Raw genomic sequence first — 72,089 nt, 5'->3', positions numbered from 1 at the left:
AATCCATAATGAATCTTCATTCAGAGGAAAGTATTCAAAAGCCACTCTGTGTTGGTTTTAAGAAAACCTCTACTATGACTGTTCAAGATCAAGAGGAGTTATATAATGGGAAAAGCAAGTCAAAACAGCTTTGTAGATCTCAGAGTTTACTTTTAAGAAATAGTACAAAGAAGAATAGTTACATCAACATGCCAGTGGCTGAAATTATCATGAAACCAAATCTTGGACAAGGCAGCACAAGTGTACAAACAGCTGTGGAAGGTGAACTCGGAGAGTCTAGCACCACAATCAATAAAAGACTCTGCAAAAGTACAATAGAACTTTCAGAAAATTCTTTACCTTCAGCTTCTTCTATGTTGACTGGCACACAAAGTAAGGTTGTTGCTTTCAATGCATGTGATATTAACTTTTAGTGTTTACTAACTGTTTTGCTTACTTGGCTTTTCTTCTCTGAAATTGCCTTTTTCCCCCCTCCAAGAAGAAAGTTCTTATTGTAAAAGACTCTTGTCATGGCATGACCACGAATTATTCTGCTTACCCAGAGCACTTTCTTTTCCTTCAATTTGACTTATTCTGATTCACCTTATTTGTAGTAAGTGTAGGATGTTAATACTCAAGTTATGAAGAAATTAATGAGAATCTTACCATGTATTTGAGGAATGTGGAAATTTCTAAGAATAGATTAAATGAAATACTAAAATATTATTTTGTGTTCCTTATATAACCATATGCTGGTGGGATGAAAGCAACTAAAGTCATTGATGATATTTTTTGGGGGGTGGGGAACTTGCCTTCCAGGTTTGCTGCAGCCTCATTTAGAGAGGGTTGCCGTCAATGCACTACAGTTATGTTGTTTGTTACTTCCCCCACCAAAGCGTAGAAAGCTTCAACTTTTAATGCGCATGATTTCTCGAATAAGTCAAAATGTCGATATGCCCCAACTTCATGATGCACTGGGTACAAGATCACTGGTAAGTTGCTTTCTTAAAGAATAAGCCCTTGTACATAAACCAAAAAAGGAAAACCAAGCCATCTAAAAGTACTACCAGAGTGATGCTGTGGTTTTGAAGTCCTAGTTTCTTGGGTTAGAAAGGCTCTTAAAAATCTAACCTTTCCTAGAAACAAAATGTTGTATATTAATCCATCTTGATCTTTATCTTGTCTGAGGACTCTGCCTCTTCACTCATCCTGTATCGCTTCATAGTCAGACCATATTATATTGCCTTGTATCAATTCTGTTTGGTGGGGAAGGAACAGGATACATAGACACTGTTGAAAGGTGAAGGGCACTAACTCTGAAGCAGAGAATTAATGGAAATGCATGTATAGTAAGTGAAAGTGTTTCAGAGATTGTGGTAAGTTTTATTTCATAAATTGTGTGAATTAGGATGACACACCATTGTGGACAAGGAGTTAGAAGAAACTACTATGAAGCTGTCTCATGTTCTATAAGACGATGAGGGCAGAGGTGTTTATGTGCAAAATTGATTAGAAATGAACTCTTCAATATGGTATGTCTTTTCTCCTCCCTCTCCTCCTCCTCTTTTCTTCCTTCCTTCCTTCCTCCTCCTCCCCCTCTTTCTCTCTCACTCTCTCTCAAAAGCTAGATCTTCCTCACAATTCAGCTTCAATTTACAAGGGGTTTTTGTAGCAAGGAATTAAGCTCTATTTTTCCTCTTATTAAGGACAGTTCTTTAACAAGACAAACCAATATAAAGAGGAAGAATTATTCTTAAGTAATTGTAGCACCACATAAAAGCATAGGGAAGTAACATATTTTGAGAGACATGAATAAGGAGGATACAATTTTGGTGTTTGTACTTTCTGAGTTTAAGGTTATGGGACACCCAAGAGAAATTTATCCAACATAATGTTGGAAACATGAGTCCGGTGAAGAAAGGTCAGGGCAGAAGGCAGATTTGGGGGAGGTGGTAGTTGAGGCTCTGAGAGTAAATGAGCTCTGTGAAGCTGAGAAAGAAGAATAAAAAGCTGAGGACTAAGCTTTGGAAGGTGGTAGGAAAACCTGCCTGACGTGCAGGAATAAAACCAAAAATATTTTAATTCAGTATCCTTATTATATATTATATAAAAGTGCTTAAATAGAATTTTGATATTCTAATTATATTAGAATGAGATAGGTGTATATGGGTGTTTTATGTAGTTAGTGGGTGATATGGATACGAATGAGAGTAAATGAGCTTTGAAGCATAAAATTTATCGCCGAATTTGAAGACTCCTTGTAACCACTAACATTTATGTGTTATGTATTCTTCCCGTTTGTGTTTTTGTGGGATTAATTTAATAGTCTCTACAGTTGCTCTCTAGTAGTCTTTAAGCAACAGATCAGTATGGTATTAATAAAACCTATGGCATTTGCTGATGAGATTGTAACAAAATTAAAGACTTTCTTTTATAATCCTTTGGAAGTATATCAAGGAAATACTTAATAAATACTTTAAAAAGAATAATACACATTCTTACCCTTCTAATATAATAAATTATTTTTCTCATTTTTAAGCTGAAGCTTGCTTATCATTTTGTCTTAATACTTAAGCTTAATGCTACCCAGAAATTACTGATAGTCTAATTTATATAAAATCTGAGGTTTTTAAATTCACATCTTTTAACATGTTTTCAGATGATACACACCTTTTCTCGGTGTGTGCTGTGCTGTGCTGAAGAAGTGGATCTTGATGAACTTCTTGCTACAAGATTAGTTTCTTTCTTAATGGATCATCATCAGGAAATTCTTCAAGTACCCTCTTACTTACAAGCTGCAGTGGAGAAACATCTCGACTACTTTAAAAGGGGCCGTGTATGTATTACAAGTTCTAAAATTCTCTGCATTTTTCAAGTGGCAAACTCATTTCTAACCTAGTCAGAAAGGGACACTTGATCAGTTCACATAAATAACCTCTAAAAGGTTATAGACAGAATCTGGGACTCAAATAGCAATAGGACTGTTTTCATTCCTCCATCTCTCATTTCCATTTTAGTCCTGTATTTGACAAATGGCCCTTCACATGATGGGAATATGGCTGATTAAAGCTCTTGAAGTACAGACTTAATGTTTGCAATCCAAAGGGAAAAAAGACCTATCCCTCCACCTCCAGTTTGAAAAGTTCTTAGTATGGACTGTGATTGGCCCAGTCTAGATTAAATGTACAACCTTGTTTTTTAAAAACAGCCAGGATAGTGGGGGGTACAATGGGAAGGAACTGTTACAGGAGAGGAGGAATACTGAACATATACACCCAGCACATATATTCACGTTTCTTCCTACACATACCATTCTAATATTGTCCTGGCTTATAATTATAACTATCCCCTAAAATTTCTTTCTCTTAGCAAGAGATGTTATACGCTGAGCCCATGACCCTGCACCTCAAAACAGTAGAAGAAGACTTTAACTGTTACTATGTTAGAACATTCATGTCTTAAAGTGAATTAAAATACCACTTCAGTTGTTATTCTTTTGTAGTTAAAATAATAAAATCCATGATTAATAGTAATAATGATAGCTACTATTATTTAATGCTTTTTGTGTGCTAAACACTTTATATGCATGATTTCATGTAACCCTGGGACATTTTACAGACCAAGAAAAGTTAAATAATTTATTGAATCAAGACTACTAGGTTGTGTGGAGCTGGAATTTAGACCCTTCTTAAAGTGTTAAGTGTTTGGTGGCAAAATAATAGGTACCAAAACCCATCAAAAGAACACTTTACCAAACGGGTACATGACCGAATTAGTAGCTTGGACTGTATTATTTTGTTAACTACAGATTAAAAATCCTGGAGATGGACTGATTGTTCCTTTGCCAACATATTCATACTGTAAGCAGATCAGTGCTCAGGAGTTTGAGGAACAAAAAGTTTCTACCTCTCAAGATGCAATTGCTGAACTTTTAGAGAATATTATTAAAAACAAGAGTTTGCCTCTAAAGGAGAAAAGGAAAAAACTAAAACAGGTAAGAGAAGGAGCAAGTTATCATTGTGTAAATATTGTCTAACATGTTGTTGCTGATTATTATTTCATAACACTTAGAATTTAATTTCCCATTTTAATATTTTGGATTTTAAATATTGGATATATAAGCTACCTATGACTACCTGCCTGATTTTACTCTTTACCCTTACATTTTAATAATAATAACAGGTATATTCCTTTACTTCTGGTGTTCTGTATGATTATAGTTTGGATTAGAATGGTAAAACAGTCACAAAATTTGAATTATATCACATACCTTTTAGTGACTCATCATTACCATTTAGAAATTTTAGCTCTACATCAAAAATCAGTAGCCACATGATTCTGGCTAGTCTAATTTCAGGTCTGAGACACTCAAAGAAATATAAAATATACTTGATCTCTTTGACCTTTATAGGCTTTACCAGTGTGAAAGAAGAAGATCTGGAATTTGGGGGGAGATTTAGCAGGAGAGAATCCTAGAAAGTTAATGCTGAGATCTAAGAAATGTTACAGCGTACGTTTTATAAATGAGAAAGCAGAGGGAGTAACGAGGATGAACTGAAAGGATACTCACCTCTGTAATGCGCCTTTGGGAAAGGCACTGAATTCTTCTAAAATATTCTACACTTGCTTCTGCTAGGATAATAATGTTCAAGACCCTCTAAGTCCTCACCTCATTTTTAAGTTTCAGAAGGAATATCCACTGATATATCAGAAAAGATTTCCAACCACGGAAAGTGAAGCAGCACTTTTTGGTGACAAACCTACAATCAAGCAACCAATGTTAATTTTAAGAAAACCAAAGTAGTATGATACTAACTGAATTACGAATTATATTATACTTGTAGTACTTTAGTAAATGAAACCATATCTAAGAATCCCACAACTTTTTAAAAAAGAAGTCTATTTATTAATTAGTTTTTTCTAAGTAAAACGCATTATATAAGGAGGTGCCAAAATAGTCTTTATTGGTGTGAGACTGCCAAGACACTAGTGGATCCCGACTGAGAGAAAATAACAGCAGGAGTTATCAGATATTGTAATCAGAAACAATCACTTGTTTGTTATACAACTATCTGGAAAGCTATCATGTGTGTACTAAAATTTTATTTACTTGAATTTTGAAAACTGACATGTATTCAGCAAGATTAAGCTATAATTCTGTTTTTAAAAGAAAACTTACCACCATGCGTGCTTATGTATATTAGCTTAAAGAATTAGTTTTTTAGGGTTACTTTTGTTTCTAAGTATAAGAATGTGAAGAATATTTGAAAACTCAGTGAATTCTCAACAGCTAAATATTGCACTCTTTTGTATATTGTTTCTACTTTTGACCTATTTATATATGTTTGTGTTTTTTAAGTATGTATATATAATACTTTGGTTTGCCTTAAGATTTAACCCAACTGCTACAGTCATTCATTCTTCTAAGTATAAGGCAAGTCACGGGGTGTCCCTCAGCTGAAGACTGACCGACCACTGTGACTATGGAACAATTCTCCAGGCTAGTGGTTTTCAAACTGTTGTTTATTAGAATCACCTGGAGAATTTTTCCATCCATGCTAAGGCCCTACCCTACACCAATTAAATCCAAATTTTGAGGGATGGTATATAGCAGCAATTTTCAACCTTTTTCATCTCATGGCACACATGAGTAATTACTACAATAAAATTCTGCAGCACACACAAAATATATACATATATTTTGCTGATCTGACAGGAAAAAAAGGTATAATTTTGATTCATTCACGCCTGATGGCTATTGTTGTATTGGCTGTGGTCATTTTTTTTTTTATTTGACCATCTAAACAAAGAAGGATCAGTGTCCCTAACTAAATAATCAGGTGTTTCATGTTTGGAAAATTCTTGCAGCACACCAGTTGAAAATCACTGGTATGTAGGCATCAGTATTTTTCACTTTCTCCATGATTCCAATTTCAGCCAACTTTGAGAATCAGTGCCTAAAATATTTTTTATAAAATAAATGTCAAGCTGGTGGCACACTGGCTTTTTTATTACAAGAAAATACTAGTATAAATGCCTCTCATCCTAGTACAGGGTACTCCAAAGTTAGGTTTGCTTGACTCAGCACAAACCTGAAGCAGTTTTTCTTCTCTCGTTTACTCCACGATTGTTTAATACTCATTTCTTACATGTAAAGATACACATGATGCCCGGGAGGTAGTAAACACTTGCTGTTCAATGACTGCTCTGATTTCTCAGTGTACTGTCACACTATAAAATGATAATGGTCCATTTGAAATTACTATGTTTTATTAAAAATTTGACAGAAAATGATCACTATATTTTGCCCAGAAATCTTAGCTATCAAAGTATTGGACCAAATTAGAATTCTTTCCAAGGTGTTTGTGTGTTAAAACTTCTGTTTAAAGGTGTTTAATAATGTGAATTATGTTGCATGTTGAGATAAAAAATTATTATGGGTTTTCTTACAACTTAATTTTGTTTTTATATTTATTGATTGATATTAAATATAAGTATTATAAAGACATGGTAAATTTTCATCTGCATTAGTGTCGAAATTACAAAATAAATATGGTATAACACTTTAATAATGTGAACTCAAGTCAGTTTTGAATCCTACTGTGCAATTTACTATGTAACCTCAAACAAGTTACTTCTTTCTAAGTCCCAATTTTCTGATCTATAAAACAGATGATAATAGTACCTCTCTTTTTAAGATTGTTGTGAGAATTAAATAGAATAATGCATGTGAAGTGTTTAGCACAGTGTCTAGTATAGGCAAACCACTCTATAAATATTGGCAGTTATTATTAAAGCACTTAGATGAGTTCCAGAAAAAGACGTAGTACTCTCAATTGCTTTGGGCAGAAATGAACCAAAATATAATTGTAAATAATTGGTTCAGAGGTTTCTTATTAAACTGTTTTTCAGTTTAATATGGTCTCATTGTACACTCTGGTTGAAAATTTTTCATCTAGTATAAAGGGAAAGTTTGATGAGTACGGAAAGTGTGTCTCTTTGGAATCAATATCCTTAAGTATGTGAAAACATGGGATGCAGTAAACAAGTAGAGGGCTTAGCCTTCAACTGGAGATCGACAGATTCCATTCCATCGGAAAAAGAGGCAGATCCTTTAAGCTCAGCAGTAGGGGGGTCGATTGGTTGATTTGATGTTGAGTGTTTTGAGAAATTCTCTTCTAATTGTTTTTACTTTCTCAGGAAATAAGAGTCAAAATCAACTGCTGAGAGTAAAGTGGGACGGGGAGGATAGTGCATGTTGGAAGCAAAAAGGTGTGAAATAGCCTAGCAAACTTGTAGGAATACACAGGTTATACCAGATCCGATGACATGTTATTGTAACAATTGTGTTTCCGATCCCAAAATATATTACCATCAAGGATCCCTAATAGCTTCTGCTAATCGTTGCCATATAATGAGCCACCCTCCCTACATATGCACTTCCTCCTGCATATGCAGTTGTGCAGCATTGGGTACCGGAGAGTACATGGAATTTTCCAGTGACTGTCTTTCTGTCCTTGGGGAACTTAAAGTCTCAGTTTCCTCATCTATGAAACATGAGTAATAACATCTCCTAACCAAGTTGTCATAGTAATCTACAGGCAATATATTTAAATCAAGAATTTAGCAAGCCCATGCTTGATTTCTAAATCCTTCCCTCTTTCCCTACATTGAGCTTAACAAGATCTCTGTTGATTAAAACCCCTTTCCTACCAAATTTCAGTTCTCATATCTCACAATATATTTTCTATTCCATCAGTGGTGATATTTTTCACTTCATGTGTGGTAGAATTAACGATAGGTCTGCACTTTATATCCTGATAATCTGTGTATCTACCAAATATATCACCCTTTGATTTTGGAGGTAAAGTGTGTGTGTGTGTGTGTGTGTGTGTAGATGTGTGTGCATATGATGTTATTGTTGAAATGAAGCATTCCTAGGGAAGAAATGAAGCATTGCCAGTTTTGATATTAAACTTAAAATTGGAAGAAATAAAATGTCATTTCACCAAAATAAACTTAACAGTTCTAAACGTGATAAGGTACAGCAACTAAGAATCTCTTATTAACTGTTAGCTTTTATATTAACTAAGAATTTCATTTCCTAAAACCTGAAAAAAGTACAAAGTAGCTATTTTTTTATTTTCCCAAAACTTCTCAATGTGTACTGAAGAAACACTGAATGTGTAAGAGAAGTGTAAGAAGTATTGACTCTTGCTCGTTATAAGAACAATTTTTGTATCAAGGCCTGGCCTCAAATACATCAGTTGATCCCTGAATTTCCCTTTCTTCCATAAGAAACTGGGAAACCAAAGTATATGAAACAACTGTTTATAGATATTAGACTAAGGATTATAAGGGGCTTTGATCCCTGAGAAAAGCAATACAAAGGAAGTGAGCTTTAGGTTGCCCCCAGATTACTGCCTGGAGGCAGTTGCCAGGCCGTCCTGCAGGGAGGAAAACAAAAATAAAGCCCAGTGTCTCACTGCATTAAACAGCTAGATAAAGATCAGTGTTCAGAACCACTCAGGGAGCTGCAAAACAACAAAAAAGCTCCAGAGATCTGCGAGGTAGGCTGGAGTGTTTTGTTGAGTACTAATTGGCATAGGGCAGGGTGAGGAAGTACTAATCAGCAAGGCCAAGGTAAGAATGATGGGGGAAAACAAAAAAACAATCGCTGGGCCTCAGAGAGCTGGAAGTAGTTCCTGTTTCCACCAACCAGAATTGAGAGAGCTTCTGACACCTGAGGCATTGGGTAACATCTTTAGAAGAGTTGAGCTGTGCTTTAGTAGTGGGACCAAATTAGCACTAGAATAAAAATTGCTGTGGATTCACCCCAATAAATCTTTAAAAATAAGCCTCAAAATGTTCATATTGTAACTTCCTATGTGCCAGAACAAAGTTCAATACTTTAAAGATATACAACATAATACAGCATTCAACAAAGTAAAAATCACAATGTTTAGCACCCAATCAAAAATTACCAGACATGCAAAGAAACAAAAAATATAATTCATAGCCAGGATTTTTAACAGTTATAATAAGTATATTCTAGGATATAAAGAAAATCATGAATATAGTGATAGAAATGGAAGATACAAAAAGGATGTAAATAGAACTTCTAAAAATTAAAAATGCAATACCTAAAGTGAAAAATATGTCAAATGAAATTTAGAGCAAATTACATAACAGCAGAAGAAAAGATCTTTGAACTGGAAAGCAGCAACAGGAACTATCCAAAATAAAGTATGGAAAAAACAAAACGAGAAAAAAAACTGACCCTCTCAGCTACGTGAAAATACGAAACTGGGCAATATGTGCAACAGGAGCCTAGGAATGAGAAAAGAAAAAGAGAGGACATAAAATTTACCGGCCAAAACTAATGGCTGAATTTTTTTCTAAATGTGATAAAGACCATAAATTGATAGAAGCTCAAGTAACCCTTCAACAAAAGAAACCAAGGCAAATATAATTAAGCTGCTGAAAACAACTGATAAAGAAAAAAAAAATGCATCCAGGGAAAAAGTATTTTATACAAAGAAACAAAAATAAGAATTATAGTAGACTTGTAAAAAATCTGTAATCCAGGAAAAAATGAGTGCTATTATTTTAGATTACTGTCTCGACTGAGTGTTGGTGCCAGTTCACCACCAATAAAAGTTTTGGCAAGGGACTATTGCAACTCTACCAGCCATCAGTGATAGTTCCCTCATTACGAGGCAGCCATAAATTGATTGAGCTACAAAATTTTAGTCAGCTTCCTAGAACTAATCTTAGTTCTGTCTTGCATCACATTCCCCACAATATTGAGACAAATATTTGTGTATTTGAGCTTACTGTGAAGTACACTTGGGAACAATACTTACAAATGATGAAGGTAGAATGGGACAAAACAAGTTGAACAGCCATGTAATGTCACCAGAGGCCGAAGCTGACCTCAAAGAGCACTCTGGAGCTGGGATGGCCCTTCAGAATTGTCTCCAATTAAGGGAAAGGGCTGGTCTTTTTATTTCATATAAAGCAATCATTTATTATGGGTTGCTTCTATGGATAGGTATAGCCTTGGGTGAGGCAACCCCTCAGCCAGCCAGGCACACTGCCTGAAGGTGCAGACAATATTACTGGTAGCTGGGGCAGTGAGTTATTCAGCACCCTATATTCCTACAAGGAATCCCTAGTATTGAAATGAATAAACAACAACAAAACAGGTTTGTGTTCTTTTGAGAGAGGGAGGGGTTATAAGAATGTTTGGGATTATTTTTTACTTTATTATTTATTGATTTCTCTCCATTAAAAGTAATGTCTATTACAGATGATTTGGACATGAAAGCTTAAATCACCTATAATCTTACTAATCACCGACAAGCTTATAAAAATTTTGGAGCATTCTGTGTTCAGAACTATATGCCTCTTAAAGACCCAAGAGAAAGTGGCTGTGATTGTCTATGAATAGAGATTAGCAATAATTTTTCTTAAAACGTCATAATGAATCTAAAATACAGTGAAAAGACCTGCATTCTTGTTCATTATGCACAGTATCTCTGAGTTTTATATTTGTGGGTTTTCATCAGCTTTCTGATTTACAACTTGGAAATTTTAAAGACTGCAGCCATCTTTAGATTTTTAGCAGTCTCAATGTGTCCCCTGACTTCAGTGGTCTGATTTGCCAGGCAATACCTTCTGCCCAAGCAGAGTCCACACATCTTTTTCTTCCCCAGCTTAACTGATATTCATGTGTCCTCTCCACTCAGATTTGTACACCAACTGTTGCTAGGCAATTAAACATTACACGCATTGTTCATTAAATTAAAAAATAAATTTTAACATCAAACCATAAGTTGAAAGGAATTATAAAATTTAAAAATCACTCCAGTCTTGGTTGAAACTTAACTTTCAGAATCAGTGTTGTACCTGAAGTGACTCTGTGCATTTATTTTTTTAAGGAAGTTATTAGTAAGTTAGATTTGGGTTACTCCTGGGCAGCAGTGCCATCTGCAGGCCGTGTCTGTTGCAGCTCTTCTGAGCGCCTGGGGTTCTCCTAAACCCGATTTGAATCGACGGAGACTTGACTTGGAGTGATAACCACAAAATACTCAGGTGATGTATTATAAAATTGTACGACTGAAACCTACGTAATTTTATGAACCAATATCACCCCAACAAATTCATTTTTTACAAAAGGGATTTGAATCTACCAAATATTTATGGCTTTATAATGTCAAGTGCAAAATGCAATTAAACACAAATTGAAAGGTGAATGAATTCACAAGTACAGATCCCCATTAGTAATTTTTAAACCATCGAGCTAATGTCAACTGCTATGTCCATATTTATAAACAAAATATTAAATGTAATGTGTACAATGTAGAATATATACGGAATGAGCATGGATATTGGAATCATCCAGAACTGGGTTCTAATGTGTCTTGCTTACTTATCAGGTGTGTGACATTAAAAAATTTAACCTCTCTGAGATGCAGTTTTCTTATTTATAAAACAGGGGTACTACTTTGTTGATGACATCTTTGAGAGCTCAAATTAGATGACATAGGAAAGGCCTAGCACAGAATGTGCACACAATATGCTCCCAATTAATAGTTCCCTTCCCCTTGATATTTAAGAACTCCTCAAGATGTATTATTGCCTTTGTATCTATTCTAAAGTTATAGAATAGATTACTACCTTTTAAGAGAAAATGGAATTTGAAGGAACTGTCTTCCATGGATTCTTAACCATCCTTTTCTGTATATCTTCATTTTGCTGTCTTTTAAAATTTAATTATAGTTATATGTGTTGGTAACTGCATAGAATATCTCTGTAAAATATTTATTAAAAAATGATAACTGGTTATTGCTGAATTTGGGGGATATGAAGGAGTCTTATTTTTTAGTATGTATGTCCTTGGAACTTTTAGTTTCTATTAGTACAATATTGCTTTTTTCAAATAAAATCACTAATAAATAAACACAAACATCTAGAAGAAAAATATGTAATTATTCTTATCTTAAAAATGAATGATAAGCCTCTACTCTTCTCCCTGTGCCGCTCCACTCCTCTGCTTACAAAAACAAAAACAAACAAACAAAAAAAACTTTGCTTCTAAATGAAGCAAAGACAAAGAAGGTTTAACTAAGCAATTCAGACTTGGGATAAACTCTCTGAAATCACTGTATACAGTATGTACTGTATGTACTTGCAAGGGAAACTGTATCCAATTTTTATCAAAATTGATAAGAATAGAATAAACTGCCTAAGCTCTGCCCTCTTCAGAAGCAGAGGCTGAGCTAGACATATTTTTCAACTGTGATTATGTAGTAGACAGTGATTTCTATTTGCGGACTTTTATACAGAGAACTCGGAAAATGTTTTCCTGAGGGGAATTTATCATCTCTGTGGGCAGCTGACATAGGTGCAGTTACCTTGACAAGTACTACACCAAGACGACATCCTTTTCCTGTCTAACAAAGCGTTGAGGACATGCTGTAGGCATTCATTGTATTGCGATGATCCATAAAGTCCAGGTCAAGCTGCAGGAGATACAGTAAAATCTGCGCTATTTGCAATGTACAAGCTCGGTAATTGGTAGTCTGTCATCTTCTTGTTTCCAAAGACGTCTGAGTCAAATTAATTAGCCTTTGTTAACATCTATGTCATGTATCACTCACAGTAACTGTCACCAGTCCCTCCCACCTTCACCTGATCAAATCTATCTCCTTAGTACCTAGCTGAGTGAGGCACCCTCTCCCGAGGGGTTCTTCTTGTGTGCTCCCGAAGACTCTGTGCCTTTGTCTATTACTGAATTCACCACATTGTGTTAAAATAATTGGTTTATATGCCCATCTTGTTTCATTAAATCATGAACTCTGGAGGTTAGGGATTGTCTTGTTCATTTTTGTTAGCTCCAATACCTATCACCGTGCCTAGCAAATAAGGGGAATAAATGTCTGGCTGGCTGGATCTGTCTAAGGCCTGGGATACCAAGCCGCCTCGTGAAAAATCTTTGCAGATGTTTCTGAAAAGCCCTTTTCTGCGGTGTCTGTGACTTTCATAAAGCCAATCAGTATTGTGATTCCCAGCAGGAAAAGCAGTTGATCCTCATTATTCACAATTCCATATATGTGAACTCATCTACTCACAAAAATGTGTTTGTAACCCTCAATACTTGCAGCACTGCCATGGTCACTTGTGGACGTGCCCGCGGTGGCATAACATTTGAATCACTTGCACATATGTTTCCAGCTGAGGTCGAACAAGGGAACACTCTGCCTTCTTGTTTCAGCTCTCATATATATAACAAGTGGCTTTTCGTAGGCTGTGTGTGAGGTGCCATGTTTTTCTCATCTGTACGCTTTTTTGGGGGTGATTTTGCTGTTTGAAATGAACCCCAAGCATAGTGATGAAGCGCTACCTATTGTTCCTAATCATAACGAAACTGATGTGACTTACAGAGCAAATGCACGTGCTAGGTAAGCTTCATTCGGACACAAGTTATAATGCTGTTGACTGTAAGTTAAGTGTTAATGAATCAAAAGTATATATTAAATAATGTCTTTAAATAGGGACATATATAAATCAAGATTATAGATTGATCAGTTGATGATGATATCACAACCAAAGACTGGGAGGAACCGAACCTGTAATTCCTGCAGGAACAAGGGTTCAGTATTTGCTATTGCAGCATTGTGCTGACTTTGTAGAATATGACTGCGAATAATGACAATCAATTGTGCTGCCGTACGTGTACACAACAGTGCAGATACCGTGACTGACTTTTTCCCTACACATTTCTGTTTCCCAAATTTATTTTCATGAACATGTAATAATACTATCACAGTTATTCAAAATATATACGTTATTGGAGACACAGTGGTATGAGTATAACACAAGGATATAGCATTCAGATCTGGGTTTGAGGTCCTGCTCTGCTGTTTACTAGCAATTGAACTTTGGAAGTTCCGTTTAACTTTTCACAGCCTATTTCTCCATCTGTAAAACAGGGGTAACACTACCTACCTCCGGGAGTTATTCAAAGAACTAGAAACAGTGTATCTACCATATTTTGCCCTGTATAATGTCCAATTTTTTTGCCCAAATTTTTGAGGGAAAAGTAAGGATGCACATTATACATGGGTAGTACTAATTCTGAATCCACATAGATGTTTTTAACTCTTTTATTTATGCTTGTGTGTTAAAAGTATAACTCTAGAAAACAATAACGATATCCGCAAAATAACACCCTGGAATATAATAATCAGTTTTGTGTCTAAATATAAATAAGTAAAAAATTGAATTAAAAAATTAAGACGGAAGAGGTTTTTCCTGAAAGTCTGGGCCAAAAGCGAGGGTGTGCATTATACACAGCAAAATACATAAATTGTCTGGCTCGATATCTGGTACAAAATGGTACTCAATCAAAATGTAACTATTAATGTTAATTATTTCCTAGGACTAATTCACAGAAACCCAAGCCTCAGAGGCTTAGAGGTCTTTGGAAAATCGTGATTTTCATCCCACTGTTATCCCCATTCATAAGCACAAATTTTATAGATTTCATGCCTCAGCTTCTTTCCACTTACGTTCATTCTATCAACTACTTTTTGAGCGTCCACAATGTGCAAGAACGATTGCAGTGGTGAACAAAACAAAGTCACCTTCTGGAATGTTAAATCATGAGGTTTAGGCCTTTGTAGGTGAACGGTAGTGACTTTGACCTCCACTTATATGTCCTATCAAATACCAGGATATGGAGGCTGGGACAGTTCACTCTCAAATACAGCATATTCTAGAAAGTGCTTCCTTCTGGAATCAGGTCCATCAGATATTTGCATAGGTACCCGCCCCAGCAATTCAGCCTTTACACTGTTTAATATGTGTGGCATCGTGATGTTTGATTTTCCTTCACACAGCCTAGGAAAAGCCACTTGTTTACAGTACAAGAGCTGAAACGAGAAGGCAGAGTGTTCCCTTGTTCAACCTCAGCTGGAAACATACGTGCAGGAACAGTAACTCTCCAAAGCTTATTCCACCTGCTCCCTTCTTCATAATATCTCCTTTCTGTCTCTCGACCTGGTGAGATTAAAGTAGAAGTGCATTTACACTAAATTAGTCTAAGGTTGTTCATTGGATCTGACTACTGTACAAATTTAGAAAATTCCTAAAATGGAAGCCCTATTTCAAAAAGCATTCTTTGAGAAGAGCAGAATCCACATTTCAGATAAATTTAGGAAGGATGACTTAACTTGGACATATTTACGGCAGAATTTATGCTTCTGAAAATAAACCACACAAATGGGAGTTCCATACAGCGAGGGGTGGCCGTGTATTTCTGTGCTTTTTTTCCCCTAGTCATGATCTGTCAACAGTGTTGTCCTTTACCTGAATGTAAGGGTGCTGGAGATGTCGCTGTCTATGTTCCCGTGAGCTGTCCAAGAGGCGGACCAAATCCCTCCACATATGGCCACTGTCTCACTGCTGCCATTACTAGTCCAGCTTTGCTGACCTCACCCATGTGCTGCTGCCTTTGTGCATTTTTTTCTGTTTATCTTGTCTCTGCTTTTATGTTGCATTCTGCTTTTCTCTCCTGCACACTGCTGTCTGTGCATCCTCTATTTTTCTGCTTCAGCTCTCAGCCATGTTGGAGACACTTTTTACCTTTGGGAAATGATCTTATTTTGCTGCAGGGAAAACCAATCCCCTCCCCAAGTTCTTCTCTAACACACCCTGAATCTTGGGAACAGGAAACAGTAATTTTTCTTCGTTCCAGAACATCCTGGGCCATAGCCACACAGCAGGGATCAAAGCAGGCACACATCAAAGGCACCCCTACCGAGAGGAGCAGCCCTGAAGCTCCAGTGCCTTCGGGGCTTGTTATCATCCCTGCCTCGGAGTCATGTGCATCTCATCTCATCTCATCTCTGCCCTGTCCGCTGTTCCTTCTCCAGGCTCAGCAAAGAAATCTGCTTTCTATCAAACTTCCTGAACAACTCAGGATAAAACTCCTTCAACTTCACTTTCCTCCTTTCTCCCTCTTGTAATTAGCTAACAGATAAATAATTTCAGTGATACTCCCTTATATATTTGACATTGTTTAAGTCCTTGCTGTGTGATTGGTACTATGATAGAAAAATAAATGGCATACTCACTACTCTCAAGGAGCCTGAGAGACAGACAAAACATAAACATATCACTCTCAGAAAAGGTGATAACCTCCCTGAGTATTTTGCTAGAGAGAGTGCAGGGATGTAAGGAAGGAGTATGGGAGAGTAAGGCCTTATAGATGGGCAAACCACAAGGGTAAGAAACACCAGAAGTGTACTTGAGGGGTGGATAATAGAAGTAGATCAAGATTCCAGAACTATGTACTTGAGGCGGGAAGTTACATCTGGGAACAAAGAACATAAAAATTTGCCCAAGTCATGCCCTGGTCAGTGTGGCTCTGTTGGTTGGAGCATCGTCCCATGCACCAAAAGTTCGCCAGTTTGATTCCTGGTCAGGGCAAATACTTAGGTTGCAAGTTCAGTCCCTGGGAGGCAACCAATTGATGTTTCTCTCTCACATCGATGTTTCTCTCTCACATCGATGTTTCTTTAGCTCTCCCCCTTCCTCTCTCTTTAAAACCAATAAATGTATCCTCAAGCAAGGAATATAGTCAATAATATTGTAATAACTATTATGGTATCAGATGGGCACTAGATTTATCAGGGTGATCACTTAGTAAGTTATATAACGTCTAATCACTGGATTGTACACCTGAAACTAATATAATATTTTAATGTCAAATAAAATGTAATTGAAAAAATATTTAAAGTAAAAAAATAAAAGATGAATGTTAGAGATTAAAGTAACTTTTAAGACCAAGATTCTTTGGATAATTGTTTCAACTGTACACAGGTAGGGCAGACATGGTTCACAAGCTAAAGAAAGATTATGAGAGATTTACAATGGGGGTAAAATTGCTAGCAAATCTGACTGAATGTGAATTTCTGCATTTATGACTTGTTGGGAACTGCCCTGCCTGGTTTCAGAAGCTGTAACCCCCCATGGCTAAGGCTGAGTCAGAGTCCTTGGAACCATAAGCCACTAAGGAGACAAAGCTTATCTCCCTGGCAGGAGCACCGCCTCTGCCCACTTTACTTCATCCTGCTTGGCCCTAAGCCTGACCAGTTAGCCAATGACGAGTAAGATTCCTCAAGGGAGGGACGACCTAAGTAAGACAGGCGTGGTCACAAAGAGGCCCACAGGGAAGGACTTGGGGGGCTATAAAAAAGGGGGTGATGGACCCTTGCCCCTCGTCTTTGACATAGCCTGAGTCCTCATTCTGTCTGCAAGAAGTCTCCTAATCTCTTGGCTGCCTTACTTCCCCTGCCTGACTTAAGCCTGAAATAATGACAGAGGGTGGTGCAGTCCTGTGCTGGAAAGGGCAGATTCCCGGGGGCAATCAGGCCTAAGAAAGAATGCATAAAATCCTGTGAAACCTGCTTTGCTAATACCCTCAATTTAAATGATAAGGGTCCAAGCCTGAAATGAGTTTGTTTCCCAAAGTCTTATAGCCCTTTAGCTAACTGACCATGACTCAGAATAAGCCCTCAGAGTTCTTTGTTTGTTATCTATTGTTTGATCCTTACTGCCTGACAATGACTGATGAGCTTTACTTGTATTCCTGTGCAAATTGAACCCAATAAAAGTCCATTGAGAAAAAGGCTCTTGGCCCTTCTCCTTTGAGAGACCAGCCACCTTTCCTCCCCAAGCAGGTCATGTCTTGGTAGACTTATTCTCATCTGTGGTGGCCGTTTGGGGGGGGGGGGGGTGGCGGGGGGGGGGGAGGCCTTCAGGCGGAGCCTCCCCACAATGACTGATGCCAAGAAAAGACACTGTAGCAGATTCAAGGAATATCTCACATCTCTAGTGCACATTTTGTACCATTCAGCAAACTAAATGACAAAGCTTGTGAGGAAGGCTATTAAAATCTTATCACCTACTTTTTTACCCCCTCAGCTTGTTTTTTTCCATATGCTAGATAAGCAGAGGCTGGAAATAACTAATTCAACAAGTCTGATTTAGGCCTCTCTAATGGATTTTTTCCTGATATTTCACCTTTTCATAATTATATTTGATGTCATCAAATGTTTGGCCAAATGTTTAATTATAAGTAAGATATAACTTGTGTACAACCATACCACGTTTTCTTTTGTCGGAGGCTTTTCTCCTTTTCCTCCCCTTTGTGCCCTTGTCCTATTCTGCTGATTATACAGAAGGACCTTCTGAGAAGCAATTTAACTCTGATAGGGTTTTGCAATCTGACATCTCATTTTACAAACTTGATTGGAATTCAGGGTATTGAGTCGTGGCTTGATAGCTGAGCCTGAGCAAAGCATTATCATGCACAGATATTCTAAAAAACAATCTGTTTGCCCATTTGTGCAGTTGCCCAAGTCTATTTGGTTATAAAACATCTATTGAATAGACAGCTTTAGAAGAAACCCTTTGGGAAATGTGAATCCTCTTCTTAAGCCATGATAATAGCATCCTAATCAGATATATTTTTTTGAGAAATAGGTTTACCTATTGCTATTTTTTCAGCTATTCTCTCAGAGTCATTTTGCTGATAGTGAATTAAGCTTGAGAAGGATGAGTTGTTTATTCAGCAATTTATTCATTTCCAGGTATTGTTCTACATACTAAAGACACATACAAGGATTCTGTTTCCATGGACATGGTGCACACAGATAACTGCTGCCCTTTTTTCTTTACATTGGAAGATCATAGAACTATCTTGCCATCTTTCCCATATTGTGTAGTAAGTTCTGAGTAATGGTCAAGTCGACACTATCTTAGCTTTTCAACACTTGGAATTTAGAGAGTACTACTGCTCACTTTTTTAAATTGGAGGGCAAACACTTGAAGTTTCCAATAGAATATTAGTACTTAGACTTACGTAAGCTTTGTAAAACATACACCAAGCACTGAACCTGTTGTTATCATTACACTCCACCTTCAGCTGGGCTTGAGAATAGACGTGTTGGCCATTTCAGTTGATAGGTGTCAGGGCAGTGACTAAAAGTAACCAAAGAAGCATTTATCCAAAATAACTCCTTTGACAGTCAACCCTAGTGCAAAAACTTATATCACTCATTCATTCACACATCCACTTATTTATTCACTCACTACTACGTGGTATGTGCTCTGCATTGTGCTAGACAATGCAGATAAAAGACTAAGTAAGACACTCCACTTCTAATGTAGAAAAGCTCACAGACTTGTTAGACAAAGAGGTGAATAAATTGCCAATTTTACTATAATGTAACAAGTGCTATAATAGGTGTATAAAGCTATGAGGTATCATGTTACATATTGTGTATTTTGAGACCTATATTGTCTATCTTTTCACTGGAATTAAGTTTGATAAAGGAACATTGTCTTTTTATTTACTGCCATTTATATAGTGTCTGACACTATTTATTTCTCATAAGTCCTAACAGTAGCTTTTCTTAAGTTTTCTGCCTCTTGCATTATCTAACCACCATATCACACCCACTGCCTCCAGTCATGAAAGTTCATAATCTCATTTTTCCACTTCCAAAGATGCACAACACAAGTTCCCCAGGCTGTTGTATATGAAGCTCTGAAATTCATTTCAAAACAAATATTTACCAATTGTTGGAGTTTGGCTCCCAACCAAAATTAAGTACTAAGGGCCAGATTTACATTCTTGCCTGAAATAATAAAATAATGAAACAACAGTGTTTGAGATACTGGACATCAGCCAATAAAGAACAATGATCCCTAAACAAGGCAAACCATCTGACTGTACCAGCTTAATGCTGTGAAAGGTTTCCAAGCACTGATGCCCAGGGAATGAACCTAGATAGAGCCAGAAAGACTCCCTGAGTTGAGGACACAGAGCTGAGATGTGAGGGGAATGAAGTGACTAAGTGACTAGAGTTCACCCTGAGTGCTATGGAGGGGAAAATCTACCGAGAGACAACTCTGAAGCTCTGCAGACTATCCCCCTGGAGTATTCAGCTGAAATACTTATCAATTCTTCTGTTTGAGGGCATTACCCAAGGCCAAGAGAACCACTTAAATGGATTACAGGTAACAATGTAGACACCCAGACAGAGCTGAGACTAGCACCTATTCCCAACATCCAGAACATTCTACCAATAGAAAACCTCATAATTCATGACGAATTTGGTAGAATACACAGAAGAATCTTAGCTCAGTATTGAATAGTAATACTGTATAATACAGTTTGGGGGAAAATTGGCCTTACACTGATCACTGCTTCAATCCCATCTAACAAATCTTAAAAGTAAAACCCAAAAGGCTCAAACTGCATCTGATAACACTGAGTTCCAGAACAGAGCTCAAGAATTTTTAAAGGAATACAAAGAACCCCAGCACCCAATGAGATAAAAGTTAAAACTTCTGCCATCCAATAAAAAATTACCAGGCATGCAAAGCAGTAGAAAAATGTAAGCCATACTTAAGAGCAATCACTTGACACTGACCCAGAACTAATACATGTGATCTCATTAGCAGACAGGTACATTAAAACATTCAAAAAGATAAGCAGAGATGTGGGAGGTACTAAAAAGACCCAAATAGAAATTCTAGAGATAAAAACTACAAAGTCTGACTTGAAAAATATATTAGATAGGATTAACAACAAAAAAATACATGTAATCCAAAGAAAGCAGAAAAGAGAGAAAAGGGGAACAAAGAAAAGAAGAAATGAACATTAAACAAACAAGATGATAAACTCAAAGTTAATCACATCAATAATCATATTAAATGTAAATGGTTTGCATATCCCAATTAAAAAGCATATATTGTTAGATTTTATTTTTTAAAAATAAGACTATATTCTCCCTATAACAAATATGATTTAAAAATAAAGTCACAAGCCCTGGTTGGTTGTGGTTCAGTGGATTGAGCACCGGCCTGCAAACCAAAAGGTCACGGGTTCAATTCCCAGTCAGGGCACATGCCTGGGTTGCAGGCCAATGTTTCTCTCCCTCTCTTTCTCCCTCACTTCCCCTTTCCCTAAAAATAAATAACTCAAATCTTTTTAAAAAATAAAGATACAAGGATGTTGAAAATAAAAACATGGTTCTTTGAGAAAATCAATAGAATGGACAAACTTCTAGCCAGACTTATCAGGAAAAAAAAAAAGGAAATTTACAATTACCAATACCCAGAATGTGAAATACAACATAACTACAGATTCTACAGATATTTTTAAAATATTATGGAATTATTATGAGCAGATTTATACCAGTATATTTACTAATTTAAGTGAAATAGATAAAGACACAAACTAACCTCAAAGATAAAATAGATAACCTAGAGACATATACGTATTTTAAAAATTAAATTTGTAGTTAAAATGCTTTCAAAAGAGGAAAGCTCCAGGCTCAAATGGCTTGACAGTGACTTCCAAAAAGCTTTTAAGGAAGAAATAATACTTAATTCTATACAAAATTATCCAGAAAAGTTAAGAGTTGATTACAATTTCCATCTCACTCTTTAAAGCCATCATTACATTGATATCAAAACCAGGCAAAACATTGCAGGGGAAAAAATCCTATAGACCAATATCCTACATGAATATAGATGCAAACATTCTCAAAATTTTAGCAAATAGAATCTAAAATTTGATGAAATGATAATATATGTTTCTAGTTTATGCCATAAATGTAGTTGTTTTAACAGTCTTAATATAATTCACTATATTAACAAACTATAAATAATATCCATATGATCATCTTAATTGATACTGAAAAAGCATTTTGACATGATTTAGCATCTATTCTCAATTAAAAATCCTCAAAAAGTAGAAAATTTTCTTCATTATGGTAAAAGACATTTATTTAAAAGCTCAGCTAACATCATACTTAATGATGGAAAACTCAATACTTTCTACTTAGATCAGGAACAAGAATGTCCTTTCTTTTGTCCAACATTCCATTGAGGGTTCTTATGTAGTGCAACAGGCAAGAAAATAAGAGAGAAAAGGAAGATTGTACATGTAGATTGGAAAGGAAGAAGTAAAGTCTTATTCATAGACAATATGATCTTCTATGTAAAAAATATGATGCAATCTATAAAAAAGGTACTAGAACTAAAAAATGACTTTAGAAAAATTACAGGATAAAAGATCAATATACAAATATCAAATTCATTTACATACACTAGCATCCAGCAAGTAGAAATTCAAATTTAAAATGCAATATAATTTAAAATCGCCCAAAATATTAAATAACTACATATCAGGTGCTGGCCTGTACATTATAGCGATGAACAGGGGCACTGCCTTCAAGAAACAAACATGAAAACAGACAATACACTCTGATAAGTAGAGGAAGAAGAAAAGTGCGGATATTCAGTCAATTATTATGAACTTTCTCCTGTTAGGAAATGTGTTTCCTTACTGTCTGAGAATGACCCATAATAATTCTGTAAACTGGATCAGCACAAGCAGGATTCCTAACGCTATTAGAATAGCACTTTTCCTGGTGTCCATGTGCCTGAAGTTAAGAGGATAAGTCATTCCTAATTCACATTTGAAGTTCTTTGTTCCAATAAGCCCAGAGAGGGGGCCCAGAGAGGGGGGCAAAGACTCTGCTCTAAAAGACTTCAGCCACTCATTCCTCTTTGCATTTGTACCAACTGGCAGAACTGGAGAACTTAAAAGTGTACTGAGACCCTCAATTGCTGAGGCACCATTAATCAAGGAGGGCTGGCCCAGACTCCTCCTTTGTGCTTTTTTTGTTTGTTTGTTTTTATTTTTGAATCAAGAGCTGATTAATTAAAATGAGAGCATAACCAAGAGTTTAAGTAAAATATTTCAAATTCTTTAGAAAAAAACAAACCCAAATCCTTAAGCACTCATTTATAAGCACAATTTTAGAATTATTCTTGTGCAAAGTTAAGGCAGTTTTTCTAGTGGCATCTACTAACTTGATTGAATAAACAAGTTTTATTGGATTATTGTACTGAATCCCTGAGCATAATGATGCATAACTGTTACAGTAAGGCTGCTGCCAGACTCTACCTACTTTTAAATTTTATTTATTTATTTATTTTTAGAGAGATTGGAAGGGAAGGAGAAAGAGAGGGAGAGACACATCAATGTGTGATTTCCTCTCCCGCACCCCCTACTGGGGACCTGGCCCACAACCCAGGCATGTACCCTGACTGGGAATTGAACGATCAACCCCTTGGTTCGCAGGCTGGCACTCAATCCACTGAGCTACACCAGCCAGGGCAGGCTCTACCTTTTTAAGGTATCAGCTCTCAAAATACATTACACCCAAGCCAGAGACCACAGATAATTTAAACGTTTGTTACATACTGGTGTATGTAAAGCAAGGGGAACTTATTCAGTTGCTCAAGTAAAAACCTTAAAATTCTATTTGATTTTCCTATGTACCACTCTGCAAAAATGGCCCCAATTCTTCATCCTTCCCTGTACCCATGGCATTGCCATGTGACACTGCAGGTCTCACTAAAAACTAAAAAGGCAGAGGCTATTTTCACATCCCTTGGAATATGGACTGGTCTTATAACTTGTGTTGCTAACAGAAGGTTGTAGAGTTGGCAGTGTATCAGCTGTGAGCCTGGGCATTAAGCTGCTTTTGAGTTTCTACTTGCTCTCTCATCTCTGCCACTGCCAGGAGAATGTGCCCCTGTCACCCTATTGGACAGGAGATGTGTAATAAAGCCAAGTTACCCCTCCACCCACCAGAGACCTAGATCAGCTGATAGCCGGGCAAAGTCCAGTTACCAGAAAGTCTACTAGCCGACCGCCCCAGGCTCATCTTCTTGTATAGCACTAGACTTGGTGTTTAATCTTCATGCTACAATATTAGCAATAGATAAATTACACACCCCGTTACCCCATTTCCTTCCATCCCAGACATATTAATTATATCACACAGGTCCTATACTTTTATCTACAAAACAGATCTCCAATTCATTAACTTTTTTCCCATCTGCGTTGCTCCACTCTAGTTTAAAGGCCTCATTAATTCACCTGAGTTACTGCTTTCTCTGTTTCCACTCCAGACACTTGGAGTCCATTCTTCAAATGTCAGGGAGAGTGATTTTTCCCCAAAATAGAAATCTGATAAGCTCAGTCATTCCCAGGCTTCAAACTCTTTAATATCTTCTCATTGCTCTTGGGATACAATCCAAACTCCTTATACTCTCAAAAATGGTTTCTTCAAAGAAATGCGAAATGAGTTCCTATTTAGAAATCTCTGCTTGAAGAAAGGTGTTTTACTGTTTTGTATAATACAAAATACACGGAGTAGTATTTTGGTAAATGTACCAAAATGTATCCAAATGAAAGTTTCTTTGAAGATCTGATGTCACTAAACAACAAAAAATTAGGTGGGGAAGACGAGGTGAGGGTGAAAGGAAAAGACAGGCCGGAGGTCCAGGGCATCACACCGACACAACAGACAGCTACAGACACACCTGAAAGGAAGTCTACGTTTGGGGCCTTTGGACCCAAGAGGTTAAAATGATGCTTTGGAAAGGATATAGCCCAGCTTTGCTCTGGTTTTCTAGTAACAGGAGAATGGGGGAAATGGGTTCCCCCTGAGGTAAGAGGTATTAGCTGAAAGGTTAGACATGAAATCAAACTCCCTGAGAATGAGTATTGGTAAGTATCACTTTATATTTTTATAGAGTGCTTTTGGCTAAAAAATGCTTTTGCCTATTTTCTCTATTTTATACCCAAAGAACTCGGAGTTCAGTGAGGGTCAGCGCCCAGTGATTACTTCCCCTCCAGACTGGACTCAGGCAGGCTAACTTTACAACGGACAGGACCCATGAGTCTGTACAGCTTTCAAGAATGAATTGCTTTGTTTTGTATTTTTAAAACAAAGAGCCCTCAAGCAGCTGACCTCTAGGATTGAAACAGGGTGACAAATAAAGGCTATGAAAGATGCAAAAATCACTAAAATCAGTTCCTGGTTTTAAATGTGGCTACAGCTCCGGAATCCCAAAGGCAGCACAGGCATACATAGGAAAGGCATTCAGTACAGTGGTGGCACCAGTAAGATGGTTTTTCATTTCCTAGGAAACAGTCTTTAATGTAAAATGCAGTTTGTCAGTGCCCCACCACTCAGCGAGGGTAGATTTTCTGGCACCTGGCTGCCGCAAGGCTTCTCCTTTGGCCCCTTGTAATGGGCGGTGCAAGTGAAGAAAAGCTGCTGGGCCCTGGTGTTCCTGGAATTTCTCCGCAGCGGACTGCCAGAGTACCGGTATCACAACACGGCTTATAATTTTACTCAAGGAGAAGAGGCTTCTCTGAGAAAATTAAATCCAACAGAAACACACAAGAGATAGAAAGTCCTTCAGACACGTGCCTCCCAAGTTGCCTAGTCTGTCTTCTCCCTCTGCTCCCTCCACCAGGAACTTTCTCTCCATCTTCTCTGTGCACACCCTGTCAGTCCTTCGGATTCCAACTCTTTCCACTTCCCTTCGAAACCTTCCAACTATTACAGCCCCAGGTGGTGTCTTTCTTTAATAAAAAATAGCACGATCAGAATTCACTCTCTCTGAATCATTGAAACGTCATGCTCACTCACGCAAAAACATAAACACGCACTGAAACAGTGTGAGCTACCTCAATGAACCGTGCCAGACTTCAAGCCGGAAACCTAGCTAGTGGCCATCCTTTCCTGCCTTTTACTTCCCCAATGCCTTCACCAGTCATAAAGCTTGATCGTCTTCCTCTGAAATATCTCTTGAATCTGACCATCATGTCCATCCATCCTCAACACAACCCCTTATAACAGCTACCTTCGCTTGTTCGATCTCCATCTAGTTTAACTTTCCCAAACCTCCCATTCCAACATATTATCCAGAATTTAATCACAGTGATCTTAATAAATTGCAAATCAGATTATATTATTCTTCTGAATAAAACATATCAGTGATTTCCTTTGTTCTTATGATATGTGTCTCAATTTCTTTACCTGGCTTATAAGGCTCTGCAAAATCTGGCCTATGATTTTCTTCAGTTGGCTTCATCTCTTGCCGTTTTGCCAACTCGTGCTCACTACCAGACTTTTGTAAATTCTACAAGCTGTGCCTGAATACTCTTCTCCTTGCCCACTGACTGTCTAACTTTTACATATTCTTTCTAATACAGCTTAGATACTGCCTCAGAAATCCTGCTGGAACCTCCATATACCAATATAGATGTTCTTTCTGTGCAACAGTCCTCTATAACCATTATTTTATAGAGATAAGAGCTCTTAGTTGCAAATAATGAAACCAATTTTAGTTCACCAAACTAGCACAGAAATATTTTAAATATTAGGTAGCTAACAGAATCTAGAATGGCTAAAGAATGGGGTTTGGAGATTACCAGGCCAGTGATAGTGCTCCTGGAGGTCCCACTGTAGAATGACTCCAGCGCAGGAACGCCAATTGCCTTGGATGCACAGAAACACCATTGATGCTGGGCTCTGAGGCTGCCACTGAGACCACTGACCTTGCCTCTGATTGGTGGAGCTCAGGTCACATGCCTGCACCCTCACTTCAAGGCAGGCTGGGAAAGTTTCATCTTCTATTTTGAGGAGTGCTCAGATTAATTGTTAAACATTTTTGTTGAAAAGTCCTAGAATAGGTAGCCATAACCATCTATTAATTTTACAATGCTTAATGAGTGTCTCAAAAACTGTTAAAGTTGTTAGCTGGTATAGTATACATCTGGTTTGTTTCTGGGGACTCGTTTGGGCAGTACCAAGTCTGTGCTGGCAAACAATTCAAGTCTAATAAAGAAGTGTGGAAATATAGATGAAATAGTGCTATGTAGTCTCTGAATGCAGAACACATACAAATGGACAGGAAGGTAAGGTACAGCATAAGTGACAAGCAAGGATATGAAAAGGGTTTTATCTTCAGCAAATTTAAAGAATATAGCTTTAGTCCTCAGCCTAGTTGGAACTGGGGCACTGAATGGGGTCAATAAGATGACTAGAGAGGGTTACAGGTACTACAATGTGCTTCTATAACACTCCACGTTTCTCCAATTAGAACACTTACACAATTTTATTGAATAGTTTATTAGTTTTCTGCTACTCTTAAAGAGTTATAACATCTGTAAAAATAGGGACTGTGCCCATCTCTGCTCCATAGACAATGTGTAATAGATGTTTTTAAAATAAGTGAATGAATAAATGAATGAGGGTGGAGGTGAGAGCACAGAGAGAGTAGAGGGCACTGGAAACCAGAAAACAGTGCCAGGGTCCGCTGGGGTGACCTGGATCAGCTCAGGCCACATGCTAGCCACTCCCACACAGCTCCTTTCTTTCTAATCCACTTCTCCTTCTCTTTGGGAAGGATTGAGGTCTCTGGAAGACAGCCCAAAAAAACTGTTATGGGAACAGCAAGCCCAAATAATGCTCAAGCATCAGGAGGATCAGAGTGCTGAAAGCCTCTTCTGTTCCGCTTCCCTCAGCTAAGGGGGTGTGGAAGGGCTCTCAAAGCCACAATTCCTTTTGGGGGACTTAGAAGGCATATAAAGGGCCCTGGCTGAGGTCTTGCTTCCTCATTCTGCAGCTGGTGCCAGAACTCTCCATCCTCCACTGAGAGAAAATGTCCATCCAGTAAGTATCTCTGGGAGGTTTCTTTTAAACGGCTTAGTAGGCTGATGGTAAATAGGCCATTTCAAGAGCTTCTGAAGAGGACTGACGGCTTGTTTAGGGAAGGCCTTGGGTCTTGGTGAGGGAGTTTCTTCCTATTTATATATTGAAGCAAATATCTAGAATTCACGTATAAATTATAGTGGGATCTGTGTGACTTAGAATGGACCGTGGAAGCAGCCGTGAGCATGAGGATTTCAACACGGCGGACCTGGGTTCCACTTCTGGCCCAACCACTTCCTAGCTATATGATTTGGGAAAAATCAGTTAACATTTTAAAAGTTGAGTGTTTTCCATTCATAAAAGGAGTATAACAACAGTACTTAGTCCATTGTGTTGTTGTGAGATTTAAATGAGCTCATAACATGTGAAGTTTTTTTATGGTGTGTGGCATATAGTAAGCACTTCATAAAAGATAACTATCATAATTAAGGAGTCTGGTCAGAACTCCCACTCTAAGAAGTTATAAAATGGAGCCAAGTGAGGAGGAAGAAAGTAAGAAAAATGTAAAACTGACTAATTTTAAAAAGTACTGTAGCTCTTGGAGATTGGTGAAGACCTGAGATGACAGCAGGAGATGTTGGTAAAATATGGGTGAAGAGCAAAGGATGAGGCCCTGACCCACAAAGCTGTCTTCTCCATCCTAATGGGAGAAAGCGATGAGATTGCCTGTGAAGCAAGAGAACCGAGGTGCAGCAAGCTGGGCGCATCCACGGGGCAGCGCAGTTCCGTGGGAAGGACTCTGTCAGGAAGAGAAGTGATAACAGCAGGTTTAGTTGATTTATCTTCAGAAATATGGGGAAACTGCGACATTAAAAGGGAGGTCATTTCCCAAACATTAAAGAAAGAACACTGACCCAGGCCTCTCTTGCAAACTTGAGTATGTTTCTATTCCCCCAAGCACTGTGCGCTCCCTTAGCACAGGCTGGACTGGTAGCATGTATTGGCCTTGAGCCAGAGAGCACCTTTCGCTCTGCCTTCGTGGACTTCTTTGAGCATAACATGGGCTTCTGTCTCGTTATTCCACATTTCAGAGTGGAGCATCCTGCTGGCGGTTACAAGAAACTGTTCGAAACTGTGGAGGAACTCTCCTCACCACTCACAGCTCATGTTACAGGTTGGTCTCACCAGTCTTGAAGCCATCCTCTCTTTTTCGTCGAGATCTCTCTTCCTTCGTTTGATTCATTGGCATCTCTCTTTGCTGGCTCCCTTATTGGCTACAGAAGGTAATCTGGAGGCTCAAGATTTCTATGCCCAGAACTCATGTTCTCTCACTTACCTTTTCTTTATTTCTCTAATGGAGAAAAGTGCTAACTAACTGGAGTTCCTTGAGGACGAGGACTGTACTTTTGTCATGTTTAAACTGTCCGTGCCATGCCTAGCTCAGTACCTGGCACAGAGGAAAGGCCCCATAAATATCTGTTCTGTCTGTGTAAATGAATGAGGGCCTGGTGACAAGTGTCTGGAAATAGTACATTAAAGGGCGGCAGGTTTTCTGTCCATTATATTGAAGAGTCTTGGTTTGGAGTTGGGCAAATGTAGGTGCTAATGGCAGCTCAGTCGTTTTAGTAGCTGTGAATCCTGCAAGTTACTTAAACTTTCTGAGCCTAAATTCCTTCACCTACAACAAAAGAAGTTTTACCTCATGGGGATACTGTGAAGATGAAATGAGATTGTATAAATAGATTCATGCAGTGTCTGAAAGAGAGTGATCAACAGGTGGTGATTAGCACCGCTGCTATCATCCGAAGACATCGTATAATCGATACAGCAGCTTCGCTTGGACATGGTGTTATGGGAAGGGCCAAAGCCTGGGCGAGTCTCTCTCCTCCCAGTTTCCTCTTCTGTAAAAAAGGGATGAGCCAAATGCTAACTAGATTCTGATGCAAACGATCCAGGTTCTAACAATTAAATTAATACTGTGCGTTTTAGTTAAGCCACGACTTCTTAAAGATGTTTATCAGACATATAAAATCTTTATTTATTTTTTTAAATTTTTATTGTTATTCAGTTACAGTTGTCTGCATTTTCTCCCCATCCCTCCACCCCACCCCAGCCAAACCCACCTCCCTCCCCCTTGATTTTGTCCAGGTGTCCTTCATAGTAGCTCCAGTAAACCCCTCTCCCCACTGTCCCCTCCCCACTCCCCTATGGCTATTGTTAGATTGTTCTTAACTACAATGTCTCTGGTTATATTTTGTTTGTTTTTTTCTTTTGTTGATTAAGACATATAAAATCTTCATCAAGTAGGTTGCTGAATTGAGCTATAAAAAATAATCCATTTGTTTTTTTTTTTAAAGATAAAAACATTGGTAAAGATTAAGCAAACACTGCACTCTTCAAAGGATAAAAGGGCACAAATGTAATTGCTTAAACTGAAAGGCCTTGAGGTCTTTCTTGTGTACCCCCATTTTGCAGACTGAGGCCTGAAGAATGTACATGGCAAATCCCGAACCAGAGCCCGGGCCCCGACCACCCCGCCTGCGCACCTCCTGCTGCAGCAGGTCGGCTTCACCTGGACAGTAGCACACGCCCTCTAAGGAATATACTTCTAGATTTTAAGAGGCCAATATTCTTGTTGTTGCATATAACTGATTTCTTTTCTATAGGCCCATCCTTTTTTTGAGTCTTAATCCCTGTTCTTAATCCATCCTTCCTACCCCTATTCTATCAAATTATATCAAGAAATTCGAAATTCTTATTAAAAGTGAGATGTTAGAAAAAGGTAAATGTATTGGTATCTGGGGAAATCTGTTAGTTAGAGAATCCCATTCCCCTCAAGATGTTTTCCCTGTCTCCTTCCAACCCTGCATCCAAACTCTGAGGCATTGCCACATTTTCTCCTGCTTGGTCTCCTAGAGAAAGGAGCAAGCATTGCCTAAGTGCTGACCAGCCTGAGAGCTGGGAACAAAAACCACTGCCAGACTTATAAAGAAGAGGCTGCCCATTCAGGCTGCTGATATCATCACTGTGCCTGAACGGGGACAGCCCAGCCAAGGGCGGGAGAAAGAAACAACGTTCTGTGTCTCCCATTCATCACAGGCAGGATCCCCCTCTGGCTCGCCGGCAGTCTCCTTCGATGTGGCCCCGGACTCTTTGAAGTTGGGTCTGAGCCATTTTACCACCTGTTTGATGGGCAAGCCCTCCTGCACAAGTTTGACTTTAAAGAAGGACATGTCACATACCATAGAAGGTAAAGGAACACTAGGCCCCACTCCCCCTACCAGGGGTGGGGCCTAGCTCAGCTCCACCTCCCATTGGCTTTTCAACCTCCTGAACCCAAGAGGGGACTTATAGTCCCTTCTCAGAATCTGCTTGGGCAAGTGCATCTGCATGGACACCCAGGAACTATGCTATGGGATAAAGAAGAAACTAAGAACTAGGGCTTTGGAGTCCATCACACCTGGTTTCAAATCCTGTATCTACTAGATACCTTTGGCAACCTTTGGCAAGATGTTACTATCAATATCTAATTCTTGGTTTTGTCATCTTTTAAATGAGAAATAATAGAATCTACTTCCCAGTTCATTACAAGGAGTAAATAAGAACATAGGCCTAGGACATGGAAAACATTCAGTAATAATATTATTATAGTTATTGTTATTGTTACTAGACCATCGACTCTCTTACTACTTACTTTCTTTATAAATAAAAAGGCCACAAGGAAGGAGTGGGGTGCCAAAATGGAGTTAAGGACCAAATATGTGATAATGATACAAGAAAGAGAACTTTTCTAAAAATAGGACATTGTTGCTAAAAGGCTTAAAGGCCTAAGCCAGCAATTTCCACCAGTGGCCGGCACACTGTTGTGCGCAAGTGTTTTTAAAACATGCAGTACCTGACTGTGTAGTCAGGGGCATTGACCTCTTTTCCCTTAGATTGTCAAATTAAAAAATGACAACAGCCAACACAGTTTTGAATGAATCAAAATTATACTTATTTTTTTATTAGATTGGCAGGAAATATCACATATTTTTGGTGTGCTAAAGAATTTTAGTAATCAGTTTATGTGTTCCATGAGATGCAAAAGGTTGAAGTCACTGACTTAAGCCATAACTCCAGAAAGCACCTATTAATGCCACAATAAAACTTTGTCTCGTGTTTTAATATTCTGGCCTGGTAGTGGCTTCGTTGATCACCACAGATGTCAGGCATTCAAAAAAGACACTAAAGGGAAGAGTAAATGGAGCTTAAGGTAGTCAGGATCACTTGGACAATGATAAAAGAGAAACATCGTGTGAAGCAAAAATTCAGCTATGAAAAAGAATGTTTCGGAGGTCAGACAAAGCTTTCATATGCCTTCTAAAGATGTTGGTATTTTTTCATCTTCATGATGTTGTTTCTTTATCTATGGAATTTTATATCTGTGAGATTATTAGATGGATTGGAGGGAGGGTAAAATCAGATGTTAATTGGCTCTCCACGTGAGAAATCCTAGGCAATGTATACCATCTAGTCTGGGACATGGTTCAGGAGGTCTGCCGGTGCAGGAGACTGGACTGAAGAACGCCTACCTTTAAAGTAGCAAAATACATCTCAAAATTGAAGAAAAACACAAGAGGGACATGAGGAAGATCAAAAGGAATATAATTCAACATACCATGTCCTATATTCCCTCTAGTGTAGGTTGGTGTGTTACAGGCTACAGGAAGTCCTATGTCCTATGTCAACTACCATGGGGGCTGCATGGTATGACATGGAAAATGCATGTTTGCCAGCTCTGGCCAACTTGAGTTGTAACCCAGCTTGACCACACATGCAATCACTTAACTTCTCTGAGCCTCAAGTTCCTCATCCCTCACTGTGAGATTTAAAAGACATAAATTTAGACTCATGGCACATTGTCTCTCCCTCAGTCACCAGAAGAAAGTGACCTGACAATACTCTTCATTCTTTATGTTGTGGTCCTATGATTCTGATTCAGTAAGGACACCCAGAATGTCCATTCTAAGCTCCACATGGACTACTCTGATTGCCCCGGTCTATGACCCTTTCCTGTGTCTTTCCTGTCCTCCAGGTTCATCCGCACTGATGCTTACGTACGGGCAATGACGGAGAAAAGGATCGTCATAACAGAATTTGGTACCTGTGCTTTCCCAGATCCCTGCAAGAATATATTTTCCAGGTTACTGAAACCCAGCCGCATGTTATGAAAGACATTTTATATTATCCCCTTTTATCTTATGGTTTGTATGTTACTGGACTAAAAACTCTATTTGCTTCTGCAGGTTTTTTTCTTACTTTAGAGGCGTAGAAGTTACTGACAATGCCCTTGTTAATATCTACCCAGTGGGGGAGGATTACTATGCCTGCACAGAGACCAACTTCATCACGAAGATTAATCCTGAGACCCTGGAGACGATTAAGCAGGTAGGATACAGTGCTCGGGCAACGTCACTCAAGAATTTAGAATTGCAACTTAGAAGTAAATCAACTGTGCAATTTGGCAGACAGAACATGAGAGCCAGACGGATTTTCAAATCCTTGCTTTGTCATCAACAACTAGAAATGCGACACAGGGCAAACTTTGTTTCTTCATCAATGAATTTGTAAATATTTATTATATGGATTGAAAGAAACCTTATAAAATTCCAAACATATTCATTTACTCATTTGTGACACAAATATTTTTTGAGTCCCCAACAGGTACCAGAATTTATGCTGGGTACAAATGATACATCAATATGTAAGACAGCATGTCGCTGCCCTTACTGGTTTTTATAAGATAGCATGGACCTGGCACACCCTGGGTGTTCAAAAAATTACTGCTATTAATATTGAAAACCCTGCTATTTGTGATTAGAAATAAAGTTATATTTTAAATAAAATAGCATAGAGAAAAGTATCAGCCATATTAGAAAGTGATAAATTTTGCTGAGAACTTAGACAATCTCAATGCAGCAGTCAATAACATAGATCCACATTTTCAAACAATATTTATTACGATGTAACTATTTGAAGGCATTGTTCTAGTCTTCAGAAAGCTGAACATCTCAATGGAGAAATCAAACAAATGCACAACTCAGCTCTAAGAGGACACATAATGTGATGAGTCCTTTAGGAAAAGGAAAACCTTCCCTGAAAGCACAGAGAAGAAAGAGATTACTTCTGGCAGAAGCTGGGGAATGCAGAGTGGCACGATCAAGGAGGATTAAAAAGACTTGCATTTGAGTTAGAAGTTAAAGGAAAGAAACAACTTCAATGAGTTTGAAAAAAAGGATATTTCAGGTAAAGAGAGTAGCATAATCAAAGGGTTAGAGGAAGGAAAATAGAGGATACGCTCATGGGCATTAAAGAATAATTTCTTTGGCTAGATAGTCAGTACTTCTCAATGGGGCGGGACTATCCCACACATTGCACAGGCACCCCTGGTCCCATCCACTAAACACCAGTCATGTCCTTAATCATTGTGGAAACCCACAATGTTCCCAGCATTTCCAATGCTCCCCCCAGGGGGCGATATCACTCTCAGTTGAGAACTAGTGATCTGGAGCAATCAAAGTCAAGGAGAATAGTGGGACACAGCATAGGGTAAAACTAAATGTTTGAATAAAGAACAAAAATTAGGAGTAAGTTGCTTAGCTAAGGGAAAGTACTGAAAGTGTTTACTCAGCTCTTTGGTCTCGGAGGCAGAAGCGAGATGACAAGAGGGGCGTCATGATTCAGCAAGCGCCGCAACAAGACGCACACGCTGTGCCACCGCTGTGGTTCGAAGGCCCACCACCTGCTGAAGTCCACCTGCGGCAAGTGCAGCTTCCCCGCCAAGCGGAAGAGGAAGTGTAACTGGAGTACCAAGGCTAAACGACTAAACACTAATGGGACTGGTCACATGAGGCACCTAAAAATCATGTACCGCAGATGCAGGCATGGATTCCGTGAAGGAACAACACCTAAACCCAAGAGGGCAGCTGTTGCAATGTCCAGTTCATCTTAAGGATTTCACTGATTAGTCCCACAGTATATGTTCTGGTGTCCAAAAAAAAAAGTGTTTACTCAGAGAAGTGGTATAAGCAGAGCTGTGCTTTAGGATGTTTAATCTGCCATGGTTATGCTGTATGGGAGGGCAATATAGATAAGGAAGCTAAGATGCAGTTAGGTGGATCTCAAGACCAGAAACTTAGTGTAGTAGAAATAGAAAGGAAAAATGGTTCTGACACTGGGTCTCAATGCTGATTTATAACTCTCAGCAGACTTTACTAAGGCTTAACATACTCTCAAGAGCTCTTTCTTCATTTGTGATTTATGTTTGTAACCACATATGAGTATGTGTGTAGCCCACCTAGACAAGGACAGAAGGGGACTCTGATAGTGAATCTGTATTCAAACTGCCATGTGATTTCATTGGAAATATAAACTTCAGGATATGGCTCCATGATAGACTTCGTTAGGGATCAGCTTCCATTGTGAACAGCACTATAACCTGACTCCATGTAAAAAATATATTTTTTAAAACTTGAATTTTTTTGTTTACTATTACTAAGATAGCCTCCTAATCAGTGCCTTTGCTTCCTGCCTGATTTCTTAAATATAACTTTCTTACTTCAGTAGAAGCATTTTTTTCTAAAATGCAAGTATGAATGTGTTACTCCATTTAGGCACCCATAGTTTAGGGCACCCAAGATAAAGTCCGAACAAGGGCCTTCATGCCTGGCCCATTCTTATTCTCTCATTCCCTTCTCTGTGCATGTCCTTCATGGCTGCCATGTTGCACGACTAGTAGGTCCCAAACAGCACGCTATTTTACAACTCTGGGCCTGCACATCAGGGTTTCCACTCCCTGGGACACACTCCGTGTCATCCTTCTTTACCTGAAAAAATTGGATTTATCTTTCAAGCATTAGTTGGAGTCATCACCCTTGGGAAGCCCTGCCTAATCTCCCAGTCTGGGCTAGATGGCCTTTCTCTGCAAATACCACCTTACATTGACAGCACTATCTGTCTCTATCTATATCTATTGATCTATATCTATATATCTATCAGCTTATTGGTCTACCTCAGTGCTATCAAGTAGAACTTCCTGCAGTGGAGGTAGTGTTCTATGTCTGCATTGTCCAAGAGCTACTGGGCATTTGAAATGTGGCTAATGTGCCCAAGGAACTGAATTTGAAGTTTTATCTACTTATAAGTAATTTATATTTAAGTTGCTTTATGTGGTTACAATATTAGTCAGCACAACTCTAGATGAAGTTCTTGAAAGCAAGGACCATCTCTTTTTCTAGCCTCTTGGTGCAGTGTCTGGCATATAATAGATGTTCAATGAGTACTTGATGAATGACTGGTTGAATGAATGAATGAATGAATGTCTCAGCTACTACCAAAGTAAAGATATTAAAAACTCCCTATGCTTTAAAAGATTCTCTCCTAAACAAAGAGAAAAAAATTTGGTTAGACAAATATAGACTCCATCAATTATTCATTCAATAAATGTTTATAAGCAGGTCCCAGGCAGAAATTCTAGTGCTGATTTGCCAACATACAGCTTTGTGTCCTTCAACAAGCCACCTGATCTCTCTGGGACCTCAATCTCTCCTTCTGTAAACCGAGAGTTTTGAGCTAGATTTGTGGTTCTGAATTTTCTATAAGAGTACAAATTGAATTAAAGTGCTAAGTCCTTTCTCAAAAATATTTTCATTTAGTTCGGAGGTTCATGGTTCACCTGAAATCTATTTACGTTGAGACTTTCTATACTAGATGAATTCTAGAGTTCCTTACAATTCCAGTTTCATTCTGTGTGCAAGACCCTGCATTTGACATTTAGGTTCTACCATACAAAATTGCTGTTTTTATATAATTAAAATTATTAAATACTAGCAATTTCATATAATTTATCTAATACAATGAAGGGGAATATAAAGAAGTCCCAAGATTCAAAGTTATCATTGTTTGAGGGCAAGCTGCATGTACAAATGGAAAATAACTAACCTGAGCAGTGTACAGTATACATCAGTTAAAGAGCACAGTCAGGTCAAGGAAAACTCCCAGATTTCAGAGGCATGTGGGGTCAGCATGGAGGAGAGAAGACAGCCCTGCACTGAAGGTGGGAATTCAAGCAGAATTCAAAGAGTAGGACCCAGAGGGATACAAAGAGAGAGAAAGTGAACGTAGGTTGAGGGTACAAGCAGTAATGGTAAGGTCAAAACTAGGGACCAAAGATGTGACATGATCCTTCTCTTACTGTGGATGACCTCTGCTCTCTGCCATAGGTTGATCTTTGCAACTATGTCTCTGTCAATGGAGCCACGGCTCACCCCCACATTGAAAGTGATGGAACTGTTTATAACATTGGTAATTGCTTTGGGAAAAATTTTTCAATTGCCTACAATATTGTAAAGATCCCTCCACTACAAGCAGGTTAGTTTACCAATTTGACTTTTCTTAAAACAAGTGTCTATATTGTATAAACATTGCTGGAAATACAGTGCCAGATCAGAATATCAGGACAGCACAATACGCACGGTTAAATTACTCTCAGATTTCAGGACAACTGCCCTACCCCTACCCTACCAATGACCAAGGACATGATAGTAGGAAAATACAACTTGAAAATACAGAAAGCAAGTGGCCAAGTTCTATTGCTACATGTTTCAGAGATGTAGCATATATGTGGATTTGGTCATATAAGATGTAGAGTCAAATATAGCAAACATTTATTGAGTGCTAATTCATGATTCAGATGAAATTAAATTTTTATTCAAACATGTATATGCATAATAGCATATACACATAATGATGGTGTACTGAATATTCTGTGTTTGTTCAATTCACAAAAGAACAAACAAAACCATTAATTCATATTAATGCTATAGCTAAAGAATATTAAAACAGAAGCAAGAGTACCCTTTAGAAGTCTACATTCATTCTGCATTCATTGACAGAAATTTGATAACCACCTTGATGACAGAATTATTTGACTATTATGGGTTTTGTTCAGTATTGCTTAGTATAGTTCTCAAAGTGTAGTCCCACTGGCAGCATCACCTGGGAACCTGTTAGAAATAGGAATCTTGGACTCCACTCAAAGCCAACTGAATGAGTAATTCTGGGAGTGGGCCCACTATCAGTATTTCACGAAGCTCTTTATGTGATTTTGATACACGCTAAGGTTTTGAAGACGAGTGACTTAGTAGTAAATAAACTTTGATATACATAAGAATTACTGTGTGGGGCTATTAACACAAACCCACCTATACCATACTCTGTCAGCAGTTTAAGAAATTATAAAAGGCATCGTGACCATACTAAAGTTTTGCCTTAATCCCTTAAGAAGCCACCTCCCATGGTAAGCTGTGCCTCCGCTGCACTCTGCCTGCCACAGCGCTACTGGAGTGCGCTTTCCCAAACCTGCTATCAGCGTTCCCCTGGGTGATTGCAGCTTTTCACGAATCTTCACTAAGAAATGCCAATGCCTAAGAAAATTAACCTAAGCTCTGAAAAATCAAGATCAGAAAATGTATTTCTTCACTTGCATAAGCTGTTCTAAGTGCTTTGTATTAAAAAATAATAATAATGTTTAAAAGGCTGTTCCAAGGCCTTTTAAAACCACTTTATTTCAGACAAGGAAGACCCAATAAGCAAGTCAGAGATCGTTGTACAATTCCCCTGCAGTGACCGATTCAAGCCATCTTACGTCCATAGGTAATCTGGAAGGCCTACTATGAATCTTCAGGAAACTTAAGTTTAAAGATCTGTCTACCTTTGATATCAATACTGATCCGTTTCTTGCAGAAACCTAAATGTAAACTCAATTAATTTCGCATAGGCATTGTTGATTCATGTAACCGAGCACACTTCATGTATACACATTTCTTTGTGGTTTGAGAACACGCCCATTCCATTTACAAGCCCATTTGTGTTTCTGAACAGTTTTGGTTTGACTCCCAACTACATTGTTTTTGTGGAGACACCAGTCAAAATTAACCTGTTCAAGTTCCTTTCTTCCTGGACTCTTTGGGGCACCAACTACATGGATTGCTTTGAGTCCAACGAAACCATGGGGGTAAGTCGTACATTTATTTGTCGGGTTTGTGATCTTGAGGAAGTGAGTGTCACCACACGCATTTTTTCCTTTTAAATGCATCAAAATAGTTTTCTTCTTTTCAAGGTTTGGCTTCATATTGCTGACAAAAAAAGAAGAAAGTATCTCAATAACAAATACAGGACATCTTCTTTTAACCTTTTCCATCACATCAACACCTATGAAGACAATGAGTTTCTGATTGTGGATCTCTGTTGCTGGAAAGGGTAAGAAAAGACAGTGGATAAATGTTACATCTCTAGTTGCTCCTGGAAATTAGGGGCCTTTTTCAGAGATGATGCTCTCAATATTTAACCTGAACTACATTCTAAGATGCAGGAAGTATGCTTCAGTCGCAGGATATCACTGAAAAAGCTGGAGGGAGTTGAGGTAATCAGAAACACAAAGTGAACTTCAAAACCGTGATTAATAATTTAAAACTGATCAGGTGCATAAACCAGACCTAAAAAGATAAGGTTCCATGACCTGATAAGTGAACTTAAACTCAACTTTACTTAACTTGACAAGATCCCTTGGGGGGCCTTGAACTCTATCCACTCTGGGTTTGGGAAAAAGAGGCCTCCTTTCTTCAAATTAGCCAGATTACTAAATACAGCAGCCCCTAAAGACACAGACAAAATAGTAATGGAGTATCAGAAGCTGCTGTTATTTAAACATATCCCTGAGACAGTTTGTTTTTATTTGTTTGTTTGTTTGTTTGTTTGTTTTTTATCCAGTGTGGGCAGGAAGAAATGGCTATAGTATACCTGGGTCATTAGCAGTTTCTTGGTTAAGGAATAAAGAGGCAGGCATTTGTGCTTTTAAATATCTTGTATCAGCTCTCTAAAATTATTTGTAATTCTGCGTGCTCATGTCTGACCTCCATTTTTGCAGGTTTGAATTTGTTTATAACTACTTATATTTAGCCAATTTACGTGAGAACTGGGAAGAGGTGAAGAAAAATGCCAGAAAGGCTCCCCAGCCTGAAGTTAGGAGATACGTACTTCCTTTGAATATTGACAAGGTAACCATCCTCTACGCATATTTCAGATGTAACCAGAATATTTCATCTTCCCCAGGATTTGTTCTCCTGCTTTATGTTCATACATACAGTCCTGACATTTCAGAGCTGGAAGGAGCTTTAAAAATAAACTAATTCAACTCCCCTCATTTTACAGTTGAGAAAACTGAAGCTCAGAAGAGTGATAGGACTTAGCAAAAGCCCACTGCAGCAGAGCCAGAATAAAAGCCAGATTTATGATCTGTTTAAATCTTTCATTTAGAAATTATTTTTAAAATATACTTTTTCAGTGAATAGTGCAGACCACTTATTCCCAGAAAATTCTGTCAATAAAATAAATAATTTAATTGAAATGACTTGAAGATCTAGAGAGGTACAGCATCAAAAAGTAGAGAAATCAGCCAATTATTTTGATTTTCTACAAATCTTCTAAAAATATTACTAGAGGATAAAAATTATTAATAGCCTTAAACTGTAACCTGTTATCTTTTTGTTTCCACTTTTTCTTCTCTTTAATCAGAGATGATCTTTTCAGATTATCAGAGTAATATCAAGAATTTTTAGTGTGATGGAAATGCCAGCCAAAATTAAATATATATATAATTTTCACAATCAATGCATGAATGTACACTCTCATTTGTGTATATATGAGATACACAAAAGTAGTACAAGCAGCTATAAGGAATATAAAACATTGTATCCAAGGCTTAGATCAGCTGTAGTAAAAATAAACCCAATTGAAAACCAGACATTGCTGCTCTTAGGCAAGATTATAAGCTCTATGAAGAATGAGAGAGGGGGAGAAGATTAGTGTGGGACATTACAATTAGGGAAAAAGTTTCTACAGAGGCAGAAAGGAGTTTTTTTTTTTTTAAAGCAAAACATCATATGGAAATGTAAAGTAGTTGTAGATTCATTCAGAGCATAGGGGAGATGTGCATTGGGTTGGCCAGAGGGACTGGAAAGAGGTTGGAGTGCTATTGTATGGGGCTTTATAGCCTTTGGGTATTATATAAATGGTAAAAAGCCACTGAAGCATTTAGAGTGTATGGGGGGGGAGGGGTGACATAATCAAATCTACCTTTTAGAAAGGTCACTCTAGTGCATCATAGAGAATAGTTTGGAAGGTGGAGAGTCTTCAAGCTAAAAGCTCACTAGATGACTGATATAACAGGGCAAAGAAAAGAGGATAAATGTCTAAATGAAGAAAATGGGAACTGAGAGATAAGGGAAGGTACAATGTTGAGAAATATTTAGGAGGTAGTCATCAGGAGTCAGTGGCTAATTGCATGTGACGGCTTAGGGAAAGAGGAAGGAGCTGCGGACAACTTCCTGATTTCTGCCTTGAGCAGTTGAGTGGATGATGGTACACTTAGCTAATTGGGCACACAGGTCTAGGAAGAGCTGGTTTACAGGAAAAGGAGTGATGTATTTTATACTTGTTGAGTTTAAGGTACCCAGTGGCGATCCCAGCATAAATGCTCACTAGGCAGCTGGTACACACGAATTTGGAGCTCAGAAGAGAAGTCATGGTGAGATATGGGTCTTGGTACCTTAAGCACTCTTATTTCCCCTTATGTCTTCCTCTCTCTCCTCATATCGCTCTCTGTGTATCATTCTCTCCACATTTCAAAAAGAAGAAAAAGGATTTTTCTAAATGTGTAATCATCATTGCCTGAAGAAAACCCACTCAATTATAGTATGGGTAACTTCAGTGATAATGAAAAATGTCTAATATCACCCTGGACGCTGCCTTCTCTTTCTTCCAATAGTTATTAAGTTATCACTATAACACATTATTTACCAATCATTTCAGCTGGTACATCAATAGGATATAGTTTTTGTTCTCATGGAGTTCATTCCCTAGTGCCGTAGGGAGAAGAAGGGTGATTCAGTAATGATAATGCATATCTGCACAAGATGAGTATGGCGAGGTATGGGTTAACTCCTTTTGTTATTTAGAGAATGAAGCAACCATAGTTATTTGCGGAGATTCACACATCTCAGTCATTGGCACTATTTTGGCAGAACAGATGGGACCAAAGCAAACCAATTGAAGAGAGGAAGGATAGGTTGAGGAAAGACAGAAGTGGGAGGGGGCAGAAAAGCTGAGGGAACTAATGGCCATCTAACTGGTTATAACATAAGCAAAAGTAATGGAATAAATGGGTGATAGAGCTTATAAAAGTAGATAGGTAATCTTCAAAGGCTTTAAGGACAAGCTAAATACTTTGTACTTTATTTGGCAGGTGATGGGGAGACAGTGAAAGTTTTTAAACAGAAGAAAACCATATTCAGATCTGGTAGACTGAGTATTAACCATACTGCCTTCTAACCTGCCTTCTCTGAGCAAGTTACTCAATCACTCTGAAGTTCAGTTGCTTACTCTGGAACCTAACTAAATTGGATGAAATAATAACTAAGGTCATTTGCAGCTTTAATACTTTGATTTTCTAAAATAAAGCTGTGTTGTGTATAAGTTGTAGCAGAAGTGCAGAAAGAATAGAAATAAGAAACCTGGGCTAGGAGACAATTAAAATCACTCAGGTGAGAGAAAAATGAAATGATAATGGGGACAGACAAACAGACAAAAATGAGAATCCCTACAGGTAAAGTGAAAAGGAGCTTGCTTTTGATTGAATGGCAGAATGAATTAAGTCTTAGACGTGCAAAAGACCATAGAGATCCCTTAAGCCTACCTTTCTAGAAGAGTGGCACCTTTAGAAACAGGGAGTATAACAGGCACAGCAGGTTGAGAGATAAATATAAACTGTAGCGCTATGTGGAAGGGGGAATAATGGATAAGAAGATTGACCTCAAGTAAAACAAGCCCTTGACCAGGGCTCTGCTCTGCCTCTCACTAGCTGTGTATTTTGGGCCAAAACATTTAATTGTCTTAAATTTCCTTTTCTTTATCTATATTAACTTTATAAGGTTATTGTGATCAATAAATATGGTGATACATGTAAATCACTGAATATAGCCCCTGAAACAAAGTAAGTATTAAATAAATATTATCGTCAGCAGCAAGAACAATAAAATCAACATCTTCATAAAGATGTCTGGTAAGCTTTCATATGTAAATGTAGGTTCTTGTGACACAAATCAGGATTGGAAGAAGATCTCTGATAGTTATTGGCATCGAAACGATGATCAAGTATAAGAACAAATAAATGAGACTGTTAGCAGGAAAAAATCATACTTTAGAGTAAGTTTTCTAAAAAAAAACATAAATTTCTTTATCTAAAAAGTGAGAAATTTGATAGCCAGAAAATGCTGACAGAAAAGAAAATATGGCCAAGAACAGAAGTTTGGGAAATATCCAGGTACAGAAAGTGGTAGAAAAAGAGGAGCCAGAAGAAGAAAGAGAAAAAGTCACCCAAGAGCCCTAGTTACACCTAAGAGAGGGCAATGCCAAAGGACAGGGCAAGCGAGGGTTTCACGGGCACCCACAGCTACTGGCAAGGAGAAAAGGAGGAAGACTCAGAACAAAACACCAGATTTGGTGATCTCCAGGGGAGAAAGTGAGAGAGGCAGAAATCAGGTTTTATGGCACTAAAGGGAACCAATTGGTGAGAATGAGGGAATAGGTACCAGAGTCTATACTTTTAAAAGTTTGGCAACGAGGAAAAAATAGGCCATAAATTAGGGGAAGGAGAGATAAACAGACTGAGTGAAGAACTAAAAAGACAAGAGAGTCTAAGATGACTGAAGCTTCTACTTTATTGATTAAGAAAATGGTAATAGCTTTAAAATATATCTTTATTATTTTTGAATGGTGCATTCAAGAGGTCAAAAATCAAAACAATATGAAAAGGTATACACTGAGAAGTTTCACTCCAATCTCTATCAGCACCCATTTCGTTCCATTTTGCTCCACTTCTATGCATCACTTTTAATGCCTTTACTTTGTTTTTTATGCAAATATAAAGATACATATATAATTATTATTTCACATTCTCTTATGCAAAAAGTAACTTTCTATATCCACTGTTTTGTTCCTTACTTTTTTCATTGCACAACATACCCTGATCTCGCTGTTTTCAACTGCACAGTATTGATTTGTGAGCATCCCTCACTGCTAAGCAGCAGCTTGTTTCTACAGAAGACATCACAAGGAATATCTCCAGCTGTGTGCTATTTCATATACGTGCAGCTGTATTCTCAGAAGTGAGATTGCTGGGTCAAAGGATAAATGCATCTGGTAAAAAAAAAATGTAGGGGAAGAGTCAAAAGCAAGAGATAGCTTTTTGAGGAGTTACGAATTTCTTACATTAAAAACCTAATTTAATAATAGAAATAATAAGATAGAACAGAATATAATAATTAAACTTACAATCACACATATAATAAGTTAGACATAGACATCTGAACTTATTGTGAGCACATATAAATATGTGTATGTACACACACCACTCTCTTCTTCCCAACACAGCCGACACGTGCATTTCACAGAATCTCACAAGATCCCTTCCTCTTTGCACCTCACCTCAAATCCACTTTCCTATCCTGAAAATCCTCCACCATTTCCTTCTAATTCATAATACATCACTGTCTTCTTCTCAAAACGTCCCCTCCACCCTCTTTCTTTTATAAAAATCTGACTCCCAAGGACACTGTTCTCTTCAGCAGCAATTTCCAGGGGAGGCCGTTTCTCCTCCTACAGCCCTCGTACCACTGGGCCTAGAATTGGGGTAGGTGTCCTCTTTGTTCCACTTTGCTGCTTTGTGACCATTGTTCCTTCCCACCGCGCTTAAAATCTCCTAATTTTTAATTTCATTTTAGTTCAATGTGTAGCTAAGTGGTATGTACACATATACACTCTTCTCATTATTGTTATCTATTAACCACTACTCCCTCTGCCCTCGGGCTCAAGGGCTCACTTCCCAGATCTACTCCTGGATCTCTGTGATTTCAAGATACACATCAGGAGTGATTGTTCCAACATCCTGGCCTTTCATTTCCTTGACCTCTTCCACTGATGCTATCTTCCATTCTTTCCAGCCACTCATTCCTCAGAATCATGTCTTTGACATTGGTATTACCTATGACTCCTATGTGCTTCATCCATAATCTTAGATTCGCGTTTGACACATTCTGACCACCACTTCTTACCTTTCAAGAGCAGTTGCTTTATTGCAGTTCTCACCAGGAACCTTCAATCTCCTACCTTCTTCTTTTTTTTTTTAAAGGAAAGAAATTATTTATTTAAAAGTTACACAGACTTAGAGTAATGACTTAATGTCTTCATTAAGATATTAAAGTCCTCTAGAATACCCACAGATGCACAGTCCTTCCCTCTCTCTGCCCAGTCCAGGGTACTGTATCTCAGGAAAAGAAGTAGAAGTCCGTGATTCAGACTCCTGGCACCATCAGTTGTGTGCCTCCTGCAATCTCCAGTTAATCCAAAGCCATGTGGCACCTTCTCACGGCCCACCAGCTAGAGTCCTTTCTCCCCTTTTCTTCCTGGCAAAGTATCTCCTGCTGCTTAAGCCGTGTGGCAAAAAGAAGCACTCTAAAACCACATGGTCCTCTCCTATTCACTCCACCAAAGTTGCATGATTCTCTCCCTTCTTCCCCAAAACCACGTGGTCCTCCCTCTTCTCCTTCAGAACCGCATGGACCTCTCAATCTCCTACCTTCTTACAGTCCCTCACTCCCTTGAGGACTCATCCTTCCTTCCCTACTCAATTAAAATTCCATGGTCAATAATTATAATGATACCCTTGTATATAGATCCTTATTTCTTGGGCCTCTTTCTTATTTTATCAAACTCATTTGTCAAAAACACAAGTCTAGTTAAATCAAACTCTTAACCCACTTCATGTACCTCTGAGGCTGAAATTAAATGTTGAAAACACACCATCATGTTAATTGGTCTGTTTTTAAATACTTGACCACAAATCTTACCACTACATTTCCCAACCCCATTTACTCTCCCATGTTCCTAGTTAAATATTTCACACCCTCCTCTCTTCAAACTTCTAACACCTCCCACCTCCACACTCATTCTCAGCTGATGGCTCTGCTTCCTGTTTCACTGATACAAATGAGAGAAATTAGAAAAAAACGTAGATTTCTGCCACCACATCTACCCACCCACCAGCATCTGTACTCATGCTGAATTATCCATCATCTTACCCAGAACTAGTCGTTCCTATCCTCACTCACCCACTCAAGGACATCACTCTAGCAGCTCTCCCCCTCTTTGCTATATTATCGCTCTTCTGCCCCTTTCCCTGGATCACTTCTATCATGCTGTTATGTGGCCCTCTCACAACATCTTTCTCTTGACTCCTCTTGCCGCACCAGCTACTCCCTCATTTCTCTTTGTGTAGACCTCTTAATGTTGGAGGGCACCAGAACTTGGCCTTTTGTTTTATCTTTTATTTATACATTCCCTCCCTTTGTAAAGACTCATGTTTTAAAGCACCCCACATATATGTTTTCCATTTTCCTTTTAACTTGGGGTTCATACATGCTACTGCCAACTCCATGTTTCCACTAGACATCACAGCTTAATAAGACAAAACCCAAATTTCTCCTCTTCCCCACCAAAAATTTTACCCACCTTCCATAGTTCCCATCTGTTCTGTGGCAATCTTTAATTGTTCAGGCCAGACACCTTGGAGTCATCCTTGACTCTTCTGTCATTTCATTCCTCTTCCCACCCCATATCCTATGTATCTGGAAGTCCTCTGGGCTCTACCGCCCACTGCTCACTGACTGCATCCAGTGTTATTAGCCTGGTCTGAACCAGGGTTTTCTTTTGACCTGACTACTGCAAAACAAACTGGTTTCCCTGAGTCTACTCTTGCACCCCCCCCCCTCAAGTCTCAGCAGAGCAGCCAGAGCACTGCTAACTTCCTCATCTCCTACAAGTTTTTCTTAAATGTTACCTTTTCAAAGAGGCCCCCCCTGATCACCTGTTAAAATTACAACTCACCTGCCCTTCCCACTTCTGATCCCCCTTACTCTGCTCTATTTGTTCTCCCCATATTTATGACACTTTATACACTTTGTCTATTAGTTATATTTACTGTTTATGTCCCCAAACTGGAATGCAAGCTTCATGAGGACAGGGGACAGTATTCTCTGAACTATCCCAAGTGCCTGGAATAGATTCTAGAACAATACATGTATTAAAGTATTTGATACAGGTATTACTAAATGAACATGTTCTTAGAAAGGAGGTTCATGGTGTCCATTTCTTTTCCATAAGTCAACCAAAAAATCACGTGGGGGTGGAGGTGGGGAACAGATCTTAGAAACATCTGGTTTTCCTATTTTCTACTTTTTAACAAAATAACTAAAATATTTTTCAAATGAAATCAAGACATACCCTAAGCGTGATAACGATGAACACTGTAAATGTATCCCTAGGCGGTTGGAGCCTTTGTTGTTCTGTGGAAAAATGCTTTCTTATTGTTTTCCGGAGGCCCTTGCTCAGCGACCTTTTCCTTTAAGGACAATCTCATTTCACAGAAGAGAAGATTAAAGGCCTAACAGGTTATGTGACTTTCCCACCGACACAGGCCCAGACAGCTTTCCCCGTGCTGCTCCGGGGCTCCCCTCTCTAGAGTTTCTGGCACTGCTCCTTCTCCATGTTAACTTAAGAAATAAAAAGCACAGGAGACAAACCAAGGGAAGGCTGCAATTATAGTTACTAATGTTTCTTTCCTGCTCACTGAGGTTTCTGTTATCCTCTTTCTTAGGCTGACACAGGCAAGAATCTAGTCACACTCCCCAACACCACTGCCACTGCAATTCTGTGCAGTGACGGGACCATCTGGCTGGAACCTGAGGTTCTCTTTTCAGGGCCTCGCCAAGGTGAGATGATAGAGAGAAAAGCCTGGCGGGAGAGGGTACAAAATGTTCCATTCAAAGAAATTAACTGGGTTTTCCTACGCATGTGCTTTGTTTTGTAGCATTTGAGTTTCCTCAGATCCATTACCAGAAGCACGGTGGGAAACCTTATACTTATGCCTATGGACTTGGCTTGAATCACTTCGTTCCGGACAGGGTAATTAACCCATCCTACTGATATCCGAACAGCACTTTAAGTCACACGCTGGTTGAGTAAGGCATAATGATGGACTGATGGACTGATTGATTTTTCTTTCTTAACAAACAGCTCTGTAAGTTGAATGTCAAAACTAAAGAAAATTGGGTATGGCAAGAACCTGATTCATATCCATCAGAACCCATCTTCGTTGCTCACCCAGATGCCTTGGAGGAAGATGATGGTAATGCAAGCATTACGTGTGTGAATGTTCTCTTTTTACTGGCGTTCATGTAGTTAGTTCACTGGGAGAGGAGTCACATAATTATTCCCTAATGTTCAGAAGTGATCCTTAATACTACTGAATGTAAACTTATCTGAAAATAAGTTTCATCCTGTGGTCAGGTCTCCTTGATCGCTAGTGGAAAAAATGCCAAAGCACCATCTGGTGTCATGATGGAACACCAATGTGTGTGCTAGATGAAGGAGGGAAGGAGGGAAGGAGGAGGAAAGAGCAGCATGAAGCCTTAAGTTTTTGCCTTTCTTGACTCAGATACATTTATGAAAAAGAATACAATTCTAAGGAGGGAAATTGAGTATTCAAATAGATCAGAGAGCATGAGACTGCGGCTTTGTGGCTCTAATTTTGTTTATTTCTTTTAGTAAGCTGGGGCTAGAAAGAGATCCAGAGAGACTCTCTATACAACAGCAGCTCAATTATAAAGCATCAGTCTTAGTTAACTATTGATTAGCTGGGATTAAAATATGGAAAACCCCAGAAAAATGAATAAAATAAAGAATTGTGGAGGCATTTCATGCTAAAATATTTTGCACATACAGTCATACAGTCAAAACTGCAAAAGCTTTGTTCTCATTTTGTTTGAAGGAGGTAAACTTCCAGCTAAGTCTTAAAAATTATAGAAATAATGTATGTTACTGTTGTCAAAATCTTTTAGTATATAGGTTTTTCATTTGTCATAAGACTTTTTTTGCCATAGGTAGAGCAAATTGTATATCTTACGTTACAGGTAAGAACACAGATCAATTCATTCAGTATGAATTTATTGAACACCTTCTATGTTCTAATCCCTGGAGTAGGCTACCAGGATTTGACAGTGGGCAAAACAGATGGTCACTCCCTTCCTAGAACTTACAGTCTAGTGGACATGAAGAGTTTCAAAGGCCCCTTTAGGATGATCTCACAGTGGGGTGGTTGAAAAGTCAAATCAAAATATCAAGTCATATGTTCTATTTTACTTGTCAATGTAATACCTCCTGTATTATTTCAGTGTAATTTAATCTATGTCCCTGGACACTTTAAAGAAATTCAACATTGCCTTATTTACTTCTGATTAACAGGTGTGGTTCTGAGTGTGGTAGTGAGTCCAGGGGCAGGACAAAAGCCTGCTTATCTCCTGATTCTGAATGCCAAGGACCTGAGTGAAGTTGCCAGGGCTGCAGTGGAGATTAACATCCCTGTCACCTTTCACGGACTGTTCAAAAAATCCTGAGCACATTCTAGCAAGACATGTTTCTGCTGACGAAACCAAGAAAAACACAGTCAGGTCTGCAACCTAATTCTGTTCAGTTTTAGCCTGCTGTTTTATAAGGTTTTAACTTGCATATGCACACGATTTAGCAATGTTTTACAGAAGGCACAGAGCTGAGCAAGCAATTCCTTTTAAAATAAAGCATATGTTTAGGAAATCAGACTTTCTCCATGAGACAGACCATAACCAAAAAACTCTTTATATAGTTAGCAATCAAATAGAATATGAATGTACATTTATTAAACTTTGTTATTCCTATTATAGAAGTGTATTTTAGGTACCTATCTGCTCCAATAATTTTTAAATATTTAAAAGTCAGAGTCATCTACACATGAATGCAGCTTTGCTGACTCAAGGCAGTATCGTGCAAAAGGCTTGATTATTCAATGTCAAACCAAACCAGGGATAATCATTTAAGAGCAATATTGTAATTGTGTGCATGTGTATATATATATATATCACTGCTCAAAGATTCACAAGCTTTATGAACTTTAACATCTCCATTTAATATAGGCAATTACTACTATTTCTGAATCACAATGAGGAAAACTATCTCTAATTAACTGAGGGCACTCCACCAAATAACATACCAGAGATTGTTCTCTATTAAAAGCTCATATAACTTCAAAGCAATTACATATAGTAGTGATTTTAATGTTTTGAAAAACAGAGCATAAAATACTTAAAATTTAATTTCTACTTAAGATAGAAGTATGGGATAACGTTGGGAGGTTATATACTTTGTGGTCTCCTCTGCTTAATTATCTGTAAGCACTTTGAAATCACCTGACTAAAGAGAGAGAAAATATTAAATCATCAGCATTGAGCATTCAGATATGAATACATTTTAAGCACTTTCATTATTAAAATTATTCTCTTCTGAGCTATATATTAAAAAATGGAGATTGACAAAAATTGTTGTCCTATATCTTAATCAAGGTATGTATTTTATGCTCGAAATTATTACATGCGGCTGTATTTCAGATGATCGGCATTGTGTTCGACTGTGCAAAACCAGCGTGAAGGAGCAGACGGGCAGGGCACCTGATGCATCCACTTGATTTTTTATTGAGATAAAATGCAAATTCATTTTTTTAATTATAAATACTCATTTACTTTTCAAAGGAAATCTAAAATTACAGGAAAGTGGAAATTATAAGTTAAAATCATACAGAGCTCATCTAAGCTCAACTACTATTAAAATTTGGGTATTTGTCTTTTCCATCATTATCCTCCCTGTGGATTTTTAATGTAATCATTATTTCTTTGTGGGTAAAGCCTAAATACAACTAGAAATCTCAAGGAAAAAAAGAAAAAATGCCAGAGAATAACATAGTATATGTAACTGTAGATAAACATTAGTCCATTGTTTTTTATCTCTAGACATGGAACATGAACATAATTCCACAAAAAAAGCTGTTTATCCATTTCTTTTAAAAAGGCAGAAAATAAATTACTCAACATTCACTAAGTTTTATCTTATTAAAGAGTCCAAATTTAAGAGAATTCCTAAAACCTTCCTACACTTCCCAATCACTCTTTGCCTGCTTTCCATTTATTTTCTATAAGCAAAACTTGTAATTTGGTGTGCCCATCTCGCCTCCTGCTTGTTGTAGGAGCCTATTCTGAGCACCGTGCTCTGTGGAAATCACTAGTGTTTAGAAGAGAGCGGGGCAGATCTGACCACAATAACATTCTACCAACACCTTTGCACCAAGATGGACACTCTCTATATAACCATTGCTAAGACTACACCAAGAAGCGTAGGAGCTGCTTTTCAGGTCTAATGATGGAATGTATGTTTTTAAGACAACTTAAAATAAGAGCGATTTCAGTCAAGCAAGAGGGAGTAACTTGGAAAGTCATATTGGAAAAAATTAAGGAAGCTGTTTTCTAAAAACCAGAGCTATCCATCTAGGAGAATCTAGAGAACAATGTGTCATTTATAAACAAATCTCTTTCAAGGAAAAATTCAATTGAATTAAAACAAATAAACCTTTTAAAAGTAAGTTGTTTAGAGTCCATTTTTTCCCATCCTGGGCACCTTATATTTATCACAGCCAAGAGAAAAGGATAATAAAACCTTTAACAATATCAAAAGGTGATTAATGACTAATAATTACTTCATGGCAAACAATCTAGACAGAGTCCCTATACTATATTCTAAACTAGAAAAGACCAACAGAGAAAAAAGGCAACCTACCTTTATCTCAAATAATTCTGTGGCATTGTTAATACCATCATCCCACAGTCTGACTGAAGAATAAAATGCTGTGTTTTCTTCTATAAACCAGGTAAAAATGATCAATGATTAGGATTATAGAGAAAATATCCCCTGAGGGATCCCCTAAGGAAAACCAAATCTCATAAAATTCAGTCTCAAGGGGAAAACAATCTCAGAAACACAGGAAGAAAGAAAACTCACATTTATTGAGTGCCTTTTACTTTTACAGAAAAGTGGAAATTACACCTAATCCTACACCTATCACGATAGTATTTTCACCATTTTGAAGAAGAGGAAAAGGAGGTCAAGTTACTTTTCTAACAAGTAGAAAAACTTACTAGGTATAGTTCCCCCACTAAAATTTTGGTTTCTGATAACTTTTGAAATGTTCTGACTAATTTAAAATTTCATTTCAAATACAACCACTGTCATACACTACTTAGTCATAAAGTCTGAGTACAAATAAAATCTTCAACTATTCACTAACTCTTACTATTGATTAGTAAGCCCAAATATTTTTTTGAATGATACTGACCACGTACCAAGCATTTATTATGCAAGGGATTCCACTAATTATTCCCTATAAAATTCTGTGTATAGATTTAATGATCTTCTTTCGCAGGTGAGGAAAATGAAGCTCAATAAAGTTCAATAACTTGGCCAAGTTTACATAAGAATGGAGGTCAGATTTCAAATACCATCTGTATCTGTTGGACACTGTGAACTACTACTTTGAGGTAGTTCACAATTTCAGCATTAGATTACTACACTCCTTTTGATGACATCTTAAAGGGCTAGGTCTTCAGGAGTTGCTGTTAAAATGCAAGTACCATGTAAAAACTACTGTGGAACACAAAATGATAATGGCTGCATCCAATCTGATTCCAAAGTTTGAGAAATTCTGCAATGTCCAAAGGCACTAGGCTGTTAGAACAAAGGTATGTATTATGTCATTTGGATTTAACTATGTAATAAACAGAAGTGTTAGGCATTTCTTTTGTAGTGACATAAAAAAGTTACTGAGACGCCAAGGGCTTTGTGAACCAAGAAAATTTGAGAATCTCTGTTCAAAACTCTGGTTTTTAACTTAATAGGTAAAACTCTCACCTCATAGGACCTAGTTTTGAGGATTGTGTTTAAATAAATTTATATTTTGACTTTAGAGAAAATAATTTTATATCAATTATTACATTAAAGTTACATGAAAGAGTTTTACTTTAAAAAATGAAAAAAGATGAAGGAATCATACCTAACATATCTGTGACTAGTCTGTTTATGGATATTTCTTATTCTAATATGTTCATAATATTATACTACATGAACAATAAAATATGTTTAAAAGGCTACCAACAAAAATCTCAGAACTCACTCTTTTTCAACTTCCTTTAACATGGATTCATAGATAGACATATCTTCATCTCCTTTCAGAAGGTAAGCAAAGGATTACCTCTCAACTGCAAAAGCAACCTTACCATTGGCCTATAGGAATAAGAATTCAGGATCAAAGTATCTCCCACATTAAAAAAAAAAAAAGAAAGAAAGAAAGAAACAGGGACTTCTGGTCAAAATGGAAGCATAGGTAGACACACTTTGCCTCCTCATACAACCAAAAGAAGACAACAACAAATTTAAAAATAAAAAACAACCAGAACTGCCAGAAAATCAAACTGTTTGGAAGTCCAATAACCAAGGAGTTAAGGAAGAAACATTCATCCAGACTGATAGTAGGGGCAGAGATGGGCAGCTGGGCAGAGAGGACTCACGGCAAGGCAGCACTGGAGGACCAGGCAGTACCACATTCGAATGCAGATAAACCAGGAGGAACAACTGGGGAGCAAGACAGATGGCGCAACCCAGGGTTCCAGCTTGGGGAACTAAAGCCTTAAAACCTCTGACTGAAAAAACCTGTGGGGGTTGAGGCAGCAGGAGAAACTCCCAGCCTCACAGGAGATTTTGTTGGAGAGACCCACAGGGTCCTAGAATATACACAAACCCACCCACCCAGGAATCAGAACCAGAAGGGTCCAATTTGATTGTGGGTAGCAGAGGAAGTGACTGAAAACCAGGAGAGAGCTGAGCAAGCAGCATTGTTTCCTCTTGCACCCCTCCTCCACATATAACGCAAAAACTCAGCAAGGTGGGTTGCCCCGCCTTGGCCAATACCTAAGGTTCCACCCCTTACTATGTAACAGGCACACCAAGATGAAAAAAAGTGGCCCAAATGAAAGAACAGATCAAAGCTCCAGAAAAAATACAACTAAGCGATGAAGAGATAGCCAACCTATCAGTTGCACAGTTCAAAACACTGGTAATCAGAATGTTCACAGAAATGGTTGAGTATGGTCACAAGAAAGAGGAAAAAGTGAAGACTGTGAAAAGTGAAATAAAGGAAAATATACAGGGAACCAAACAGTGAAGGATAGGAAACCGGGACTCAAATCAACAATTAGGAACAGAAGGAAGAAATAAACATTCAACTGGAACAGAAGGAAGAAACAAGAATTCAAAAAAATGAGGAGAGGCTTAGGAACCTCAGAGACGACTTTAAATGTTCCAACATCCAAATCATAGGAGTGCCAGAAGAAGAGGAAGAACAAGAATTTGAAAACTTATTTGAAAAAGTAATGGAGAATTTCCCCAATCTGACAAAGGAAATAGACTTCCAGGCAGTCCAGGAAGTTCAGAGAGTCCCAAAGAAGTTGGACCCACGGAAGCACACACCAAGACACATCATAATTACATTACCCAAGATTAAAGATAAGGAGAGAATCTTAAAAGCAGCAAGAGAAAAGGAGACAGTTACCTACAAAGGAGTTCCCATAAGCCTATCAGCTGATTTCTCAAAAGAAACCTCACAGGCAAGAAGGGGCTGGAAAGAAGTATTCAAAATCATGAAAGGCAAGGACCTACATCCAAGATTACTCTATCCAGCAAAGCTATCATTTAGAAAGGAAGGGCGGATAAAGTGCTTCCAAGATAAGGTCAAGTTAAAACAGTTCATTATCACCAAGCCTTTATTATATGAAATGTTAGAGGGACTTATCTAAGAAACAGAAGATCAAAAATACAAACAGTAAAATAACAACAAACTCACAACTATGAACAAGTGAATGAAAAAAAAACAAAAACAAACTAAGCAAACAACTACAACAGGAACATAATCACAGAAATGGAGATCACATGGAGGGTTATCAGCGAGGAGTGGGGAGAATGGGAGAGAAGGTACAGGGAATAACAAGCATAAATGGTAGGTACAAAATAGACAGGGGGAGGTTAAGAATAGTATGGGAAATGGAGAAGCCAAAAAACTTATATGTGTGACCCATGGACATGAACTAAGGTGAGGGAATCCTGGTGGGAGAGGGGTACAGGAAGAGGAATAAAGGGGAGAAAAAATAAGACAACTGTAATAGCATAAGTAATAAAATACATTTTAAAAAAACAAGTTTTATAAAATAGCTCAGAATAATGTTTTTAAAAATTCCAGCACCTCCCTAAAGTCAGCTCTAGAATTTTATGGAAGATATAAAATAAGAACTGAATAAAGAAGTATACAACATCCTAAAAGGAAGATTCAACTTGAAAAACTGATTCAAAAGTTCATCTAGGGGAAAAGATATTAAAAACAACCTAAATATTGGAGAGAAGAGTAAAAGGAAGAGGAGGAGACAGAAGGAGGAGGCAGAAATAGATGAGGAGAAAAAAAAAAGAAAAAAGAGAAGGATGAAGGAGGGGAGCAAGGGAAGGGAGAGGAAGACAAGAAGGGGAAGGGGAGAAGAAGAGAGGAAGAGGAAAAGAAAGCTATTTGGAGAGGACAGAGGGGAGTGAGGAGAAAATTTGTCCTATTAGATATCAAAATATACAAAAAAATCAATAGTAATTAAACTGTGTGGTATTCAGTTATTGATAGAGAAATGAATCAAGGAAGTTGAACAGATAGTTCAGAAATTCCTATTTAAAAGTAGACAAAAGTAGTGCTTCAAATCAGTGGGAAATTTTCCTATCTTTTGAGAAAAAAAGAATATCAATTCCTATGTCCTATAATACACAAAAATGAATTCCAGATGGATTAAATATCACAAAGAAAAAAAATTTATTTTTATAATACCAGAATAAGGGTTTTGTACACATGACAAACTCCAGAAGTCAAACAAGAAGAAAGAAAGAAAGAAAGAAGGAAGGAAGGAAGGAAAGAAGGAAGGAAGGAAGGAAGGAAGGAAGCAATTTGAGTGCATGAAAAAAATAATACTTCCATAGGAGAAAAATACTATAAATGAGTTTTTTTTAATGAAAACATGGTAGAAAATATTTGTAGACTATAACAAGCCAGCAGTTAATATCCCAAGTATACAAAAAGCTCCTGTGAAACAATGAATAACAATCAAAATGAACTAATAGATGAGTGGACAAAAGGATAAATATATACTTCGTGGGATAAAAATAAAGATATCTAATAAACATATGAAATTTTATTTCAATATCAAAAATAATTTTAAAATCATAATATACCAGTGGGGCTTTCACTGCACTTAAAAGTTCAGAAAATAAAAGGACTAATAATGTCCAGCGTCAGTAAAGAAGGGAAAAAGTTGGCACTCTTCTTTAGATAGGGGTGCATATTTATTTGCACAATGTTTTGGAGGACAATCTTGTACTATCTACTAGTAAAATTTGGTATTTTCCCTTTTTATTTATATTAATTTCTTTTTTCATGGAGATATGACATATATACTCTAAAGCATGTAAAGTGTACTAATATAAATGATGCAATTTAATGATTTTTTATACATGTAAAACGTCATGTAACCAGCACCAAGATGAAGGTATGCAATTCTTGTTACAGATTAGTTTTGCCTATTTTTGAATTGCATGTAAAAGAAACCATACAGTTCATATTTTTTCAGTCTGATCACTTTCAATACCATGTCTGTAAGATTCATCCACACAGATGAGTGTATCAGTAGTTCAAATTCTTTGTCAATTTCCAGTTGATAAACATTTATTGACACATTATTTCTAGTTTAGGGCTGTTAGGAATAAAGCTATTGTGAACATTCTTCTACATCTTTTAGTGAACATATATATTCATTGCTCTTGGGATTACTGGGGCATAGAATATATTTAGCTTTAATAAATATTTCCAAACAGTTTTCCAAAGCACTGTAGCAATTTACACTCCCATGAGCAATGTAAGAGAGTTCTAGCTGAACATATCCTTCCCAACATTTGTTATTGCCAGTCTTTCTAATTGTAGCCATTCTCAAGGGGGTGTAATGGTATCTGTTTGTGGCTTTAATTTGCATATTCCACATGAATAATATTAAGTATCTTTTCATGTGTATACTGGTCATTCGAATACCCTGTTTTGTGAAGCACTGGTTTCTAATAAAATTTGAAATGCATATACACCTTAACTCCGCATTTCCACTTCTAGGAATTTATTCTACAAAAAAAATATTTCTGCAAGAAAAATATATATTGCAGCATTGTTTATAATACCAAAACATTGGAAACAATCCACGTTTTTTAGGAAACAATGATAACCTCAGCAGCTATCTGTATAATGATGCAAATCCATGAAAAAAGAGTTGGAACACTTCCTGCCCTAGAGAATATACAAAGCACAACCAGAGACTTTCATACTTTTTTAAGTTTACACTATATATATAGTTTACACTATATATGGATGACATATGGATGACAATCTCCAAAAAAAAAAAAAAATGCCTTTCCCATCAATCTCACTGATTTTTTAAACAATTATGCATTCCAGCCTCGTGGTCCATCACCTCCCCTGGAGTGCTCTCATCTGGCTACATTGGACTGCTCTCAGTTTGTCCAACATATATGCTCTCTGCTCTCTTGCAAATACTCAACATATTTATAATTAGTTACTTAATCTATGTCATCTCTGCCACAATATAGGCTCCAAACATGCCTACCTTATTCACCATTATATCTCCAACGCCCAGCACAATGCCTAGCCCACATTAGATACTCAAAATATTTGTTGAACAGAGTTAAATTGATTGCAGATTTTCAAATCAGAAAAAAAATTATCACATTGTTACTAGTTACCACACATAAGATCAGTGATATTCTTGAAAACAAAAAAACAAAAAAAGATCCCAGAGATAGAGAAATTAATCTCTTTAATTAGTTTCATAGCTAGGAATTAGCATCCGAGAGAGAATATCTTCAATGTTCCAGAGATCAAAGATTAAAAACTTCCTGTTGTGAATGAAGATTATCTGTGTTGTCCAATGATAATCATTTATATGAGTCCATAAAGAAATCAAATGACTATTAATTCATTTCTATTGTTAGCTGTATTGGCAAGAATGGTCCTCCACTATCAACAAGGTACACAATTGCTAGGTGGTTCTTGATTACAGTATCTTTTGCTTGAAGTTGTTTCTTCTCTGTAATCAGGTATAGTGACCCACCTTTCCTGGCTGCATCGTGTGCCACTAACATATACCAGACTCCACACAGCTTTCCAGTTCCTGAATGAGAACGTGGAATTAATTGGACCTTAAAACACGAAAAAGTGTGTGTTTATCCACAAATTCTGCCATCTATTCTCTCTCTTTCTCCCAGTCTGTGTTTAACTTTTCTCTCTCAAAACATTGGAAAGTTAGCTCAGGAATTACTCCTGTTGCAGAAAAACTTCTGGGCTAAGTGATTTTTCAAGCAGTCTGAGTCTGTTCCTTCTAGTCAACTCTCAGGATTTAAGTGCAGCATACTTTTACACTAGGCACTTAATGAAAAGAGAGTATTTGCTGGGTATGTGGTATATGTGTGGTAAATTGGCAAGCAGTTCTCCCTGTCCCAATATCTACACCCTTTTGTGATGACCCAGCGTTGCCCCTCCCATTGAGGTGGAGTCTATTTCCCTACCCTCTAAAAATCTGTGTTATGTCATGTGACTTACTGTGACCAATGGGATTTTAGCAAACATGATGTCACTAGAGGCCTGAAAAGTGCTTGTGTATTAGGGTTTTTTCTCTCTTGCTGCTTTTAGGAACATTATCATCCCATGTGAACAAGCCTGGGCTAGCCAATTACCCATTAACATCTCAACCCCTGATGACAGTCAATGGCCAGTAAGTGGGGCTCTGTATGATTGCAGCTCCCAGCAAACGTGTGAGTGAGACTACTCAGACCAAATTGCCAACACGCAGAAAAGCAAGCAAATGCTGTTTTAAGCCATCAAGTTTTGGGATGGGTTGCTGTAATACAACAAAAGCTAACTGATATAGGATGGGTGAAGTAAAATGAAATAAACAGACTCAACTGTATGTAACCCTACATTCCCAGCCCTGGCCCTGGGTGGAATGGTCTATGGGTCTGGGTATTACTCCTCTCAGAGTGATGTAGTGTTCACAGAAGCAGAAATCACAATGAAACCAGAAAAGACACTGGAGTTCCGGCTGCCTGTCACTACCAAACCCAATAAGTAATAACAGCAATTGAATCTTTATGGGCGCTTTACTCAGATGGTGGAGATCTGAAAAGATGGCAGGTTCATAGCCTAACAGACCACCTTAAATTCCATTTAAAATGGCCCTTTTTGTGAGGAGAACAAAGTGTAGGTAAGGGGTTTGGAATTCAGGGAAAAGTTAATTGGATTAAAAAACAGCTTCGGCATTCCCTCCCTAGACGGTGGTCTTTAGCTGTGTCCTGGGCAGTGGTCATCTCACCCTGGAACACAATGGCTCAGATATCATCTTGAATTGCTTGTAGTCCTCCTGGGGCACAAAGATGGAACTGATTATGGTCTCCTGGAGTCAGGGTGGCTCATACCTTTAGTTCCTGGAACAATAGCTTTTACATGCATTGATTACTAAACTTATTAGCTATTACTTAAACTAAAATTTTCCAACACTTAAGTCCTCTATCATTATCAGCTCTGTTGCTTCTATGTGTCTTCCTAAGCCCAGCAGGAGCAAGAGACGGGTTGGTTCACAGAGCAGCATCTTAGTGGAGTATGAACAGAACACCAAAGACATTTCTTTGGTAATACTGATCCCTCTGAGGATATGATATCAGAAAGGGGAGGAATTATTTTTCATTAACTAATGAAGAGTTGCAGAATATGCACCCCAAAATATGCCACTTTGGCTTAATGATGCTTTTGAGCTGTAAGTACATGAAAAACAGTAAATGTAGGGAGAGGCTTTCTTTGAACTAACCTTATCTGCCCAAAGGCAAATCCTTCAAAGGGAACTCAGTCGTCCTAGAGCCCCTTATTACAGAAGAGGAAACTAGAAGTCGCACCCAGCAACAAACTTTATCCCAAACTATCATACCTCCTAGCTATTCTTCCAAGGGCCCATTCCCCTCTCTTAAAAATTATTTACTCTCTCCTAAAAATTATATCCACCCTCCCCTTTTCCTATTAAAATGGTATTTAAGTCTGAACTCTAAGCCACCTCTGAGAGTTATTTGTCTTTTCTTTAGTGTCTCTCATGTATACATGGGTGTGGATGAAAAAATGGGGGAGGGATTGTCCTATGGGAAGTAACCTCACAGGGTTATCTGATCAGAGATTTCTAACTGGGCAGGTCATGGTGGGTGGTCCCATCCCAGGCCTATAACTTTTTAATGAAAGGTTTTAAGCCAGCCCTGTCCATTGTTGTTGTGCATCTAAGTTAACACACCTTGATTGAAAGACCTTTTCCATGTATTCTAAGCCTAAGTAACTCCTACTAGTTCATCAAGATTCAGCTCAGCATCATTCTCTCCAGAAATGCTTAGGAATTCCTCTTCTACACACTCATAAACATTTTCACATTGTATTAAAATGTATTTCATCTACAAGACTGCATGTATTTATTCACTCATTTTTAAATGTTTATATTTATTACTAGTCAAGCATTGATTCAATAAATACTTATTGAGTCCCTACTAGGAACCAGGCCCCTGTTCTCAGTGTTCAAGATACAACAGTGAACAAGACAATAAACTGCCTATCATCATGAAGGTGGCATTATTGTGTAAAATTTCAGATGATGATTTAAGTGCTCTGAAGTGGGGCAAGGGCAAGTCAGTGACTGGGAACGGGTGAGCTGCAATACAATAGATAGGGTAGTCGGAAAAGGCCCCTTTGTGATGATGACTGAGAAGACGTATCAATGAAGAAAAAGATGTGCCACTGAAAGCATCTCACTGGTAGAAAGAAGAGCAACATTCCAGTTCCTGAGACAGGAGGGAATTTCTATATTCCAGGGCCAGTGAGAAGAATGATATAGGTGGAGGGGCCTGAACAAGGCAGGAAATGGTAAAGATGAGGTTATTATATAGGCAAGAGCCAGATTACTTAGGACTTGGAGGAGTTTGGATTTTATTCTAAGTGAGATGGGGATTTTGGCACAGATGGTAACTTGATCTAATGGTTTTAAAACGTTACTGTGGTAGCTGTATCAAAAATAGACCAAAGGGAGACAAACAGGAAAGCTGATGGGCCGGATATGACACCCCAAACTACAGATGCGACAATGGGCAAGAAAGAGACTTACAGAGAGGCACACGGGAGGGGGATGCACCCAGACTCAAGCAGTTCCACCTGGCTTTAGACCCCGGGTCACCCATCTTATGCTCTGTGACCTTGGGCAATATATAATGTCCCTGTGTTTCCATTTCTTTCTATATAAAAATAGAGTTTCTATAAATATTAAATGGGTTTAAAACATTTTTAGTGCTTAGATTCAGTGCCTGGCACAAAATGAGTTCAGTAAAATGTTAGCTATAAGCATTATAGACCATGGAGGAGGTCACAGATAGATCAGATGGCACAGGAGTTGGTCGTCTATAAGAACTACAGTGAGCATTAGTACAAGGGAGGAGTTCGTACCTAGTCCTGGGGAGGCAGCACAGTGATTGTGCACAAAGTAGGTAAATACTTATTGTGGTCAACTTACATGATCTTTCCTTTTCATATGAATCTTTTGGGTACCGATTTTTAACTCTGAACAATGCTATTACTGGCACACAAGAGTCACTAATCTCTGGATTTGTTTGTTATAGTTTAAGTCATTTTCACATTTTGATCTTCTTTATTAGTATTTGCTCTTAGGATCTTACAAATTAATTTAAGCCTAGTTATGCTTCTAAGAAAAAAAGTTATTTCTTGATAACAATAGATACTGAGAAAGATACAATGTCCCTACAGATCACAGAGTTGTGAATCTGCTCCAGAGATTTGCTAAATGTGCTCCCACCTTTGGTCTGAAAGCATCATTGCCTCCCTGATTTATTAGCGATGAGTCACTACAGCACAAGAGCATCACACCGATTGTAGGTGGGAATAAAATGGACTAAAGAAGATGGCTTTGTAAGAAAATGTAGTGAATGACTGTGCAATTACTAAAATACCACCACAGGGGGGCCGTTGTCTTTCCTTGAGTGCAGTGTGTTCACAAAAAGACCTCTAAGCCTCAGGGCTCCCAAGGACAAGCATATAAAGATGAATCACTTTCCAGTTTTCATCAGTGAATCACTGCTGAGATCACCACTACTTAATTTGAGCTTTTCAAATGTGTGAGTCACCACACAAGTCTCTGCATTCTAAATGAGAATGAGAACAGATTTCGTGATCTTCAGTCAAGTAGCTGCAAGGGGTCTTTCTTCCTGGAACCAAGGAAGTTTGCCTGAACTGGAAGAATGGTACACAATACATCAGATGGATTCCAAACAGCCACTTCAGGCCTAAATATGCTATCCTAGCAGGTCCCTTATAACGGGCCTCATAGAGTCACATCCTGAAGTCAGACACAGGAGGAATCTGCCAAGGGTTGGAGTGGTACACACAATGGCTCTGCTGAAACCATGGGATCCAGAGGCACTCTCAGGCACGGGAACCCTACCAACAAAGTTCAGGTATTTCCTTCTCTCATTAAAGATGTTAGCACTAGTTCACAGCCATCTCTCCTAGTCCAGGCCGCGCTGCCATCCCAGGAGAGCTCCACAGGCACATGCATAACTTACCTTCTCTCCCAGCCTCTGACTTCTTTGACTTCCTTAGTGCTAACGACCTTCATCCCACATCTCCCTTTCCTCTCTCTCATGTCTCATGCATCCTAGATTGCCATAGTCCTGTCATTACTTGGAACTATTCCCTCTCTTAAAGTTTAAAGCCAAACATATCACTCTCTGCCACCTTCCTTCCAAGTCTCTCATTCAGTTACTGCTACTCTATTACTTCTTCAACCTCACCATGACTTCCAGATACCTTCTTTTGTCCCCATATCAGCTCCCTTGTCTTTACTTCTTTTGCAATAATAATTGCTACAGCAGTGGTAAAAGCAATAACAAGTACTAGCAATTAACAGCAATAGCAACTAACATTTATTAAATTCTTTATTAATTAAATGACATTTATTAATTCCAGTTTATGCCAGGCACTGGAATTAGGCACTTTTATGACTTCCATCATTTAATTCTTAGGACTACTGTGTGAACTAGGTGTTGAGGGTCTCAGTCAAGCCTTCCAGGCTAAGTCCTCTTTAGGTGGCTGCATCCTCCAGATGCCTGGCCATCATCCTAAAACCTAGGACAATGTAACAAGAAGGCACTGGTGGTTTGCCAAGGAATTGTACCTGCAAATTATGCTGACTGGAAACAGGTAATGGGGATTGTTAAGGGAAGTTTTCTCAGACTTATAAATTATACTGGAGTTTGGCTATGATATATTTGGGGATATAAGAGACTTGGTCAGCTCCTACTCAGGGCTTCCCTCAACCTGGCAGGCCCTCATCCTACACAGGTGAAACACCTTTCACTGCCAATATAGGTTGTTGTTCTGTTAACACCTTGGAAAACCTGAGAAGCCACACTCACCTATTTTAGGTGAGCTATCTCGGTGTGTCCTTTGCCTATAATGTACCCTTTACTCTCATAATGTTTATACACTTTGGTGTCAGAGTTCGCCAAGCATCTGGCCATGTTGTCTACAATATTATCACAGATAAATTATCCCCATGGTACAGATAAATAGCATAGATTTTCTCACTTGCTATTCCCTTGCCAACAATTTCAACTCCTTTCCTCAATAGTTATTTCACAGCACCCATCTATCCAAACCTTTATCTAACCCAGATTTTTCTCCTGACTTTTAGAACAACTTTCTACTTGACATTTCCCTTTGGCTATACCACATATACCTCAAGCCACCATGCTCAAAACTGAGCTCACCTCTATTCCCGAACTGCCCCTCCTCTGGGTTTCCATCTTGTTAGCTGATACAAACACTGACCCAGCCTCACGAGCCTGAAACCTGAACATTAACCTTTGCTCTTCCCCTTCTTCACAGCCCAGGTCCAAGCAAACACATATTGGTCTTACCCCTATTATCTCTCAGGTCCATACTCGCTCTCTCCTCTCCATTCCCACCACCACTCTGTTCAGATATCTCTAACTTGGAAGAGTTTAGTCTGATCTCCCTACACTCTGATCTTACTCCCTACAGTTCATCACCAAAAGGAACACATTTTTCTGAAGGAAAAGCTTGATAATGTTAATCCCTCCTATGCTTAATACCTTTAATGATTTTTCCTATGGTCCTCAGAATAAAGTTCAAATTAGCATGTAAGACCCTTCAAATTATCATGTAAACTGGTCCATATTTGCATCTTCATCTCCTTCTGGCCACTTGCCCCTTGCATACCAGTTCCAGATACACTGAAATACTTGTAGATCTATCAAATCCTCTTGCATCTTCAGACAAGTTTTATACATATTTCCTGTGCTCAAAACATGCCACACACACACTCCTCACTCCTGCACACCTGTACATTCATGGATAACACACCCCCTACTTGGTTGTTACTTCCTTGCTCCTCAAATCTGGGACCACCCCCTCCCAATTTGGACCAGGTAATTTCTATATGAGCTCCTGTATTATTTAATTATAGTAGTTAACATACTATAATGACATTATATATTTACTTGACTATTGCCCACATCCAACATAAAACCCCTAGAGAACAAAAAATATTTATTATTCAATTGCCAGGGCTAAGCCTAGTGTCTGGTAGTGCATACAAGGCAATCAGCAATGAGCTCTCAACTCTCTAAGAGTACATACCACACAGGTATGTATATATACTTCTTGCAGAATCTCACAGAAGGGTAAAGAAATAAGACATTTAAACATAGAGCTAACACTCTTGATTAAGGGCTTTTTAAAAATTATTAGAATCTCATGGGTACTGTAAAATTCATTTCGTCACTGCCTTATAAGATTTTTTTATAAACCTCTAGCTAGACTGCTTTTATGTGGTTTAGTAAAAATATTATCTATTTTGCCTAAGGGAATATATATACGTGGAAATATTAACACACACACACTAGTTTTCTGTTGATGCATTAACAAAATACCTCAAACTTATTGTGCAATGTAAACAACACAGATTTATTATCTCACAGTTTTCGAGGCTCAGTTGTCCAACACACTTTAGCTAGGCTCTCTGTTGCGGGTCTCAAAGTTTGGAAGAATTCAAGATGTCAGCTGAGTTATGTTCTCATCAGGGGGTTCTGGGGGAGAATCTGCTTCCACGCTCATTTAGGTTGTTGGCAGAATACAGTTCTTGTGTGGTTGTAGGACTAAGGTCCCCGTTCTCTCTCACTGTGGGTAACTGGCCAGGGGTCATTCTCAGCTCAAGGGTCACTCATATTTCTCAACTTGTGGCTCCCTCTATGTTCAAGCCAGCAATGGAATGTTGAATTCCGGTCATGGCTTGAATCTCTAACTTCTACTTCTCCAACCAGTCAGAGAAAACTCTCTTGTTTTAGTGGTTTCATGTGATTAGGGAAGGCTTACCTGGATAGTCTCTTTTTCTTATGGCCATCTGATTAGTAACCTTCATTCATCTGAAAAATCCCTTTTCCTATGTAACATAATACAATAAAAGAACGGCGTGGGAGGACAGAGTTCAAGGGGTCATCTTAGAATACTTAGAACACTGTCAAATTTCCCTTTTTTTTAAAGTAAGAGCATGTTACTAGATTAGGGCCCACCCCAATCCAGCATGACCTCATCTTAACTTGATTACACGTACAAATACCCTAAGTCCAAATAATGTCATATTCACAGGTTCCGGGTAGACATGAATTTTGAGGAAAAACTATTTTTATATTTTCCTGACCTGAATTTCATGGGGTGTCACTCCATTAAATAAAAGCCACACCCACAAATGTTTTTGAGATGATCTCCTCTCCATCTTTGGTTTCTGCTGACACCACCGATAAACAACAGCCCTAAGCTTCTGAGAGACCCTCTGGTTTGACTAATGGGACCTGTGGTTCACACCCATGGTCTCTAAGAAGAGCTTTTTTTATGACTGAATACTTTGACATTTTGGTCTTTCTGTTGTTTTTGTAAAGAACTGGATATTCACCCAGTCCTTTTCTCTATGCCATGATTTCAGAAGCTGTCACTGAACGCAGGCCCAGCTGCCTGCCACTTTGAAAGCCAATAATCTAGAGATAGGTGCTGATGTGAAGGAAAGAAAGGAAAGTGGTGTATTTTCAGGTGCTGACAACCTGGCAGATGGGGGACTCACGTCTCAAAGCCCATCTCAACATCTCAGTGGAGGCAGAGGTGTCTATAAGAAGGGAGAGGGAAACAGAAGAGATAGAGGGGGGGGTTTGAAAAGTTCTCTATGTGCAGATGAACACAGTCCGTTCCATAAGGCAAGTGATGGTCTTGTGTACATCATCCTGGTTTAGTCTTTCTGGCTTCACGTTATCCCAGCTTCACAGTTGAAGGTCAACCTATCTCCTGGAGCTGTGTTTCCTGAAGGTCGGAGTCTATACCTTTTGAAGACAGTTCCTAGGATTCTTATATAAACATGCTGTTTACCTGCAAGCTACATGTTAGTCAGAGTCGGCATTTACAGAAACAACGTCAAAAGAAGTTGGGGGGACGGGTTACAATTCCCCACTGTTACAAAGCCATTTCTGATAGTAGCATCTTTACCACCTGGATAGGCTGAGAATTTTAAAGATGATTCAGAACTGATCCCTTTATGTTTACCAGTTTTTTTCTCCAATTATTTCTTTTTTTTCTCACATTTTGGTATAAGCAACAAGAACAAACATACCAGTACCTACAGCACTTGGCTTGGACATCTCCTTAGCTATATACACAAATTCTGTTTTTGATATAACTACAGGTCACAATCGTTCTAATCTTTCTGCCACCACACAAGGATTCTTTTTCCTTCAGTTCCCATAAACTTCCTCCTGCATCCTCATCAATGGTCTTCTCAAAGCCCAAATTTCTAATAACAGTCTATTCACAGTGATTTAGGCTTTTCTCTAAGACAACTAAACTTTTCTCTATAATGGTCCTCACTTCCTTCTGAGCTTCCACCAGCTGCATCGTTAATGCCCATATTTCTGTTAACAGTGTGTTCAAGCCAATCAGGTTTCTTCTACCATGTTCCCCCAAACTCTTCCAGCCTTCAGCCACTGCCTGATTCCAAACCATTTCCACACTTTAGGCATTTGTTACCGTGAGGCAGTACCACACTTCCAGGTCCCAAAATCTGTATTAGTTTTTTATTGCTTTATAACAAATTATCAGAAACTTAGCAACTATAAACAACTCACACATATTATCTTACCATTTCTGTGGGTCAGAAATCTATCACGTTTTAGCTACATCCTCTGCTTAGGCTCTCAAAGGCTAAAATCAAGGCATTGGCCAAACTGGAGACAATATAAGAATTTGCTTGCAAGGTCATACAGGCCGTTGGCAGAATCCAGTTATTTTTGGTTTTGCTGTGTTTTGATTATAGGATAGAGGTCTCCACTGACTTACTGTGTGTTGGCTGGGAACTACTCTCAATTCCTAGAGGTCACTCAGATTCCTCGGTTTGTGGCTTCTGCTGTCTTCAAACCAGCAACAGCATGTTGATTCTTCTTGTGCTTTGAATCTCTAACTTCTCCAGCTAGCCAGAGAAAACTTTGCTTTTAAACGGTTTGAATGACTAAGTTAAGCCCACCTGAATAATCTCCTTATCGTAAGATTAACTGACTAGTAATTTAATTACCTCTGTGAAAATCCCTTTTGCCCTGCAACATAATTACAGGACTCACAACTCAGGGGAGACATCATGGGCACCATCCTAGAATTCTGCCTATTGCACATTTTTACCCTGAAAATACTCTAGAAACATATTAAAAGTGGCAATTTTAGGTTTTCAGTTCTTTCTGCTTTTTCATTTCTACAATAAAAAAGCATATGACTTTGCAATCAGGAAAAATACAGCGCGCAACCGTCATTCATTTAGTTCCGGTCACTGTGGCCTCACGGAACCATGGAGCTATCTGCTGGCCCATCTGCAGTGACTACAACTGCATGGCGCTCTGATTACAAAAGATACAATGGTAAATTTTTAGAAAACTGGTTCTGTTACGCTGCAAGGTTATTCTGCAAACACACACCCACATAGGCACAGACACCTTTTTAACAGAACAGGTTTATTGTTAATGACAAGCTTTGAGAATAGGTGGCTTAGAGGTATGCTACATCCTTTGCTTAGGCTCTCAAAGGCTGAAATCAAGGCATTGGCCAAGCTGGAGACAATATAAGAATTTGCTTGCAAGGTCATACAGGCCGTTGGCAGAATCCAGTTATTTTTGGTTTTGCTGTGTTTTGATTATAGGATAGAGGTCTCCACTGACTTACTGTGTGTTGGCTGGGAACTACTCTCAATTCCTAGAGGTCACTCAGATTCCTCAGTTTGTGGCTTCTTACTTTACCTACTTTTATAGCAAAAGAAATCAAAATGCTAAGGTCCCATTAGCTATAATCAACTAGCTGCTTCCAGCTAAACAGCAGAACAGGATTGCAAAATGCAATTGGCTTTCAGCTTCGCCACAGACGTCCAAATGTCTATGAACTCCCACTATACACAAGCACTTTGGTACAGGGACACAGATGGTACAACACTGAACCCAAGTGACAAGCTCAACCTGCTCATTTAGCCCAGCAGGCAAGTTTCTTATTTCACTTAAATATTTATATTTTAAATATGAATAGGGCATTTGAGAGATCCCAAAAGGTCTTCACAATTAAACAAAAAGACACCTGTATTTTGATCAATGTTTATTCCCTGCTTCTTAAAAAAACTGATGTTTCATAAAAAGAATTTGACAAATTATAATTTTTCTTCAAACATGACCCTTAGTCAGACATTTTCTTGACTATTTTGACAAATAAGAATCAGGAAAAAGACCAAGGTCACGTATCTTTGATATCACATACCTTTAAGGTCACATCTCTGTCAACATTGTATGTTCTTTGGAAACATATAGTAGCTACCTCCCTAATGCCACATACTTTGAAAAGATCTTCTTGACTTAACCTTAACCTAACCCAGCCAACCCTCCAAATCAACCCAGTGCCAACCCTGGCAGACCTTGGAGAGATGAAACGCCATGCTGTCCGTGGGCTGTTTCCACTAGCGTGAACCACGTCAGTAGGCTAAAGACGATTAGTCATTTAGAACCTACCCCTTGAGGAGTGAAAGATTGTAATGCTGCCTGACATTTTAACATAATTTCAAACTGCTTGGCTAAATGAAGTTCTAACCTTTACATTCAATTGCTGTATTCCAGCTGCTCACCGTTCCTCATCCTGCACTGCAACCGTTCTGACTGAAACTGGCACAGGTGGGGAAGGACTAGAAAGGAAAATGCAAAGGAGTTCAGGGGCCTGGAGCCCAAGGGAAATGAGGAGAAAGAGCCCAGTCTGACAGAAAGAGGTTTTCTCTCTTTTCTTTCCTACTCAGCTTATACCATTAAGCTTTTCTTTAGCCATTTAACTGTCTTCCACTATCTTCTTTCCCTTTCTTTATTTGGGAGATCTCTATCACCACTAATTCTCAAGCAGTGCTCAAACATCCCCAGCTTCTTATGACTTTACTAACACACGCCCTCCAGGTGCTAGATATAGCCATGCTGTGCTTGCCATGAGTAAAAGTTAAAAGTCACAGGCCTCCATTAACTTACCATTCACCTGTTCATCCATTCATTCAAAAGGCATTTGCCAAGTAGCCCCTAGGGGTCAGTCAGGCCCAGGGCTGAGTGCTGGGGATGAAGAGGGGAGCTGTATCTTGTCTGTCCCCTCAAGGGGCTGGAGGGAACAGTCCTGCACACATGGGTCTACAGGATATCGCATTAAATTTTTGTGCAAGAACATGGAGGATGGATGGATTCATTCTCAACTGGGGCATTAAGAGAGGCTGAATGTTAACACTACCCCCACTAAAAACCTATATTCTAAAGCAAAGAAACAGGCAAACACTATCAGTCCAACCCAGGCATGTACAAGACAACTACACTTTTCCAAGGATATCTGTGTGCTGAACTGATAGTGTTTGCTTTCCAGGGAATGGTCACAAGTGGAACAGGTTTACAAGGCCTGTTCAGAAGGTACCCAGCCATGTACTTTGAAACACAGAGTCATTTACTGAAGAAGATACAAGATACAAGAAACATTGTACACAGGACAATGACACCTGGATCCTGTTCAAAGTAGGCACTTTGGTATCTCACATAGTTCCCCCAATTGCCATCAGCTGCTACATCACATTTTCTTGAATCTCAATGATGGTTTTAAATCTCTTTCCTTTCAAAGGTGATTTTACTTTTGGGAAAAGCCAGACATTGCAGGGTGCCAAATCTGGGCTATAGGGGGCTGATTCACCTGGATGATTTCCTGTTTCACCAAAAAACTCTGCACAAGACATGATGCCTGACTGGGCGTGTTGTTGCGATGAAGCTGCCAATCACCAGTACCCATAGCTGCAGCCTTCTGAACTATCTGAATAGTTTCCACAGAAGAATGTTCAAGCTCAACGCAAAATTTGATGCAGATTCATTGCTCTGCTCACTCAGTAATTTTGAATGCAATGGCCACAGAGTACACATGCTCATTCAATGGTGTCTACTGCCCCCACTGACTAGTACAGTGAAGTCATCATTGTTCACCATGCTCATTCCAGTCCACTCTCCTTGGCTCCCAGGTTACATCAATGTCACGTAAACTGTTCTCATTATATTAACAGCGGCTGGATTCTTTCTGGACAGGCCTCTAGAAAGAGGTTTGTATACCAGAAGAAAGGGAAATGAAGTTTGTGAAGTGACACCTTGCCGGAGTATTCAAGATATACTATGTACCTGTTTATTTAGGTAAATTCTTTTTCAGGCAAAGAAGGAAGCATGAAATAAACTTAAATTTACAAATGTGGAAAGCAGGCTGTGCACCCACCCATTTTTAAGTGCTTATCTTGGCTAAGAATAATGCAGTATGACCTTTTTGCAAATCAATAAGTGGAACCACAGAGACAGAATTGGCAAGACCTAGAGGTCATCCCCTTTCCTAACATCCTTGTAAAACTTTTGAAAAAATTTGATATTCCCTTGCAATGTTATAAAGACCACTCTTTATATGATATTATATGACCTTTCCCATGGAAAGATCTCCCCTATTCAATCTTGTTTTCATTACTAGCAACCAAAGACAAATATTTGCAACCTAATTCTAGGCTTGATGGCCATGAACTTAAATAACTACTTTCAGCCTATAATAAACAACATTTTAAATGGGCTAGAATTCACACAAATCCCACAAAGGGTGTAGCAACCCAGGCCAACTGAAAGCTGCAGGGATGGGGTAAGAGAAAACTTCAAATTTTCCTTTGGAGGCTGGTTTCTCTTCATTCTTCTTTTCAGTCTTTCCTTGTTCATTTATGAAATATTTGTTAAGAGCTTTCTCCACGTAGCCTCTGTACCAGGTACTAGGGTAGTAGAGGTGAATTAACAATTCAGCTCAGCCCCTCAAGATATTCTCCATCTAAGTCTGAGGACAGGGAGGTACATGATCATGATACAGTGTGAGGGATTTACAAACCGAATTGAGTGCCAAGACCCAAGGAATACAAAGGAGAGCATGCCATGTTAAGGCAAAGGGGTCAAGGAAGGCTTCCTGGAGGAGGAGTCATCTTAGTTGAATCTTGAAGGTGGTAAAGGATTTTCCCAGGTGGAAAGGAGACAGAACTGAAAGGGGAAGTGTGTATAAAGATCTGGAGACAGGACACATCATAAAGTGCTGGGGGGAAAATATTAACTCAGAATAACTTCCTCTTTTCCACTATCTTTACATCACTAATGATAATGGTAATGATTTTAACTTTCTTATAACACAACTCAAGCTGGTACAAATTCACAGGTCCCATTGAGGGTTTTATCAGCCAGCTCAGAATCACGCATTTGTGAAATTACCTCTTTGTATGAACAGAAAAAAAGATGAAAAAAGTTTTTCTAACATTTTTAAGTGAAAAAAATAGTAGAGTCCTGGATTATTCTTGAGGTTTGCTTTGTCAATGGTCACTTGTGCCAATTCAACGCTAACAGGAATCCCCAAGTTAGAGTGTGATGAAGATGGAAATTTATGCAGCACAGAACAGTTCCATTGTGCTACAGCATGTGAAAACAGCATGGATGTGAGGAAGCCCTGGGGCCAGGTCCCTATCGGCAAGACTGCTCTGCTCTGTGCCAGTCTTCTCTGGCCTGCAGTGGTCTGCTCCTCTAAGCTCAGCTGGGGTAATGCAGTGTTCAGGC

The 72,089-nt window shown here is 38.4% G+C and overlaps 2 protein-coding genes and 1 pseudogene across 5 annotated transcripts in view; all 3 read left to right on the top strand.

Annotated features, from left to right (window-relative positions):
- Window positions 1-4,924, top strand: part of DEPDC1 (DEP domain containing 1) — an 18,107-nt gene extending 13,183 nt beyond the window's left edge. Inside the window, exons 8-12 of one of the 3 annotated variants that reach the window (XM_053921719.1) lie at window positions 1-372; window positions 799-971; window positions 2,639-2,815; window positions 3,788-3,973; window positions 4,661-4,924. The exon at window positions 1-372 is cut by the window's left edge and continues 480 nt beyond it. In XM_053921719.1, coding sequence (XP_053777694.1) covers window positions 1-372; window positions 799-971; window positions 2,639-2,815; window positions 3,788-3,973; window positions 4,661-4,783 — 1,031 coding nt within the window. In that variant the 3' untranslated portion in view covers window positions 4,784-4,924. Of the gene's footprint in view, window positions 373-798; window positions 972-2,638; window positions 2,816-3,348; window positions 3,490-3,787; window positions 3,974-4,660 lie in introns of those variants that run through there. The other 2 variants (XM_053921721.1, XM_053921720.1) reach the window with 2 other exon arrangements.
- A 22,546-nt stretch (window positions 4,925-27,470) lies between these two features.
- RPE65 (retinoid isomerohydrolase RPE65) lies at window positions 27,471-52,694 on the top strand. 2 transcript variants are annotated; one of them, XM_045199517.2, is made up of 14 exons: window positions 27,471-27,608; window positions 28,679-28,761; window positions 30,687-30,837; window positions 32,662-32,769; window positions 32,873-33,014; window positions 36,848-36,929; window positions 38,198-38,279; window positions 38,508-38,640; window positions 38,746-38,885; window positions 39,553-39,682; window positions 47,395-47,509; window positions 47,608-47,702; window positions 47,814-47,925; window positions 49,041-52,694. In XM_045199517.2, the coding sequence occupies exons 1-14, from the start codon at window positions 27,598-27,600 to the stop codon at window positions 49,190-49,192; spliced, it is 1,536 nt and encodes a 511-aa protein (XP_045055452.2). In that variant the 5' UTR covers window positions 27,471-27,597; the 3' UTR covers window positions 49,193-52,694. The 2 variants fall into 2 exon arrangements, with proteins under 2 accessions (XP_045055452.2, XP_024421270.2); XM_024565502.3 differs by having other exon boundaries at window positions 36,848-36,995.
- LOC112309292 (large ribosomal subunit protein eL37 pseudogene) lies at window positions 34,285-34,839 on the top strand (annotated as a pseudogene).
- Window positions 52,695-72,089: the final 19,395 nt, after the last annotated feature.

The sequence above is a fragment of the Desmodus rotundus genome, chromosome 3 (assembly GCF_022682495.2).
Source record: "Desmodus rotundus isolate HL8 chromosome 3, HLdesRot8A.1, whole genome shotgun sequence".
Taxonomy (NCBI): domain Eukaryota; kingdom Metazoa; phylum Chordata; class Mammalia; order Chiroptera; family Phyllostomidae; genus Desmodus; species Desmodus rotundus.
Note: the sequence above shows the minus strand (reverse complement) of the source record. Positions and strands in the feature narration are given on the sequence as shown.

Excerpts from the sequence above, each read along its gene's own strand:
- RPE65 (XM_024565502.3), top strand. Across the intron at positions 28,762-30,686 it reads ACTCACAGCTCATGTTACAG|GCAGGATCCCCCTCTGGCTC; the intron begins GTTGGTCTCACC and ends CATTCATCACAG. Across the intron at positions 32,770-32,872 it reads TGCAAGAATATATTTTCCAG|GTTTTTTTCTTACTTTAGAG; the intron begins GTTACTGAAACC and ends TTGCTTCTGCAG.